The 72,089-nt window shown below is 41.0% G+C and overlaps 1 protein-coding gene across 1 annotated transcript; it reads right to left on the reverse strand.

Moving 5' to 3' along the window:
• Positions 1 to 6,897: 6,897 nt before the first annotated feature.
• LOC139464908 (uncharacterized) lies at positions 6,898 to 42,014 on the reverse strand. The gene is made up of 24 exons (XM_071246499.1): positions 41,986 to 42,014; positions 39,163 to 39,269; positions 37,114 to 37,177; positions 35,185 to 35,430; positions 33,766 to 33,975; positions 31,812 to 31,931; positions 29,576 to 29,726; positions 28,069 to 28,275; positions 27,598 to 27,696; positions 26,461 to 26,574; positions 24,185 to 24,446; positions 22,734 to 22,799; positions 21,605 to 21,681; positions 20,604 to 20,678; positions 19,664 to 19,813; positions 18,637 to 18,677; positions 17,257 to 17,431; positions 16,481 to 16,552; positions 15,255 to 15,336; positions 14,863 to 14,924; positions 13,686 to 13,757; positions 13,247 to 13,286; positions 12,118 to 12,209; positions 6,898 to 11,058 (listed from the first exon to the last, which is right to left on the reverse strand). The coding sequence occupies exons 1-24, from the start codon at positions 41,995 to 41,997 to the stop codon at positions 10,892 to 10,894; spliced, it is 2,763 nt and encodes a 920-aa protein (XP_071102600.1). The 5' UTR covers positions 41,998 to 42,014; the 3' UTR covers positions 6,898 to 10,891.
• Positions 42,015 to 72,089: the final 30,075 nt, after the last annotated feature.

Genomic DNA, 72,089 nt, shown 5'->3' on the forward strand with positions numbered 1-72,089 from the left:
CGTTTACGACAAGCATAGTCACCTTTTACAGCAAGCATGGGTTGCTGAAGACCTATTCTACCCCGAATCTTCATGGGTCGTTTAGTATTAGGAAACGCCCCCGAGTAACTATGAGTTACAACACCTCCTCTGGGAAGGTATGCTGGGAACATTACTGTTGCGAGTTCAGAAGGGTTTACGCACGCGTCGCTACGATTACCCTCGTAACCAGTTAAAAGCCATTGAGAAATGAGCGTAGAAGTAGGTTGGTGGCTGTAGAGTTGGTTGTTGGTTGGTTGGTTGGTTTGTTGTTTAACGCCGCATGCAGCAATATTCCAGCTATATGACCAGGAGAGGGTGTCTTAAGTTGGATAACACTTTCTGATCCTTTTCCATTTGTGAATAAAATATGTTTAAACTAAACCAAACATACCAGGAAGCATAATTAAAATAAACGTTCGGACTCCACGTCAGGATCATCGGATGCCGGTGCAGCGATATGACTCGTGCGCCAGGTAACGTCAGGGACATGACATTACCACTAGTGATGCAAAGACGGTGCCTTGTATGATATATCGCATGCAAATATAATGACACAACTGTCTAGACATCAGATGTTCAATATTAGGTCCACACTATGCAGCTGAGTTACGGGGTAACCAGACGTGTGTTTAGTATTAGGAAACGCCCCGAGTCACTCTGAGTTATAACACCTTCCCCACTCAAAGTACGGGGAACATAACTGTTGCGAGTTCAGAAAGGTTTTACGCACGCGTCGCGACGATTAGCCTCGTAACCAGTCAATAGCCATTGGGAAAGTGAGCGAATCAGTAGGTTGGTGGCTGTCGTGTTGGTGGGTGGGGTGAGTGGTTGGGTGTTGGTTGGGTGTTTGAGCGAATGAATGGGTATTAGAGGAGTGTGTGAGTGAGTGAAAGAGAGTGCATGGGGCACAACTCAGGTGTTTGGGTTATATGACAGCAGGCGGGTTTCGCAGCCTTACACACTGACGAGTAGCCTTGTGGTTGAAGCGTTGGCTGATCACACTGAAAGTCCGAGTTCGATCCCCAAATGGGTAAAAAGTGTGAAGCCCAATACTTGTATCTCCCGCCGTGATATTGCTGTAACACGATACCATAACAGCGTAAAACTATACCCACTCACTACTCACAGTGTTTCTGTTTTTATTTCATTCAAGACTCAATATTGCTACAAAATCTCTGTAAAGAATTGTTGGATGTAGAATGCTTGTGTGTTGAAAACATCCACCACGGCTACAAGAACGTAAATTGCCGAAAGTTATCGGCACATGACCGAAGCTTACCGATCTGATAACAACGAAACGAATCGGAACTTCGCTTCGGGGATCAAACAAAGGATTAACAGCCTATTTCATGTAGCATATTTTAGCGTCCATCTGAAGATCTGTATAAACATGGTTATCAGACACATGACATGGCGCTTGAATAATCTATCCGCTTGTGTTTGCTATTCGGTGATGAGAGCTCTGGTCATTTGATTAACCCAAACTTGACGATCTTATCTGGAATATCAACAGAAAAAAAGTTTCTTGGACAAATTTTGTCGCGGATTTTGCTTTGATTGGAACCGGGGGTGGTTTGAGGATCGTCTAGGCTATCGTTTTGTGTGCAGTCATTTATCGCTTAGTATGCAAGGCTGACTGGCTCGATAAGGAACGTGGACAAGTTGTCTCGTGGCAATTAAACCACAGACAACGCTCTGATGACATTAATTTGCATAGTACAAAAAAATGAGTCGAGAACATTAGGTCAAAAAGGAACCATGGTTATTTTTCGCATCGTATTTAGAAGTAGAAGTGCTTGATAAAATCTGAAGCGAATACCGCTCAGCTTTTTTGTAACTTTGACAGAACATTGTCGTAAAGGCGGACTTAGCTCTAAGACTATTGGTAATTCTTTTGTTGCCACAGCCGAACAAGCGCTACGGATCTGAAGACCCGGAAAACCGTTAAGCTGCGTATATATGTGCTCTGTTTGGTATCGTGTATTATAAGATACCCGGGCACACTTTGTAAACATTTTCTTACAGTTGTGACTTGCTGTACACTTCATTGAAATGAGGTTCAACTTTGAGTATATAATTATTATTATTGTAACCCTGGCGCTCGGGAACACGGTTTGGTCGGCTCAGAGTCAGTATATACTGTGTCAAAGAGGGGTATCCATGTCAAAAGCTGTGTTTCATACCAAGGACGGAAGTTAAATTTGTCACTTAAATGTCAACTGCGGCTTTTTGACAGTATGGTTGTACCAGGTCTTCCCTACGGATGCGAACTATGGGGATTTGAAAACATCTCAGCTCTAGAAGGTTTCCATTTGCGTTTTCGAAAATATCTTTTATCATTAGTGAGTGAGTGAGTATGTGTTTACGCCGCTTTTAGCAATATTCCAGCAATATCACGGCGGGGACACCAAAAATGGGCTTCACACAATGAACCCATGTCTGGAATCGAACCCGGGTCTTCGGCGTGACGAGCGAACGCTTTAACCACTAGGCTACCCGACCGCCCCTCTTTTATCATTAAGAAAATGTACTCCACATTTCATGATACATGGGGGACTTGGAAGACTCCGTCTATCAAACATCGCTAAAATGAGAATGAGATGTTTGGGGGGCAAAATTACTTTCCGGGACATCATCTAATTTATCCTTTCTTGTATACAAGTTGTTATTTCATGACGACCTATTTGGAAAATGTAAACATAAATGGATTACATACAATGTATATTAAACGAACCTTTGATGAACTTGAACTTAGCTACATCTGGTTTTCACAAAGTTAAAAAAAAACTACCTATCTAAAACATTTAGTACATGTAAAATTAAATGGCATTAACCTACAGATTTGGACAAGTGCAAGAGATAAGTCCTCAAAAGGCACAATGTTTAGTAACATAAAAAAAAATGATTGCCTAAATTTTGAATATTATGTAAACGTTCTGCAGGAAAACGTTTGGCGAGTCTTACTTAAGTTTAGAACTTGTATCATAATCTACCTATTGAATCTGGGAGATGGAGAAAAATACCTTTAACCGAAAAGAAATGCCCACTTTGTAAATTATCTGACATAGGTGATGAATTCCATTATTTGTTTATTTGTCCATCCTTAGAAAACGACAGAAAATATTTTCTACACAGATTCTACTACTTCAAACCCAATATCCATAAAATGAATTTACTTTTCAATACTTCACGATTAGGTATATTGAGGAAACTGTCAAAATTCTGTAAAATCATCATGTCATTGTTTAAGCCTATGAAGTAACTCTCCCATCATTGGAATGCACACATATTGCTACCCTAGTGAATCTATATAAATATACATGCATGCTCGGCAGAGATGTTTTTGTATCTAGCTAGTTTGTTTGTTGTTTAACGCCGCACTCAGCAATATTCCAGCTATATGACGGCGGTCTGTAAATAATCAAGTCTTGACCCGACAATCCAGTGATTGACATCATGAGCATCGATCCACGCAATTGGGATACGATGACATGCATCAACCAAGTCAATGAGCCTGACCACCCGATCCCGTTAGTCGCCTTGAATAATTTTGTACCTCTGATGCCGTTGATAGCGGCGCGAGTGAAAATAAAAGTTCCTTTCATCCATGGTATCCCAGTGGGCTAGCACTATAAAACCGGCATCAGTTCGGACTAGTGCAAGGCAGACATATACACAAATACACACACAGGCATAAACGTACAAATACAAATACAAGGCATTGTACAAATGTCGACCTCCGTTAACACCGTTACCAAATACGAGACGATGCCACTGTGTTAACAACCAGGACCAAAGATAGGGCAATATGTGATTTATCTGGCAGTAACGTTCCCTTATCAAATAGAATCATCGGGCATTCTGCAATATGATCCAGGGAAGGCTTCCCGCGTGTTTTCACAAACCACGTGACAGTGACCACATCAAAGGAATGTCGATCTACAGTTAGACAATAACACTTTGCGTGTGTGGGTCTTTTCTCAAAGGATTTGTGTACGCTTATGGTCAAATCGTTCATCACTGATTTGGATTTTATTTCACTGTAACAAAACATAAAGCCCATTTGTTTGAATTAAAACAACGCCATCAAGGATGCTACGATTAACAATGGCTTTGTGAGGACGACATGCGATTCCAACATTGACGAAAGCACAGTTTATGGCGCAATAGAAAACAATCCAAACTCACATTTCATGGGGCCGGAGGTTTCATGTTAGCCCATACGGTGACGTAATGTGCAGCTGACTCCCCCGTATCTCACCCAGGAGTGAGATCGGATTCACATCGAGGCTATCAATCTTCAGCTAGGTCACGGTGACCTACAGGACAGAGCACGGGGTTGGTTTTATTTGTTCGTTGTTCAACGCCGCTCTCAACAATATTCCAGTTATACGACGGCGGTCTGTAAATAATCGAGTCTGACTGACATCATGAGCATAGATCCGCAATTGGGATCGATGATATGCATCATCCAAGTCGGCGAGCCTGACCACCCGATCCCGTTAGTCGCCTCTTACGACAAGCATAGTCGCCTTTTACGGCAAGCATTGACGACCTATTCTACCCCGGACCTTCACGGGCAAGAGGACGAGGTAACATTCAGTGAGTGAGTGAGTTAACAGTTTAACAGTATTCCAGTTATATCGCGGCGTGTCAGCTTAATGCGTGAGGAAATCCCGAAGTGATGCAGGTCTCAGACGTTTTCCATTTCGGTGAAACCCACGAACACGGGATTGGTGCTGGCAAACGTAGAAACTTAACTGGGCCGAACCAGGATTCCTTACCACAATCATTGGTTTCTGGCATGACCAAGGGAAGCAACTCTGTAGAGCGAATTGCGGCGCCTCAGACAACTGGTCCACCCGGGCCCTCTATTATGTTTAGATTATTTCACAGAATTATTGAGTTTTAGCGCTGTCATATTTTCCACCTGTAATACCCGTTTTTCTATGAAATGAGTTTTATAGACTTTAAAGGATAGGGGCTTCCTTGCCTCAAAGAACGCTAAAATAGTCGGGTCAAGCAGAAGTCAAGGTAAACCTGGACAAGGACCAGCCGCGCTAGAACACCCAAACCACGCCCTTGAAACCGATCTCTAGGTAAACCTGGCAAAGACAAGATACGATAGAACAGCCAAACCGCGCCCTTGCACCAGATCTTTAGGTTAACCTAGCAAATAGCCACACCACGACAATGCACTGCACCAGGTGTGAAGGTACGAAACTGACCCCTATGTCAAATTCTTGTGTTCGCAAGGTTTGGTGCAGCTGTCAAGTTCAAGCATGTAGCTATGGTTCTCATTGCATTTTAGTGGTTTAATACAGCTATTGTACTTGCGGCATTTTAGTGCTTTAATGCAGCTATGGCTCTCGTGGTATTTTAGTTCATTAAAGCAGCTATGGTTCTCGTGGTATTTTAGTTCTTTAAAGCAGATATGGTTCTCATGGCATTTTAGTTCTTTAATGCAGCTACGGTTCTCGTGGTATTTAAGTTCTTTAATACAGCTATGGTTATCGCGGCATTTTAGTGCTTTAATACAGCTATGGTTCTCGCGGCACTTTAGTGCTTTAAAGTAGCTATGGCTCTAACAGTATTTTAGTGCTTTGATGTAGCTATGGTTCTCATGGTATTTTAGTTCTTTAATGCAGCTATGGTTCTCGTGGTATTACAGGTATGGTTCTCGTGGTATTTTAGTGCTTTAATGCAGCTATGGTTCTCGTGGTATTTTAGTTCTTTAATGCAGCTATGGTTCTCGTGGTATTTTAGTTCTTTAATGCAGCTATGGTTCTCTTGGTATTTTAGTTCTTTAATGCAGCTATGGTTCTCTTGGTATTTTAGTTCTTTAATGCAGCTATGGTTCTCTTGGTATTTTAGTTCTTTAATGCAGCTATGGTTCTCGTGGTATTTTAGTTCTTTAATGCAGCTATGGTTCTCTTGGTATTTTAGTTCTTTAATGCAGCTATGGTTCTCGTGGTATTTTAGTGCTTTGATGCAGCTCTAGTTCCCTCCGCATGTCTGTGGTTTCAACCAAGTCACCAAGACTGACAACCCAATTCTTTAAGTCAGCTTGAATGACCAGAAGAGTTTGTTCGGGATCAATTCAATCCCTGCATCACCAGGATGTTACACTGTGAGCAGTGCACTGTCATGATAACATACAAGACAACAATAAATTCATGATAACTTATTTAATGAAAATAACTTGAGATAAGAACAAAGCATTATTTAAAAATGGCTGCCATATCTGTACAAACTATCACTGATTAAAATTTGGAGCTTAATAATCAGCACTTTACCATGTTTACTGCATGATGGTAAAACAAAAACAAATCAGCTTCATAATCACCAGCGCTAACAAGCTTTTCAGAAGTTGATTATGCAGCAAACCAGAGGTCAAATCATGACCTAGGTACTTCTAACAATGCATACTATACAAACAGTAGGGCTCTTGCCTGTCAAACAATAGACCAAGATGGAAAATCTTCAAAATGCTTAAACCGGCAACCAATCTGAAATCTGAAATTCCCCTAAATTTCCCCCCAAATACCTTTGAGAATCAGTGAACATAAGTCATCAGGATGCATTTTCCTTCATACGATATTGTTTGTTTGCATTTAAGGAAAATTGGAAAAGTTTAACAATATGAATACTACTTCCTTTTTGATAGGGATGTTTTTATCTTTCATGATACAATATATGACGTATCTGATCATCCCTTTCAAAAATTGAGTAGTATATATGTACATGCAAAGAGGATACAAGTAATATTACAGCCATGTCATTGAGGCCTGTAAACAATCGAGTCGAGAGCCAGACAAACCAGCAGTTGACAGCACATGCACAACCATCAATATTGGCAGCATAACCATGATAACACACAGCTGGCCAGGTCTAACATAGCATCCTGATCTCTGTTTCAGCCATCACAACAAAGAGTGAATGAGTGAGTGAGTTGGGTTTAAAGCCGCTTTTAATAGTATTCCAGTTATATCGCGGCGTGTCAGCTTAATGTGGGAGGAAAGCCCAAAGTGATGCAGGTGACAGACGTTTACCACTTTGGTGAAATCCACGAGCACAGGTATGGTGCTGACAAACCTAGAAATATAATCGGGGCGAACCGGGATTCGAACCCACAATCATAGGTTTCTGGCGTGCCCAAGGGACGCAATTCTGCACACTGAGTAGCGGAGCCTTAGACGACTGGGCCACCCGTGCCCCCCCCACAACAAAGGGAGTAGTTCTACTCCAGAATGCCCATCAAGTCAATACAAAGTGACACAAACTGATTTGCATATTGAAAGGTAAACAATAAAAATGGCTTAATATGAATTGAATGAAAGGAGCAATAATGTATTTTAGAAAGTGTATCATCTTGTACCAAACGAGAAAAAAATGTTTTAGGTTACTCACGATGAACCGGTGCACCAATGTATCATTTCACCTCTAACATTCATCAGAGCTGGCCTGCAGTGAATTGCAGCGCCTTAGACGACTGGGCCACCCCTGCCCCCAAAACCTATTAGAAATTGTTGACAGTAGTCAGATGTGTTCCCATGAAAGAGAATTAGACATTGTTTCTAACAACAATACATCTACACACATGTCAGACTAAAATGTTTTCACGAGACTGATTTTAATCATTGGAAAAGGCACTTTTGTAATATTTGAACAAGCGCAAATATTTGACTGAAGCTGATTTCTAAGAAATGGATAACAGTTGTAACATGGTTAATATTCATCTTTGGTCCTGCTCTTAGTTTTTGCCCTGAAGTGTGAAATGTCATCCTTCTTCACTCAATCCAACCATGTGAACCATGTGTTAATGTCAGGTCCCCGTTCCACAAAGCGATCATAGCGCTACGACTGTCATGAGTCTATGTTAAAGTATTGGAGTTACGATCTTACCACTACATTTGCTTTGTGGAATGAAACCCAAGTCAGAAGTAAGAGCTTGCAACCATGACAAAAGAAAATACACAAGCTGTGGGCCTTTTTAACATGTGTTATGCAAATTGTGTTCGGGGGGACATGCTTACCTTTTTCACTATTTTACCTTTTACTCCCAAAGGAATCCCATTTCATAGATTAATGGTTTTTCTCTGCTTTGATGTTTTATTTTCATACTTCATACTTTACATACCAAATTTGAAATTTTCAATTCAATTTTCAATCCTACCTTGTCCTATTCTAGGAATGCTGATTGTTAGGAGTCTTTTTCCCCTTGCGATGTTGAAATGAATGTTGTTGGTTTCTTTCTATTTGGTATAGGGTGTGGGATTTATCCTTTAACAGTACGTATGCATAATAAATAACAACAGTATAATTTAACTTTAGGGCTTTAACAGATCAGTATTAAATACAGGCACCAGAAAACAAACCTACATTTCTCGTGTGGGTGTTGAGAGGAAATAAGAAGTTTTAAGGAATATATGAGATGAGAAGCACAATAATTGAATGTAAATTTCGGATACACAGACTTTGTATTCCTGGTGTATCAGTTAACAACTATGATAAGAGCTCAAACACAAAAACGCTTACTCTTGATATATACAGATGACAAGAGAGTATGAATGATCTAATTCTTTAATACAACTGCAGCAATTGCTTAATGCTGCTCAGAAATCTTGCAGCAAATAAGTTCATCATTCATAGCATCTTGTCCTCAGTTAAACATCCTACTTCTAAATTCCACACAAAGATCTTCACAAGACTCATTTTTAACCTGTATAGCTTAAATCCTCATAAATATAAATAATTCATCAAAATAAGATGATCATAAAAATATTCATATATCACAATGAAGAAATTAATTGATATGCAGAAATTAAACAAATCAATGAAATTTTGTAAACAAAGGTAAAGTTTAGATTTTAGCAAGAGACTTTTACCATCCAGATAAAGGTGCCTTCCCCATTCGTAGAATAAATAAGAGAAAATGTGCCAATCCCAAATTGAGGCTATTCAGAAGATCAAGGTTAAGTCTAAACTAGTAATTAAAAAGAAAAACAGTAATAATTAGAATGACAGACTGTATGGATTTTAGTGAAATAATTGTTTTTTGGCATTGTGCCTTATCAGCCAGATTCCCATCACAAGCATCAACTGATTCTGTCCATTCCAGGAACAGTATCAACAAGCCCCTCCTGGCACGTTGATTCTACATTCAGAATCACCAGATTCAAGAGATTACTCCAACTTCAACCATGTTATGAATATCATATGATTTCTCTTCAATTTTGTATAATGACCTATATCAGTTTTACTTGTTAAAATGCAGGTTAAGAATGGTTTAGTAAATTCCTGGCTCAGATTCAACTGCAAGAACAATAGCATGACATCGTCATACTGGTTAGATTATTGGTTGTGTATGTTGCAATGCCTGTCGGGTATTAACATCCGTTTAAATAACTGGCAATGTACATTGCACAACATTGAAAATATATTACACTCAATCATACTGGCGGAATTTGGTTCAGAATACCGTACTTCAGCCCAAAATATAATGGTTGTTAAGAAATGTAAATGAGGAAAAATCTTAATTTCTTTTCACTACAGGGAAGAAAAAAAAAATCTGGTCATGCATGTGTCTGCAAATATCAATAAAGGGTACACAATCCTCGAGTGTTTGAGTTGGCGTGACACCACTTTGAACTATCTATCAATTATACCATGGCATGTCAGCATAATATGCGAGAAAAGCCTGAATTAAGGTCAGACATAGAATCCTAATCAGACCCACTACACATGCTACAGCCAGATCCTGTATGGGCAAAGGGACACAACTCTGCACGGGGAATAGTGATCCCTATTTAAACTGTCTTCATTGGCAAATAAATTAAACTACAAGTTCCACCTATCAGACCATTACTTATGTGGATCATTAGGTCTGACCTCACACACACATGCACTTGCACTTGCACATCCTCTATAATTCGGTCTCGTATCATTCCAGCATCTCACACAACCTGCCCCACACACATCACAATGTGAACGTCTGAGCATCCACACATCTTACAAACACTAAGGTGAGGTTTCCTTTGCATTTTAGACACTTATTTGACAGATAGAATCTGGGAGAGAGAGGGCTGTGCTAAAGATCATAATTCTAGGTAGGTTATAGATGGGCCATTACCTTCAGAAGGCTACCAAACATCAGCAGGGGCGAAATCCACAAGTGGCACAACCATAGTATTTGTGTGTGCAAAGATTGCAATTTAAGTCAAAATATTTTTAAAATACACCTACTCACTGGTTGAGAAATACTCAACAGACTGGAGGGGGTTTGTAGGGGTTAGTTATTGTCCAAAGTATGTGAGTGAGTATGGTTTTATGTTTTTTTGCAATATTCCAGGGATATCATGGTGGGGGACATCAGAAATGGGCTTCACACATTGTACCCATGTCGGGAATCGAACCCGGGTCTTCAGCATGACGAGCGAACGTTTTAAAAACTATGCTACCCCACTGTCCATAAAGAATCAAACGATACACTGAAAGAAGACAGAAGTATTGTGTGCTACAGGTGGCATCAAAGTTCTTTTACATTTTTAATGACGTTTATTTCAACAATATCTTGTAAATTACTTCTAATGACAGATTAAATGACTGGCATCACACCAATGCGATCGGGAAAACTAGTTGCATGTTTTCAACACAAATCTGGTACCTGGAACCCTGTCACATAGTTAATCATGGTACATGAAAACTCCCATTGTCAATGTCACACAATATACCACAACGCATCTTCCAATATCTCCTGACATCTTCCTGTAGCTCCTCACATGTATAAACTATGTTATTCCGTATTGTCCTACATCTTCCGGTATCTCCTCGCATCTTCCCGTATCTCCTCGCATCTTCCCATATCTCCTCACACCTCCATATCCTCCTCCTCTTCTCTGACTGGGTTGAGACTGGCCAGGGTGATATTGCGGATGTTTGGACAGTTACTCTGCACAACTGAAATGATTTCAGGATGGACGTGGGTGCCATCCAGGTTTAGGAGAGTCAAAGACATCAACTTCAGGGAGCGAATTCCTGGTGGAAGAACAGATAAGTAAATAACAGACAAAATCAAGTGGAAAGAAAGTAACACAATCGATGAGGGAGTGGATGGATGATGGTGTGTTAGTTAGTGAATGACAAGCCGAGTGACTGCGTATGGTGGCGAGTTAGACAGTGGGTGGGATGGCATTTTGTTGATTTGTGAGGGTAGAAATTAGTGGATGAGCAGTTAAGTGAGCGGTTGGTTTGGTTTGTTGTTTTATGCCGCGCTCAGCAACAATCCAGCTATATGACGGCGGCCTGTAAATAATCAAGTCTGGACCAGACAATCCAGAAAATGATAACATGACTATCTATCCAGGCAATTATACCAAGTCAGCGGGCCTGACAACCTGATCCCGTTAGTCACCTTATTACGGCAAGCATGAGTTGCTGAAGACCTATTCTACCCCAGATCAGTTAAGTGAGTGAATGAGAGGGTGAGTATGGGATGGTGGTCAGGGGGTACAGTGTATGGGATGATGGTGAGGGTATGAGGTGTAAATGCTATAACCACTGGGCTACCCTTGATAGTGAGAACAAACAGTGAGTGTGTGGGTTGATGGGACAGTGGGTGGATGAGCAGTGAGGTTTGTGAGTGAAGGAGTGGCTGAGTTGGAGGGTAAGACGGTGAGTAAATGAGTGGTTAGGTGTGGGAGCGGATGGGACAGTAGGTGGATGAGCAGTAAGGTGAGACTGTAATATGTGGGTTGTTGTGTGCGACTGTGAGTGGATTCAAAAACAACTCATTCGGTTGAACCATGTACACCATGACACAGCATCAAACACAGGAGTGTACAGTATATCTAGTCTACACTGCCTGTATTGACCACCATGCTGAATGTGAAGGACTACAGAACCATGTCACCAATGCCACACCATCAAACACAGGAGAGGACAGTGTATCTAGTCGACACTGCCTGTACCGACCACCATGCTGAATGTGAAGGACAACAGAACCATGTCCACCAATGACACATCATCAAACACAGGAGTAGACAGTATATCTAGTCGACACTGCCTGCCTGTATCGACCCCTTCGCTGAGGGTTACCTTTGTCGGACACACTGGTCCTGCTGAGGTTGAGCTTGCTCAGGAGGTGGCAGGAGTTGAGGCACCCACTACACAGGAACTGGCTTGTAATACTGAAACATACAATCAGTTCCATGCAACATTGTACAAGGGTGAAGACATACAATACCAAGGGCATATCTAGGTTTTGAAACCAAGTGTTCTTAGCAGGCAAATCTAGAAAAATATTTTGTTGAATATTGGGAAAAGTTTTTAGATTCTTATTTTCCTAATTTGGAGGTAATCAGAAGCCTCATTCTTTATTGGTCCTGTTATCAGTATAGTACAAGTAACCTTTACAAAGTCATTATTCAAATTTGTTGTAACCATGAGGTGACAACTTGAGAGGGAGGATGGGTGAGAAATAGAGAGGACGGGTGGGTTTGGGTGCAAAAGAAAAAGGGTTAGAGGGTGACAATTTGAGAGGAAGGATGGTTGAGAAATAGAGAGGGCGAGTGCGTTTAGGTGAGAAAGAAAAAGGATTAGAGGGTGACAACTTGAGACGGAGGATGGGTGAGATATAGAGCGGTCAAGTTGGTTTGGGTGAGAAAGAAAAAGGATTAGAGGGTGACAAATTGAGATGGAGGATGGTTGAGAAATAGAGAGGGCGAGTGTGTTAAGGGGAGAAAGAAAAAGGATTAGAGGGTGACAACTTGAGATGGAGGATGGTTGAGAAATAGAGAGGGCGAGTGTGTTAAGGGGAGAAAGAAAAAGGATTAGAGGGTGACAACTTGAGAGGATGGGTGAGAAATAGAGAGGGTGAGTGGGTTTGGGTGAGAAAGAAAAAGGATTACAGGGTGACAACTTGAGAGGGGGGATGGATGAGATATAGAGCGGGCGAGTGGGTGAGAAATAGAGAGGTTGAGAAATAGGATGATTAGAGGAGAATTTGAAAGGGTGTGATTTGGGTAAGAGGTCGATTGGGTGAGTGGGTGAAAGGGAGGCAGTAATGTGGGTTTCACATACATATCGTTCTGAGACAAGCCTCAGAGTCGTTCTACATTGTTACAGCTTTCACATCTGGATCCTACACAGTCGTTTCCCCAAGTGTGGTCAGACCTTACAGGACATTGTACTAATTACCTAATATGCATTTTGCAGTCTCACTTACCATGTGGATGAAAGACTCAGTTCTTCCAGCTTGGTGAAAGCTGTGATACAAAATAATGACTGATAAAGGAACAGGCTAAAAACAATGAAATAACCATAGGCGTAAGAGTTGTATCATGTTGTACACATAAGTGAGAATGTCATTGATGTTTACAAAAGATTTCACACCATAATGCAGTTACATACCACAAAGATATTTCTTGAAAATTTGCAAGTCGAGAAAGCGTTATGAGATCGTGTTGAAACAAATTTATGCAACGAAATAGTTGACGTCATAAATACGAGGACAGTAGGGAGTTTATTGGAGAAATTCAGTACATATTTACATAAATAACACACATAATAAATACCAAATATATGTCTTTAATGAATGAAATCTTAAAACTGATATTAGAAATCATATTTTTTCGTCCCATGATGAAATGACACATTTAGTATACCTTTCATACGAGACGCTCCAACATCAGACACCAGTGTTCGGTCGAGAAAGAGTGTTTCCAAGTTCACCAGACCTGGGAGCATAATAATGTCCATATGTTATATGACATTTGTATTTTTGTTGGCATTTCTATTCATGTGTGATTTAGCATTATTATTATTATTATTATTATTATTATTATTATTATTATTATTATATCATACATTTATATACTGCAGGTATCCAGATACTAGTACCTGCCCAAATGCCGTTTTATTTGTTCCCCGACCAGTGGATCCGTTCGCATTCCAGTTATCATTCTCAACTCCCTGGGGAGCATACAACCCAAGCTGCCTAGGTGCGCTAGAAGGTTTTTACATCCACCTCACCTCTGGTACCCATTCCCTGAACAGAGGCACATTTGAACTAAGTCACTTGCCCAGGGTGACACCACAAGTATGCAAGTACAACTCTTGACCAAAGGTTACACAAATCCATGGTGCCCAAATTTTGATAATTCATCTCCAAATTTGAATTAGATATTTTGACTTGTCATTTCCTTTGTATGTTAAATTCAGTCAAAGCCATACAGGATAAAGTTATTTACTCTCATATGAACATCACATCAGGTGAAGAAGCTACTTGTTTGTTTGTTGTTTAATGTCGCAATAAGCAATATTTCATCTATATGAACATGACAGCAGTATGTAAATGGATCAAGTAACTGACATTATGAGCATCAATCTCTGCAATTGACTTCCATCAACCAAATCAGCAAGCCTGACCATCCAATCCCATCAGTTGCCTCTTACAACAAGCATGGGTTGCTGAAGACCAATTTTAACCCAGATGTTCACGTGGGTCACGTGAAGTTAGCACTGTTGGTCACCGAGAGTAGGCTGGACCGTAGTCAGTACACTTGACACCTGAGAGGTTCAAGTACACCCAGCAGTGCATGGGTACCCAATTGGATGAGATAGTTTTTGATACCCTAAACATAGTGCCTTTTAAGGCTTCTTGGTTTGTATACTCCCCAGGGAGATGAGAATGAAATTTGAGCACACACTGATTATATTGATCAACTAACTGGGCATTAATATTATAAAGCAATATAAAAAATATTATGGAAAGGCACATTACAAATGGACTTATTATTATAACAATTCTTACATACGCTGATTCCTAATAAAAACACATACCCTCCAGGTACAGCATGCCTTCATCTGTTATCTTGGTGTTATTGAGAAGAAGCTTCTTTAGACTGCGAAAACAAAACATGTAAATTATACATGTATAATGACATTTTGTTATCACACACTTGTTTAGTTTGGTTGACAAATCAATGGCCTACTTGTTATCTTGCCATGTGTATGGAGTCCTCGCCCCACATTGCTATGGTTGGTGAGGTCAAGGCTGGTCAGAGGTTAATACGGGGTCAAGGACAGTTTCGTAGACATCAATGGCCTACATTGTTATCTGGCCTATGTGCATCAAGCCGTCATCCTCCACAGTAATGTAGTTGGTAAGGTCAAGGCTGGTCAGAGATATTCCTGGGGTCAAGGGCAATCTACTGGATATACGAACAACCTACCTTGTTATCTTCCCTATGTGTATCAAGCCCTCATCCCCCACATTGATGTAGTTGGTAAGGTCAAGGCTGGTCAGAGGTAAACCTGGGGTCAAGGACAGAGTCATTGGTACATAATAAGTGCTGACGACACAAATCAGTATTTAGACAGTTGATTGAATCACATTTTACATCCAAGATTACATCATTAATGAGAGTGTAAGAATAATATTACAATAAATGTTATATCAAATTGGGTGAAGTTAATTTGACTATACTTTCACAGATACATTTAAATGGGTTTCCTATAGTCAATGTTTGAATACAACACACAATACCCTGTCCAAATACATATTTTATTGCTGGGGTGAAAACCCTTTATTCTTATCAAACAAATATGTAATTTTTATTGTCTTTGTTTGTGATATAGCAGATTTTTATGACACTCCATAAACTGCACTTGATTTATTTATGCCCCCCCCCCCCCCCCCCCCAAATCCAATCCCCCGAACCCATTTGTAGAAACACAAGCATACACAATCAGCTGAGTGAAAAGTCAAGTAATTGGGAACTGCTTCAGTAGTCAAAGGGAAATAATCCTCATTTCCATCACAGAGTGAATATATGTGACACCGTGAAATAGACCTGCTTCTACACATGGAATTGATGAACGTGTCCTCACATATGTAACACATCTATTTAACACACCTATGTACCACACCTGAGGTACATACCTATACTACTAAAAAAAGTTAAGGACCACCCAATTCTTTCATATTATTATCGTAAAATGTCATGCCATGTAGAATCAGGTAGTTCTACACTTCTCTTGAGTGGTATAAAGATTTACTATAGTAACATGAAAAAATCAGGTGTTCCTCAACTTCCTTTGAGAGGTATATACAATACACCTGTGAAGCACACCTGAGCCATTTGTTCAGAATATCATGTATACTTTCATATATAACACACACCTGAATAACACATACGTATAACATGCCTTTGTAGTTCATAGAAACACACATATGTGAAGAATAGGTCATCAGCAACCCATGCTTGCAGTAAGAGGCAACTAATGGGATCGGATGGTCAGGCTCTCTGACTTGGTTGATGAATGTCATCATATCCCGATTGCATGAATCGATGCTCATGATGTCAATCACTTGATTGTCTAGACTCGATTATTAACAGACTGCCGTCATATAGCTGGTATATTGCTGGGTGCAGTGTTAAACAACAAACAAACTTACCAACAAGATGTGCAAGTCCTTGGCTTGTTGTTGTGTGTCTACTTGGAAGATATAATGTGTGCAATTTCAAACCTGAAAACCGAAACAATGTCATAATGTGTCACAAAGACAAATGGTCAGCACTTAGTTTAAGATAGCAAAAACTTATATCTCTACCATATTTCACCTGTGAGATATTCTAGGGGAGATCTCCCACCACATTGTCTGTATTGGACACACCGAGACACCAGTCAAACTAAAACATGTAATAACCCCTCCCTATCTCACCTGTGAGATACTGCAGAGCGAGATATCCCACCACATTCTCTGTATTGGACACACCGAGACACAAGTCACACTAAAACATGTAATAACCCCTCCCGATCTCACCAGTGAGATACTGCAGAGCGAGAATCTCACCACATTCTCTGTATTGGCCACACCGAGACACCAGTTAAACTAAAACATGTAATAACCCCTCCCGATCTCACCTGTGAGATACTGCAGGGTGAGATCTCCTCCCACATTCTCCGTATTGGCCACACCCAGACACCAGTTAAACTAAAACATGTAATAACCCCTCCCTATCTCACCTGTGAGATACTGCAGAGCGAGATCTCCCACCACATTCTCTGTATTAGCCACACTGAGACACAAGTCACACTAAAACATGTAATAACCCCTCCCTATCTCACCTGTGAGATACTGCAGAGCGAGATCTCCCACCACATTCTCTGTATTGGCCACACTGAGACACAAGTCACACTAAAACATGTAATAACCCCTCCCTATCTCACCTGTGAGATACTGCAGGGCGAGATCTCCCACCACATTCTCTGTATTGGCCACACTAAGACATGTGAGTGATGGATGACCAGACAGACACAGCAGAGAGTCTGTCCCAATATCTGTGTTGGCAACATCCAATATTTCCAGTTCCTTTAAATCCTGGATTCCTGATAAACTACACACCTGAAACAGTGAGTGAGTGAGTGAGTGAGTGAGTGAGTGCATGAGAGTGAGTGCATGAGTGAGTGAGTGAGTGAGTGAGTGCATGAGAGTGAGTGTATGAGAGAGAGTGAGTGAGTGCATGAGAGTGAGTGTATGAGAGTGAGTGCATGAGTGAGTGAGTGAGTGTATGAGAGAGAGTGAGTGAGTGAGTGAGTGTATGAGAGAGTGAGTGAGTGAGTGAGTGAGCTAGCTGTGATTAAAGCCCCATGGATAAGTCCACATGGTCAGTACTTGAAATTATACACATAAAATCAACAAGTCCCTGACATAGATATAGGGGATTCTATAGATTCAAATACCACAGGACAATGCTAGTACTTCAGTTAGCGTATTTACCTTATTTGAAACAACACTCCAATAAGTGTCCCCTGACCAAATTCTAGATGAATCTAGAAGTGCCCCGTAATAAGCCCAAATTTTATACATGACAATTCATACTTTCTTGTGTATTTTGCGGATCTTTTTACAGAAAAAAGGCAATGAGGAAAGGGGTAACTAGTTACTATTGCCCAGTAACTCTTAACAAAAACGTTTTAGTTTCATGTACCTTTGAACTAAGTCTGTTGTCTACCATTCGATCTCCGACAACAAATTTTACTTGTGAACGGTTATAATAATCACCTCCATTTCTCAATCTTATGACAGCAAATACGGTATATCACAGGCTTTAGCAAGAAAAGCCCAGAGTGATGCATAATATCATGAAAATAGATGTTCCTTTTTTATCATTATTCATAATCACAACTATGGAGCTGACCAGTTACCATGGTAACTGTACGACCTAAAAAACATGTATTTGTAAACCAAAGGTTTCCATCTAAACTTCTAAATTTAATTCTAAATGGAAATGTTACAGCAAAGATAAATTTACAATTGATAAAAATCAGTTCATGAAATAATATCAGCCTCTGGCAGATTTCTTAATTTTCTCATAGCAACGTATTGTTTAAACCGTCATACATCTGAGTTTTGCTTACAATTTTGGTATTTACAGTCGACAACTGTGCTCTATAAATTAAAACCTTATGATTTACCCTTGACGTTAGGTTATAACTGATGGCAATGTATGACATCTGGAGCAGTATTATATTAAGTCTTGTTTATCTCTTTTACCAATCAAACTTCACTCATTTTATGCAATACATATTTTTATAACACTGTCCTACCTTTGTCTGTTCTAGGTACAGGGACTTCAATTTGGATAAAACTGAAAGAAACAAACATGAGACAATGTAACATCGATTGAGTGACATTCAGTTTTTTAACGTTTTAATTAACAATTTAGGACACTTGGTATCATGGATGCCTACTAATTTTTGATTTGATGGGGCAATGTGATTAATGTGGCTACTTCCAAAGATGTGGTATGACAGCTACTATCCTTTAAGATGTTGAATGACAGCTACTACCCTCTAAGATGTGGTATGACAGCTACTACCCTCTAAGATGTTGAATGACAGCTACTACCTTCTAAGATGTGGTAAGACAGCTACTACCCTCTAAGATGCGGTATGACAGCCACTACCCTCTAAGATGTGGTATGACAGCTACTATCCTCTAAGATGTGGTATGACAGCTACTACCCTCTAAGATGTGGTATGACAGCTACTACCCTCTAAGATGTGGTATGACAGCTACTACCCTCTAAGATGTGGTATGACAGCTACTACCCTCTAAGATGCGGTATGACAGCCACTACCCTCTAAGATGTGGTATGACAGCTACTACCCTCTAAGATGTGGTATGACAGCTACTACCCTCTAAGATGTGGTATGACAGCTACTACCCTCTAAGATGTGGTATGACAGCTACTAGCCTCTAAGATGTGGTATGACGGCGACTACCCTCTAAGATGTGGTTTGACAGCTACTACCCTCTAAGATGTTGTACGACAGCCACTACCCTCTAAGATGTTGTACGACAGCTACTACCCTCTAAGATGTGGTATGACAGCTACTACCCTCTAAGACGTGGTATGACAGCTACTACCCTCTAAGATGTGGTATGACAGCTACTACCCACTAAGATGTGGTATGACAGCTGCTACCCTCTAAGATGTGGTATGACAGCTACTACCCACTAAGATGTGGCATGACAACTACTACCCTCTCAGATGTTGAATGACAGCTACTACCCTCTAAGATGTGGTATGACAGCTACTACCCTCTAAGATGTGGTATGACAGCTACTCACCTCTAAGATGTGGTATGACAACATGACTGACACCTGTTCTGCTCAGGTTCAGGTGCAACAGTTGATGGGAGCTGCTCTTGAGGTAGTCGATAAACCCAGCATCCGTTATGACAGTGTTATCTAGGTTCAGATTTTGAAGACTTGGAAGTTCTGAAAGAGGGTTTGAAGTGTATGTATTTGTTTACGCTTCTGTTGACAATATTCCACCTATATCAAATAGCCTCTAAATACTCAATACATTTATCAAATCTGGAAAAGAAAAACCAGTGATTGAGTCTGACCACCTGATTCAGATAGCCACCACTTGAAACAAGTATACGTGTCTGGGAACCTAGGTAAACCAGCATCCCCAAGGGTCAAACAAAAAAAATATGAAAAAAAGAGAGGATATTATACGCCCAAAAATTTCAGATGTAAAGAGTGAGTGAGTGAGTTGGGTTTAACGTCGGTTTGAACAACATTCCAGTTATATCACATTGTGTCAGCTTCATGAAGGAGGAAAGCCCAAAGTGATGCAGGTCTAAGACTTTGGTGACTTTGGTGAAACCTACCAGCATGGGTATAGTGCTGACAAAACCTAGAAACATAATCAGGGTGAACTGGGATTCAAACCCACAATCATAGGTTTCTGGCATGCCCAAGGGACACAACTCTGCACAGTGAATTGCAGCGCCTTAGACAACTGGGCTCCTCGTGGCCCCTCAAGTGTTATGAATCAATACATGTCACTTGCAGTAAGGTGACTGCTGCATGAGAATGAGCACAAATCATCTTAAATTTGGTGGCACCATATCACATTTAACATTGTCAGACATGTTGACCAACAAACTATAAAACGCAGACGTCATCAGCCAGATCCCCAAGCACAGTCATATAATCACCATTATCAAGACAGCACAACCAACAGTACAGATGGACATGGCTACAGTGTGGAAAGTACCTGCTACTGCTGAAAGACACTTGTTTGAGAGTTGACGGCATGATCCCAAGTTTAACACCTTCAGTTTCTTTAAACCTAAAAATAAATAAATACAGACCTGTAAAGAGTGGACCAATTGCATTAGACATAACATCAGCATCCATTCTGCTTACAGGTTAGCATCCTTCATTATCCAGGGTAATTTCCATCAGGATAAATACCCTGGACCCATTTGCCAGCACAGCACAGAAATTCACTTTCTGCAGAGGTAAGTCAGGGCCTGTAGGTATTAGTCAGCGGCTACACAGTTTAGTCAGGGCCTGCAGAGGTAGGCGAGGGCCTACTGAGTTCAGTCAGGGTCTTCAGAGTTCAGTCAGACCCTGCAGAGTTTAGTTACAGCCTGTAGAGTTCAGTCAGAGCCTACAGAGTTTAGTTACAGCCTGTAGAGTTCAGTCAGGGCCTACAGAGACATTAGTAAGAGCTTACTGAGTTCAGCCAGGGTCTGCAGCATTTAGTTACAGCCTGCAGAGTTTAGACAAAGCCAACAGAGTTTAGTCAGGGACTGCAGAGATAAGTCAGGGCCTTCGGAGTTTAGTCAGAGTCTGCAGTTATAAGTCAGAGCCTACGGAGTTCAGTCAGGGCCTACAGAGTAAGTCAGGGCCTACAGAGTTTGGTCAGGGCCTACAGAGTTTGGTCAGGGCCTACAGAGTTAAAACAGGGCCTGCAGAGTTTAGTTACAGCCTGGAGAGTTCAGTCAGGGCCTGCAGAGTTCAGGCAGAGTCTGCAGAGTTCAGGCAGAGCCTACAGAGTTCAGTCAGGGTCTACAGAGTTCAGTCAGAGCCTGCAGAATTTAGTTACAGCCTGGAGAGTTCAGTCAGGGCCTGCAGAGTTCAGGCAGAGTCTGCAGAGTTCAGTCAGAGCCTACAGAGTTCAGTCAGGGTCTACAGAGTTCAGTCAGGGTCTACAGAGTTCAGTCAGAGATATTAGTTTTATTTCAACCACATATAGATGTTCGCACTGACCTGCAAGTGGTTTGAGTCCATGGTCAGTGAAGAGGGTACAGGAGGAGAGACTTAAGTGTACAAGGTTCACATGGTATCTGTAACAAAAATGCTTTGATATTCATATAGAATACCAGCGTTAGAAACTAACAGTTTTAAACCACTAGTCCTTATAATGATAACATATAGCAAAACCCTCAAAAATGGCAAATTTCTACTAGTCCTCATGATACCTTAACTATTGGGTAGTTTTGGCAAGGACTATAGGACTAGTGCCCATTTCTAACCCTGAATACTACACTTATTACATTTTCACAATACAAGCTGACTTTCTACGGTAACTGACTGAGTGAAAAGAATGTTCACATACATCTATAACTGAATGTCCAAGGAGTAAATAAACGACAATGTTTGTTTAACAGTGGAAACGGAAATTGTGAAACCGGTTGTGCATGAACATAGATATATGCCCAGGTATGGGCATTAACATTTCTATGCATGCTCATTGTTGGTAATTTATTCCCCTAAAAAAACTGTCCAAGAAAACGCTTGAAAATATTAATTACACTTCAGACACTTGCAAAAAAAGGACTTGTCTGCCACAAATAAAAAAGGCTTATTAGGCTTATAAATTAAAAAGTTATCTGGTTTTGCAGCTGTAACTGAAAAAGTCTCTCCATACAAAAGTCCAGGCCCCCACCAGAGTGAGTGAGTGAGTTGGGTTTAACACCGCTTTTAACAGTATTACAGTTATATCACCACGTGTCAGCTTAATGTGGGAGGAAAGCCTGAAGTGATGCAGGTCTCAGACGTTTACCACTTCAGTGAAACCCACGATCTTGGGTATGGTGCTGACAAACCTAGAAACTTAATCGGGGCGAACCGGGATTCGAACCCACAATCATAGGTTTCTGGCGTGCCCAAGGGACGCAACTCTGCACAGCGAATCGCGGCACCTTAGACAACTGGGCCACCCATGCCCTGGCCCCCACCAGAATATCAAATGGTCGCAAACATAAAGATTACATAGAGATTGGTCAGGGGGTGCTTATTAGATCGTAGCACTTAATACATGGCATATCTATGTTAGATAAGATTTGCTACTAATTAGTATCATACTGGCAGAACATATAAAGAAAAGTGTACTCACCTGATTGCATGTAACAGTTCATTTGTTGTGTATGGGTAGCTGTCAAACATCAACTTCCGCAGGTAACTAAAACACAAATAGGAACAAGCGTATAGTCGACAAAGTCATCTATATCCCCCACCCATTTTAACAAACCAGGTAACTGACACAACATTTCTCTTAGCCCATGTCAATACATGTATAGCTGCAATGGAAATTCTAAAATACACGTTTCTAAAACTCCTTGATATTAAATGGCACCAGTTCTGTATGTGCTTTATATATAGACATGCAATGTTTGGCAAGGAAATATTCAACAGTTTATTTGTTATACTCCATAAGTGAACCCAACCTATATTAAAACTTAAATCCAACTTGTTGCCATGGAAATGTAAAAAAAATTTTTTTCTTAAATTCCTAAATAGCAAAAGGCATCAGTTCAGCATGAGTCTGAGAGACATGCAAAGTTTCTTAGAGAAATATTTAACAGTTTCTGAGTTATGCTCCGGAAACGATTTCAGGACGCACGCACACACACACACACACACACACACACACACACACACACACACACACACACACACACACACACACACACACACACACACACACACACACACACACACACACACACACACACACACACACACACACACACACACACACACACACACACACAGATGGAACCCAAGCATGACATTATCATCACACAAATACTTGTTTTTTAGTGACATAGATAGGTCGAAGCACCAGAATATTTTCAGTTTTGGTTATAAACTGTTGCCAAAATACTAAGTGTGTGTATTGTAAGGGTGTTTTTGTAAGACAGATAAGTCAGAGCACCAAGAATATTTCCAAGATGGTCTTACCATGGCACAAATACTTTGGGTGTAAATCACTTTAATACATCTTCACGAAGCAAGGGTGGTAACTGACTGTTCAGTTTCAACCCTTGCTGAATTAGGATGGAATTCTGGAGATACATTTTGGCTGGACTATGCATAGTCCAATCAAAATCGTGTAACAAACTAGACATCCGGTTTATAAACAATATGGATTTCAACGTGCAGATTGCAGTCAACTGAATGATTTGCAAAGCATGTGTACCGCCAACTGGGCGTTGACAGATATTTTGCAAATCTTTTCATGTATTTAATCAAGGTACGCAGGTGATTTGACGCACTTCGCAAGGTAAGGCCCAACAATATAGATCTCAATTATCGATCAGATCATCTTGACTGGGCACTGCCATTTTGTTTGAAGCAAAAGTGATAAGAGAGGTGGAATCTGATTGGTCAGTAGGAGGGAAATAGAAGGAACACAACTCATAACAGCCACTGGTGGCGCTACGATCAAGCCTGGAAATTTCAGCCTAGTTCGACAAGGGCTGAAACTTGACTTTTATAGACAGTTAAAGCCTTTGCCTCGGGACACAGGTCAGAGCACTAAAAATATTTCCACGATTGTCTTACCATGGCACAAATACTTGGAGTGTTTTTGCTTTCAGCTTGCCCTCCTTCATCAGCTGTTGAAGCAGCTTCTGCGCCAACTCCTCTGCGATGCCTCCCAGAGAAAGGAGGGGGTGGCGGGGGTCACACAGGCGTCGGGAAACACGGTAGATGCACAAGCGGAGTAAGGATGACACATCATGGGTCAGATGCTGACCTTGACACATGACCTCAGGTTCAAGGTCGGCAGGACCTGGCTGAACGAATCGGTGGCGAGCTGCTTCCGCTGGTGGTAGAGACATAGAGGGAGGTATAGAAGTATTTATCTGAGAGATTGCACATGACATCAGGTTCAAGGTTGGCAGGGCCTGACTGACTGAATCGATGGTGAGCCTCTGCCGCTGTTGGTAGAGACATACATAGAGGGAGATACATAAGTATTGATCTGACAGAGATCCCAGCCGATCACCCTGTGAAAAGCTGTTCCCATTCTTAAAAGCCAGGGCTATCTTGCTGTACATCCCCAAATCAGGGATCCTGAAATTCATTGTAAACCCCATATTAAAAGGAATCTGGACCAAATAAACCAGTGATTGATATAGTGGGCCTTCAGTGTGCGATGCCACGCAATCAACCAAGTCACAGAGCCTGAGTGCCTGATTCGTCATCTCTAAAAACCATCAGAGCTTGTTGGGTACCTATTCAACCCCAGTATCTCCCAGAATGACACTATGGGTGAGCAGTGCATTATCATAACATATAAGATAGCTATGTGATAAATCGCAAAGAACAATGAAGAACAAAGTGTGGTTTACTTCATGACGTCATTTCTGGAGATTCGATATTGGATGACGTTATTTTTGAGAAGGGTGTGTCTGGTTAGTTGTTCCCCATAGATCTGGCTGGGCAACGCAGACAAATGCGATGACCAAACGATTGCATCAAAAAAGGGACAGATATGAGGAAAAGTACAGGTAATTGACATAAGAATTTTGAGAATATTCGGGAAATACCCACTTGTGCATAAAATGGAGGTCGAATTCTATTGAGGGAATCATCATGATTAGATTACGGATAATTATTTTTCAAGCTTGTACATTTTATCATCATCCTTAAAGAGGCTGTACATAAGGCTAAAAAAAATAATAGCCTTGGTTCTCAGGCACTGGTAGTCAAAAACTGTATTCCAGTATTTTACTCATCAAGGAATACATTTATGAAGGGGCGCCCTTTCCCAGGTTGATTGTACACAACTGTTTATTTGGTTACATACTAGTTTGAACAACAACAACAACAACAACAAATAGACACCGCCCACCCTCACTATATTTTCAAAAGCCATTGCCTGAGAACCAAATCTTTTTTTTTAAGCCTAAAGCTGATTTCTCATATAACATGTATAAGACATAAGCACCCCTCATGGTTTATTCTCCCTGCAGTGTACGATGAACAACAACCACCAGTAGTAAATTAAAGAAAATAATTAACTCATTGTGTTCAGCAAACACAGTGACCATACAATAAATTGAGTTTGCTCTTACATCAAGCAATAGGGAGCTAGAGAGAAATTCTGTTCCAGGCCAGGACAGGGGTAAGATCTTCAACAAACAGCAAAGACTGATGAAATAAGGTGTTCATTATGAGACACTGACTTTCAACAGCATTCAATCTTGTGACCCATGTAATGACACATGTACCATATTTCTCATCACTAGTACAAACTATATGTTTGTTTATATGATTAGTGACATCATGTCAGTCATTATGACGTCATATTGACAACACAGGCCCATTCGTCACCACTCGCCCCTTTCCGTAACCTGCAAGAAGACTCATCCCCCTATCGATGAATGTTCTGTGTGAAAATACCACAAACCAATCAGAATGCGCGTATGATTTCAAGTTCTTCGTCAAAGAATCCCTCAGGAATAATTATTGATTTTACATGTGTCTTGCATCTAAAAATATACCCAAGACACAGTTAAATGTGTTCAATCATACTGTATAATTCTGCATGTCCCGATGTGATTTGAATTGCATCTGAAATATAGGGAAATACATGTGAACCATTACACAACGAGTTGACAATTGTTTAAGGTATGCCTGTTGGCACTAAGACGGAATCCGGTCACACAAATGGCCATGAGATGGACACGAGTCGCTATTCGGCTTGTCCCCGAATGACACGAGTTGGTCACGAATGTACACAGGCCAACTAGCCGTCTGTACAAGACAGCAAGTTCTGCAACTAGAGACAGGTAAATTTGCTATGGGTACTACTGAATGTCCTACAGAATTACCTGCTAGCTGGCCTGCTGGCCTGCTGTGATGTCCCCTGTCATCCCCTGGATGTGCATGTGCTACCAGCATCTGACCAACTCCTCCAAATGCCTGTTGTCTCATAGCTCGGTGACCTAACATGAAGCACAGAGACTGAACTTTTAGTAACATTCCACTGGTATTACAACAAGCGGGTTTCAGAAATTGTGAATATGGGTGAAATGGGGTTTAACATCGCATTCAAAATTATTGGACTTACATAGCGATGTGCATACATATGTGAGGTGAGGTGAAATGGGGTTTAACGTCCCGTCCAAGATTATTGCACTTATACAGCGACATGCAAGTACGTGGGTGTGTTTGTGTGGCTGCTTGTACTAGTCCGGACTGATGCCGATTTATAGTGCTAGCTCACTGAGATACCATGCCGCAGTTTAACATGAATACCCCACTCAGACACAGTATACTGACTCCGAGCCAACCAGTCCTTGTTTTAGCCCCTTAATGCCAAGCGCCAGACAGGGTAACAACAAGTACCATCTTTTAACGTCTTTTGGTATGACATGGTTGGGGATCGAACCCCAGACCTTCCGCTCTCCAGGCCGACGCTCTACCACTAGACCACGGAGGTGGTCGCATACATATGTGCATGAGTGCCTCTGCGTGTACTAGTTTGGACCAATGCCAGATTTAGAGCCCTATCCCACTGACAAGGGCTGATCCTGCATCTTTAGAAGGAAGGGGTCCAAAATATCAAAATCCTCTCGCAGACAATTTTACTGACTACTACATTAGGTTTTCAAAAGTTGGGGTGTTGGGGGAGGCAAACCCCCAAGAGACCCCTCTCTAGATCTGCCTATCACTGGGATACACTCAGATATACCCAGTTTAACATGAAATCCCCACTCAGACAGAGTATACCAACTCTGAGCTGATAAGTCCTAGTTTTAGCCCCTTAATGGTCAGCACCAGGCAAGGTAACAACAAGTACCATCTTTTAACATCTTTTAACATCTTTAGGTAAGGATGCAACCAGGGACTGAACAATGACCTTCTGCTCTCCAGGCAGAGGCTCTACCACTAGACCACAGAGACAGTGTCATAAAGAGTGCCCATGTGGGGAATACATTAAGGCTTAACACCACATTTGTACATACCTCCCATTCTCGGCATCCCTCCCATACCACCAAGAATGTTCCCCATGAAGTCTTCATCCTCATCATCTTCATCTTCAACTTCCTGGTCTTCAGCCATAGCTTCAAAATATATATAAGTAACAATGTTAACTATTATGAAAAAACAGTCAAGTGCTTAATTGTAATCTACAGAAATAGTAGGGGGAGGGGGGGGGAGGGGGGAGTTCGAGGGGGTCTCAAAACTTAAGCTTAAGCATTATGGAATTATCATAAGCATTATTTTTTATCTGACATCAAACATTTGAACTTGTCCCTAAGATAAATGGGGTAGGTAAAAATGTTTGGTGAAACCTATGACCAAAGACCATTGAGGTTTGATATTGGATTGAAATTCTATGGGCATAGTTTGGAGACACCATAGCTGGAACAATTCTGGAGGGCCCCATACTTTTGCAACAGAGGTACTATTGCAGCTTTTTATATTCCAGCTACCTTGCACTTGGTCCTCCTCGTTATCCAGCCTTTGGCCCCGCCCCCATCTGTAGGCGGGGTTCTGGAGGATGTCTGGCATGTGGGGCAGGCCAGGGGGAGGACCAGGAGGCGGAGCTTCATCTTCCATGGCTTCCTCCTCCTCAGGAGCAGCATCTGCAGCAGCATTTGCATTCCGAACTGCTTCTGGTGGGTTCATTAATGGCGGCTCTGTATAGAGTAATAAGATTATCTATCTCAAAAGTGGTCTTCAGCAACCTTTGCTTGCGGTAATAGCTAACTGACGGGATCAGTTGGTCAGGCTTGCTGACTTGGTTGATGCATGTGATTGTATTCAAATTTTATAGATCGATGCTCATGCTGTCTATCACTGGATTGTCTGGGTCAGATAAATAACGATAAACAACTCCCACTCGTTGTTTATTTTTTTATATGAGATATCCACAATACGTTCAGCCTGTTGTTAGTACAAAGTACACACTTTTAAAATATTTACCCCTTTTCAAGTAATGATGACACCCTGAATAGAATCAGACTGCAGCAATGTTGGACAAATCCAATTTATGAAAAGGGGAGTCATATTCTCCCAAAACTGACTGTCATATTTCTCCCACGTATGGGTGTGCGAATATTCAGACATTGTGTTGTACAGCTACACTTTCCTCTAAAAAATAACACCGTCCAATTTTCGATGTCATCAAGTTGTGAGCACAAATTCAGATCTCCAGAAATGACATCATGACAGAACAATGTTTTATCGTGAAATCTTGTATATTATGGGCATAGATCTTGTATATTATGAGCATAGATCTTGTATATTATGAGCATAGATCTTGTATATTATGAGCATAGATCTCGAATACTATGAGCATAGATCTTGTATATTTTGAGCATAGATCTTGTATATTATGAGCATAGATCTCGTATATTATGAGTAAGATCTCGCCATTGGGGTACACTGACACACCAGCTTACAACCAGCATAGGGGTTGGGGGTCGATTCTGATCCAGAAATCCAAAGGGATCCCAGTTTATTTGCTTCTTACGACTTTGAAATGATGTACAGGGGACAGATTCTACCTTGAGTCCCCAGGTGATAAAAAGAGTTAAATTGGGGGTGGGGGTATTAACTCAAATCATGCTCAGGTATTAAAAATATATGCCAAGTTAGGATGCACACATACTACTAAAACAACAAAAGACAAACTCCTGAATAAGTCGACCCGTGAAGATTCCAGGGTAGAATAGGTCTTCAGCAAAGCCATGCTTGCTGTAAAAGGTGACTATGCTTGTCATAAGAAGCGACTAACTGGCTCGCTGACTTGGTTGATGCATGTCATCGATCCCAATTGCGTGGATCGATGATCATGTCAATCACTGGATTGTCTGGTCCAGGCTCGATAATTTACAGACCGCCGTCATATAGCTGGAATATTGCTGAGTGCGGCGTAAAACAACAAACCAACCAACCTGAATAAGTCAGAGATACAGCCTAGAGGGTCCGACTCACCAACATCACCCTGGGCCTGTTCAGTGCGAGACACAGTCTGTGAGGCTGGGGTGCTTCTATTCTGCAGCACCAGTGACCCTGTAGGGGTCAAACCCAACTCCACCAAGCTATGCTTCTGTTCTTCTTGGCTGAATTCTCGACGAGGAAATGGCTGAACAAATAGAGAGCATTTAACAAAATGTTTATAAAAACAACTTAATTATATGTACAAAACACACATGACTTGTTTCCACCTCTAAGTAAGCATAAGAATCATCTGACCATATTTCTAAATTTTGATGGGTTAAACATTCTATGAACTAAGCAATTTTGATGAAAAGTTCTTTCATGCAAATCATCGTCTCTCTAAGATGCTAATCACACTGAGAGTTTATTGGGGCCACTATGGTAATACTCCTTGAAAATTTGGATTTATGGATATGCTGTCACTAAACATGAAAGCCAATCTCATTAAAATCACATCTGAGTTGTCGCTGCCGCTGAACAAAGATCTGAGGACATCCCCTTACGGGTCACGTCAGAATGACCTTTCGCGAACTTTGACCAACCACTGAAACAAATAACAAGAAGTCGATATCAGCCAATAAGATAGCAGCTTTCTCGAGCTTTAAGGGACTCGTTTCAACCTGGCGACTTCCATTTCAGACTACGCTTGACTATATGTTGACATAGTTCTCGATTAAAATTTTGAAAACTGAACAAACCAACATTCTGGAATGATTAACATATGGTTGCGATTGTATAGCAGTGCTTCCCACGTACTGTGCAACGCCTCCTCCGTTCAAATCTTCAACCCCACGGAAGCAAGAGACACTTGACGGAATCAGTCCTACGGGCCGTAACTGTCGTTAGGGATACACCGTGTTAACATTTCCGAGGTTGCATGATCAGAAAACACATTTCGACTGTCACTTTCATGATCTCGTAAGCGACGCTTTGATTGATCAGATGAAAGGTCGTTCTGACATGACCCGTAATGGGATGTCCTCAGACCTTTGTTTAGCGATAGCGAGAACTAAGATCTGATTTTAATGAGACTGCATGAAAGCAGAAAAAATAAAATATGAAAAGAACCGCATTTTAATTCAACTACTGCAAACTTTGGTAATGCAGGTAAAATGTACAATAGAATGATCACACTATACATATAACTGCACGACAGACTCCACTGGCTTAACGACTATTGCACATATTTTCAGATAATGTAAGAACAAAAACAAACCATGAAACATTTAATGTTTTTTCCACCTACATCCTTCCACCAAACAATAAATTTGGTTTGGACCCTGTTCCTAAAAGTGATTTTAGCGCAGTGACAACCACAGTATATGCTACAGTGAGTTTGAGTATGGCGTTACTACAGTTGTAGTGCTTAGATCATTTTGTGGCAAAGGGCCCTGCCTAATCACATGCTTTACTTAATGCTACTTTGAACAGTATTTCAGGTCTGTCACTGATGTAGCCTAATGTTTGAGAAATATCTGATGACCAATTTGATGCAGGTCGTAGGAGGTATTTACCATTTTGGTAAAGTCACCAAGAACGGGTATTTACCACTTTGGTAAATCAACAACTATGGGTATTTATCACTTTGGTAAATCAACAATCATTGGTATTTACCACTTTGGTAAATCAACAAGCATGGGTATTTACCATTTTGGTAAATCAACAAGCATGGGTATTTACCACTTTGGTAAATCAACAAGCATTGGTATTTACCACTTTGGTAAATCAACAAACATGGGTATTTACCACTTTGGTAAATCAACAAGCATGGGTATTTACCACTTTGGTAAATCAACAAGCATGGGTATTTACCATTTAGGTATATCAAAAAGCATGGGTATTTACCACTTTGGTAAATCAACAAACATGGGTATTTACCACTATGGTAAATCAACAAGCATGGGTATTTACCATTCTGGTATATCAGAAGGATGGGAATTTACCACTTTGGTAAATCAACAAGCACACGTATTTACCTCTTTGGTAAAATCAACAAGCACGGGTATTTACCATCTGGTAAAATCAACAAGCACAGCTATTTACCTCTTTGGTAAAATCAACATGCAGGTAAACCACTCTGGTAAAATCAACAAGCACGGGTATTTACCACTCTGGTAAAATCAACAAGCACAGGTATTTACCTCTTTGGTAAAATCAACCTGCCTGATCCAGATGTTAGTTGTGTTTGGGGGTACTAAGAACTACGGGTGACGTGCAAACACTGACTGACCTGTATGAAGGCCATGTTGGTCATGCTTCTGTTTCTGCTGTATACAAAGTCCCACACGGTGTCGAGGGTGTCACTCGGCGGGAAGGACTGGCGCAGGACTCGACCATCAGGAAATCGAATCTAAAACACATTAATGTGAACAAATCATACCACTCCTTGGGACTCACACTTTGACACAACACACATTACAAAACCTAAACAACTTGACACTTGCCATGCTCTTTGAAGACTTGTAGCACGGGTTGCGAGCGGTACCTTTGATCTTACCCTTGCTGTATCATGGTAGTAAGAGCACGGTTTGTTAAAGATTATTACCATTGGCTGATGCCAAGATCAGCAAGCCCCGCCTACTAGCTTGAGAAATTTCAAACTTACGACAATGTTTCTTTAGTGTTGTACAGTGTTCAAGAGTAATAACGTAAATAAACAACAAAAAACAATAGAAATGTGTATAACTTAATTAAAAGATTACAATGTAACTGTCAAACATAAAAACAACTGGACACAGAACGCATTTTGCTAAATTCGGCAAATTAATAGATGACATTTCTAACATGCCTTTGAATATTCCAAAGTTTACACTTGAAAGCCCCTCGGTCCTTTTGTCTGTCAATCAAATGCCAAGCCAAACCGTGCTCTAACTGCCCAAACAACCTCATCTTGGTGTGTTGTAACTATAACATATACCATCTACAGTGAATAAAGCCTGACTAGGACATACTTAATAGGAGGGAGTTGTAATGTAGCACAGAGTATCACAATGCACTAAACATTGGACAAATAGAGAATCTCACCTGAGTGTTTTTTTATATCAAATATATCAACACGAGTTGATAAAAGTGGAAAAATTCTGAGGCTTGCCAAGGATTTTTGTCACTTTTATCAACGAGTGAGATTTCATTTATCATCCAACATCATTCTTTCAACTTTTTCAATTTGTAGACAGTAATTAGCAGTGTCTTCAGTTTAAAAAGTACTGCAAACAGCTTCAGTAGCAGAGCCATTAGTGATGTAATTTGATTGTGACGTCATGGTAACCAGTGATGTCACAATGGTCTGCAAAGCATTGTGATGTAATTTCATTGCAGCAATATCTACAGTGGGAGCCAGTTTTGGATGATAAATTGCTATTCATCTTCCCACCTACCATCCTCAGCTATACAGGACAGGACTAAACTTTATTCGCTTTATAGACAGGGTATATAAATTAGCATCGATTTTAAAGGCTTGAACAGGGGGGGGGCGCCTTATAATGGAGTTGCTTTATAGATGGCGATACACGGTACTCAAATGACTCTTATATTTTATCTTGTTTCTTAAAATACAATTCACAGGGATAGGTGCTCTCTTCATTCAGTTTCTTTATAGATCTTTACTAGGCAAAGGCACTCATGAAGATCCGGGGTAGAATAGGTCTTCAGCAACCCATGTTTGCCCTAAAAGGCGACTATGCTCGCCTTAAGAGGCTACTAACGGGATTGGGTGGACAGACTCACTGACTTGGTTGATGCATGTCATCGTATTCCAATCGCATTGATCGATGCTCATGATGTTAATCACTAGATTGTCTGGTCCAGACTCAACTATTTACAGACTGCCATAATATAGTTGGAATATTGCTTAGTGAAGCGTAAACAACAAACAAACAAACAAACTAGGCAAAGGTAAACACTAAATTAATACATAACAAATATAACACCACCAAATACATTATCCAAAACTCTTGACAGTAGCTAATATATCATAAACGGTTTGCATGATAGATTTCAGTTTGCTCTCAGGGCAAATATGGGTTTTGAGGACATACAGCCCCCCCATCTCCATTCAGGAGGTTACAATCCAAGGGAGACAACTCAATAAACACAAGTTTACTGACAGTTCGGTAATCGAGGCGAAAGATCTAAAACAGGCAAAGGTTTATGTCCTTCCAGCAAACACTAATAAAACCTTATACCTGGAGCGTGCATCTGTCAACTGGTTTGGTCTCGGGACTTGTGACACTCCCTGTAGCACTCCCTGTGGAGCTCCCTGTGGAACTCCCTGTGGCAGCCTTCTTGTTGGGAGACTCACAGTCAGAAACGTTCTCCGATGATGGGCCGTGAACCCTCATGACCTTTGCCTTGTCCCGATCCTCTGCAATTTGCTGTAGGATTCTGGCCCGCTCCTGGAGGCAGAGAGAGGGTGCAGGTGAGTTATGATCATGTTGGTTAGAAGATTTCAGATGCATGCATTATGTGATTTCAGATTCTGGTGTTATTGACGATTTAATGCCAGGAATTTTATTTGGAACCTATGTCAGAGGTTTCAAGTGTTCAAATTGTTAGAAGATGCTGAAATATACCCCTAGCTAGTAGGACTGTAGGACTGCTTTTCAAACAATATGCATTGTAAAATTTTTCTGTGTTCTGGTATATTGTGTAAAAGAAATATAACAAGCTTTATTAGCTGTATCTTGTAATCTAAAATCGACACAGAAATTCATTCACAAATGATTTCCCTTCAAAATTATCAATACAATTTTGGGACCAATACACAGCTCTCCTACCTGACCAATCTCCAACACGTCCCAAGACAAACCCACTAGGGCTGGGACGGGAACTCGGGTATCCGTGTCGGGTGGGTACTGAGTAGTACCCGGGTACCCACAGGACTACCCGGACCCATGGTTTGTCACATGATACATAGTTTAATGACCAACAAGAGTTTGCCACTAACGTGGCTATATCCCCAGCCCCTGTTGCAGAATTTATGACATAATTAAATCTAAACAAACCCTAAAATTCTTTAACCAAGGTGGACCTTATCATGGAAATTGTAAAAAAAAGATGAACCTAAGTCCATCTTGTTGCCATGGAAATGTAAAAAATAAAAATTTCTAAAATTTCTCAATAGCAAAAGGCACCAGTTCAGCATGTACCTGACAGACCTGCAAAGTTTGATGAAAAAATATCGAACGGTTTGTGAGTTATGCCCTGGAAACGAAACGTGATGAACGGATTGACATATGGACGTACGGACGGACGGAGCCCGTTTCTATATCAAAGCATCTAGAATTCTATGGTTACACTACAAGTCACAAATGTTCGCATTCCTTCTGAATTTTCATATCTTTTTAACAAAGATATAACTTGAGTCAACTTCAGTGTATGCATGACCAGATTGTTTAATACATGTATCTAAATACGTTTTGCCAGTGCTGTGGTAACAAAATGCCCAATCGGACTCGTCCCAGCCCTAAAACCCACCACAAAATTATATAAGGTATAGCAAGATCTTGGACATGTTGCACATACACTTTCTTGAAAATGCAAAAATATTAGCAACTGATCACAAAATCTCAGCAGACTCCCCAACCCATTAAAGGCACTTCTACCTGTTTTGCTTTCATCTTTTCCTCTTTCGCTTGCTTCTGTGCTTCTTCTCTCACTCTTTCTTCAAACTTGTTCTTGACCTTCCGCTGCTGTGATGTGAGATGCAGACGACTGACCACCAGATCCTCTGCCTCCTGCTTTCCGGCTGCTGACGAGGATGCTGCCTGGCCGGTCGTGTCAGGCTTCGCGGAAGGTTCAGGTAGAGAAATGGGGTTTACAAATGGATTGGAGGAAGCTGCATTTGCATCCTGGAAAGGAAGTGATATGGGATGTGTTCACATGATTTGTTTCTTTGTTTATCAGAGAGAATGAGTGAAAGTAGTGAGAAAATTGTGTCAACAAAAACAAAGTTTGTAAATTTTACATTCAATTGTGTATTTATATACTATCCTATCTCATACTATGCATTTCTTCCATCTTCTTTCAATCCTTCTGTGGAAACCTTCTTGAACAAAGTTTCCAGCTTCTAAAAATAATTCACCCAAACACATCCAAGCATCATCATGGTCACAACGCAAACAAATGGGTCACCCACTCTAATCCCATGTACAGCAACCTACATGACATGATCACTTGACAACCCCCGCCACATCATTCTCTTTCTTAGAGCTAACAGCTGAGGTGAAATGGGGTTTAACGTCCCGTCCAAGATTATTGCACTTATATAACGACGTGCATGTACGTGTGTGTGTTTGTGTGGCTGCTTGTACTAGTCCGGACTGATGCCGATTTAAAGTGCTAGCTCACTGAGATACCATGCCGCAGTTAAACATGAATATCCCCCTCAGACACAGTATACTGACTCCGAGCCGACCAGTCCTTGTTTTAGCCCCTTAATGCCGAGCGCCAGACAGCGTAACAACAAGTACCATCTTTTAATGTCTTTTGGTATGACGCGGTCGGGGATCAAACCCCGGACCTTTCCGATCTCCGGGCGGACGCTCTACCACTAGACCATGGAGCTAGACAGGCTTAGAGCTAACAGGCTAAAGGGGCTGTGATGCAGGGATGGCCGGGAGGGCACACAGTGTGTGAGATAGGATAGGTGAATAGGATATAAAAATATACAATTTAATATAATATTTACAAGTTTTTAAACTTATCCTATCTCACATAACCCACAATACACGTAATTGCAGCATTGACTTGTATTAGCCGTGATTACTTCATGGCATTCAAATGATAACATTTCATAACATTTATTTAATAACATTAAATTCATACATTTTTAGAACCTTGTTTATCAAATATAAACAAATAGGTACACGATTTACATACAAGGGATATATATGTGTAGTCTGTGATTTTGCTCTGGCCTCGTTTTGCTGACTGCATTTGTGAAACTGGATAGGGTTAATGTCTGTTTTACAGACAAGATTAGTCCAATTACATGTACAGGTAAGATTAACATAAAGCAAATTTAACAAGGTTGAATCGTCACTGCTGATTGTATTGATTCACCATGATTGTGTTGATTTGCGGCTGATTGCGTATAGCCAATTGTCTACGACACTTGGCACTGAGTAAGATTTTTCACTAATTTGTGGTATTTGGGCTTGTCGGGGATCAGATATCACTTCGCTATATATGTTAGATCGCTGTAGACGTTCATTTTATATGATAATATATAGGAGATAAATCGGGGATTTTGTAACAGTTTGTTGTATCCGTTTGTTCATACTATCCGTGTTCTACTGTATATTGTAGTGTTGTGACATGATTGTTTAATAACGATTAAATCTTTAGAAGTCTTGTGGTACTACATGAATGAAAAAAGCTACTGTTTGACCCTTAATGGGTGACCCTAGCGAGGTCATGGTCATTTTATCAAAACAAATAAAACATGATGAACCCTGACTCTTCACCCTGTTGATAATGAATACTCGTTGATCAAGACAAGGTCAACCAGTTTTGACAGCTGAAGATCCTACCTTTGACAACTTCAGTGTGGGCTGAGCACTATCTTTTGCCATCCCAGGTTTACCAGCGATTATCCTGAAATTCAACAATATCCATGAGAATAACTCCAGCAGTCATACATCATGCATTGTGTCTAAATCCATTGATCTGAAAGATAGTGTGCCCAGTAAGTGAGTGTTTGTTCTTTAACACCGCACTCAGCAATATTCAAGCTATATGACGGCAGTGTGTAAGTAATTGAGTCTGGACCAGACAATCCAGTGATTGACAACATGAGCATCGATCCACACAATTGGGATCGATGACATGCATCAACCAAGTCAGCGAGCCTGGCCACCTGATCCTGTTAGTCTTACGACAAGTATAGTTGCCTTTTACGGTATGCATGGGTTGCTGAAGACCTATTCTATCCCGGATCTTCACGGGCCAGTAAGTGAGTGAGTTGGGACTAACCGCTTTGAACAGTTTTTCAGTTACATCAAAGCCTGGCAGCTTAATGTTTGGGGCAAGCCCTAAGTGATGCAGGTCTCAGATGTTTACCAATTTGGTGAACTACAGGATCAAGGTTATAGCACTGACAAACCTAGAAACACAATCATTGGTGTCTGGTGTGCTCAAGGGACACAACTCTGCACAGGTAATTGCGCCATCACAGACAACTGGGTCACACGTGTGACTGGTACAATCACCCATTGCAAAAAAAGACAAGGTGTGATACCAGAAATGTCAAATTTGAAATTCAGACTTCTTGGATCCAATTTTGCTTAAATATGACAAATGTAAGTGAGTGAGTTAGTTGAGTTAAATGGCGCTTTTCACGGTATTCCAGTTATATCACGGCGTGTCAGCTTAATGTGGGAGGAAAGCCCCAAGTAATGTAGGTCTCAGACGTTTACCACTTCAGTGAAACCCATGAGCACGGGTATGGTGCTGACAAACCTGGAAACATAATCGGGGCGAAGCCCACAATCATAGGTTTCTAGCGTGCCAAAGGGACACAACTCTGCACCGCGCCTTAGACGACTGGGCTAGACACGCCCCCGGCAAATATAAATAGAAAAGGCTGCTATTTCAAACATCAAGAAAGAATATAACAATGAGCAAGTCCAGGATCTAAGACCAGTGTATTGCTCAATGTCCATTGTAACAGTACTGTTCTCATGTTCAGTTGTAAAGCAAACCAGCCAAAGACTTAGTCATCCTGCTCATGTTCAAACATTAGAGACCAAGTGGTAGAGCATATGGTCAAGTAGTAGAGCATCTGGTCAAGTGGTAGAGCATCTGGTCAAGAGGTAGAGCATCTGGTCAAGTGGTAGAGCATCTGCCCAGAGAGCGGAAGGTCTGAAGTTTTACCTCCGGACGCATCATACCAATACGTTAAAAGACGGTATTTGTTATTACCCTGTCTGGTGCTCGGCATTCCCAGTTGTACTCTTGGGAAAGTGAGGGGCGGTCAGGAAGCCTAGTGGTTAAAGCATTCACTCGTCAAGCCGAAGACCCAAGTTTGATTCCCAACATGGGTACAATGTGTGAAGCCCATTTTTGGTGTCCCCTGCCGTGATATTAGTGGAATATTTCTAAAAGCGGCGTAAAACCATACTCCCTCACTCACTTTGGAGGCTGAAGTTTCTGGATTATAGTTGAGAGAGAGAGTTTGTTTTCACACCGCTTTTAGCTAAATTCCGGCAATATCTTTACAAATGAAACCACCAGAAAGGTGCTAAATACATGGTACCAATGTCGGGAAAAAGGCGGGTCTGGGGCGTAACAAGCGAAGACTTTAACCACAAGGAAACTGCATCGCCCTTGATTATGGTTCAAGAAAACAAGGATTCAACTAGTTTTTAATGGTTCCTTTTTGAACTGTCAGTGAAACACAGGCCTATATCAATATTCATGATACAATATTAATCATAGGTGAATCCGGGGGAGGGGGGGAGTCCGGACCTCGCCTTTTGAAAACCAAATGTAGTATATCCGCCCCTGTTAAATGAAACTTATACTGTTGTATAACCCAACTTCACCTTTAAATAATACGGATATTGGCACCATACACCTACCATTCCACAGCTTCTTGGACTGAGATTTTCCCATACTGTACAGCATCCTGGCAGTCGGGCAGCTCGAACCCCATGGCCATCAGCTGGACTATCATGTCGTCCATCGTCTGAAACAGAGCTCCAGATTGAGATATGCTGCTCAAAAGCATAAAATCCGCAAAATAAGTCATCATAATTTTGAGTTGATAGTATACAAATATGCATGAAAAATGTCCAAAAGACAATAGTATAACATCAACAGCATATTGTGTTATCACCCATTTTACCATGAATTGGAAATTACTCGATTGTGATTGTCAGTCAGAGGTGGTCAAATCATGGATGCATCACTACGAAAGCTAATATTCATAGAACATGTAGAATAGTATTTTTTTAGTCATTGTCGGTTCGCATATTTAGATAATTATATCTACAATTACAGGTTACAAAATGCAAACAGAGCTTACTACAGTATTCAAAGGATGTGTGGCAATTCATTTAAATCAGAAAACATGATAGCAATCTACAAAGAGAATGTATTTTAAGTTTTGAGGACAACAGAGAGCTTGGAATTTGGCCCTTTTTTATATACGACTGTGATGTAATATCTTTTCCGTCACAATGAGTGATATGACATCTTAATGGTGACGTGCGTGTAAAATGAAAGCTTTGCAAGGCTTGCTTAGTTCTCGTTAGGGGTGCACACCTCGTGTCAGCTTACCAAGTTGCTGTGCTTCTATGCTGTAAATGCCTGTCATATGTTCGAGTGAATCTTAATGGTGTAAACAAACTGCTTGAGCATGTACAGCACCATATTTTGTTTAAAGGCTGTTGTCGGTGATTCCGTAATTCACATCGACAACCCACAAAAAACTCTGTACTCAACCAATGCCCCGTCACTCAATACCTTTGCTAACACCAAAGAGTTCACGTTTATCTCCCAAATGTTGCCGTTTCAACTTGCGTACCTATAACCTATATTTCTACAAAGATCTTTATTTACAGATCAAACACAGGTATCATAAATACATGACCATTAAGTCTACTCTTATGACCAGCACAGTCTGCTGGGGACCAATTCTAACCTGGAATCCCCACAGGGCCAAGTACCCGACATGCCAGGCCCTCCTTGCATTTGTGCATACATTAGTATCATAAAACGTTATAACATCATCAGCATGTTTCTCAACATTGTGTTGACATGATGACAGTAATGGATTTAACTACTGATTTCTGGCACTACTTGTGAGTTCCAGTTAGAGAAAGCTTACTAAGTTCCACAATTATCAACATGGTCAAATGTTCTTTACAAACATATTTACGAAACTACTGTTGTTGACTCTAACCATATTGTAACCTATGTTTATGTTGGGCTCAAGTTAGCTATATTAAAAATGCACCAGTGCAACCAATTAATGAAAAATGCAAACTAATATATTTGTCTACATGCACCAAGTGTATATAAAAAAACTCAAATTAGTGTCTGACTAACCCTTACTTGTCCACACAACAACAATCTTTGAACACACTTAATACCTCTAAGCTTTATTTTTCATATCACATGCAACAGCAACGAAAGACACCATAACAAATTTCTTATGCCGAAAAGTTTACACTACCTGGTATCTTTGTCGCACATGTCATGTCAAAATGAAAACTTGACACTTACAAGCAGCATAAAATTCAATGTAAACACAAACATTAACAATGGAATATATAATGCACTAAACATGCTAAATGTGAACGTTGAATCGAGTATTATAGCTAAAATGGATAGAATTATCACAAAAATACCCATGTTATCAGAAATCTATGGGCCACTGTTACTGTGAGAGCAGCCCATTTTTCCCTAACGACAGGCTGCTATCTATTCTACTATGTGACATATTTGGCGTCATGTTTTCTGTTTGTGACGTCATCTCATATTATGTTCTATCACGTTATTTGTAAATCAGGGTTTTTTTTTAACAGCTACAAAATGTATCTAGTTGTTTTGTTCTTTTGGGGATTAGCTACAAATCCTATCCATGTTAGCTTAAATAATGGCAACGTTATTTTCAGGATATTATCATTTGCAGAAGGCATCTGTCTGTCTGCCCTCCTTCGTCAGCTACTTTTTAATAATTATATATATTGATGAAGTCACTCACAGGATTTCTTTTAAAATGTATGTCCTTGTTAATGACAATTAATGATATTTAAACACAAAACATTGTCGAATAACAAATTACTGGACCAGAATTTGTATGTGAAATATGTGAGGTGGGTTTTGGAAAATCCACAATGACTGTTACTGACGGTATACAGTCTCATAATAGGTCAGTAACAACCATCTTGAATTTTTACAGACGGCATACGGGCTCATATGGTGTTAGTAGTTATGGTCTCTGATAGTCAATCTCACATTGAGGCATAGTTAGGATTCATAACATCTAAATTCGGGGACATATGACGTTCATCATTAGGTCTGTTATGAGCGAGTCGGAAAGACTGGAATCGGATCAGAAATAATGTGTTCATTGTTAATTGATGAAATTAACGTGTGCTCGGTATTTGGTCACATAAGTTATTTTATTTAGACGTAACAACATTTTGATTTCGCTGTATCCACGACGAGTAGATTATGCAAGGCCTACACGACTTCTGCAATCTAGTATCTACGTCACCGAGAGCTTTATATGACTTCGCTCAAAAAGCATATTTTGAAGGCAATAATTACTGATCGTGCAGTGCAAGGCCATCTAAGACCAGTGTTCCTCAATGAGGGTATTCAAATTTCATGACACACGTCTAGATTAGCAATGCTGCACAATGTTTTGATTTCTCAGCTGAACCCTTGTTTACCTGCGTCGCCATTTTTAGTTTCACCAAGAAAGTAGTACAATGGATAATATATGTGATTCGGTGCAAACATTGAAATATTCATTTATCTATATTAATGTCAATCATAATTACCACACATTCTTTATTACATTGAAAAATAATACCACTTACAGATACGTTCGTATTTTGATAAGATATTTGTGATAAAACAACATGCTATTTATCGAGTAGAATACTCTAGCATTATACAAAACTAGAATCGTTTACAAACACGATTTATGATTTTATATAGAAACGGAATGGCGCATTAATGAGATCCGTTTTCTTGGCATCACAGATTAAGTCGAGACTAGCTATTTCTTGCCATACGTTAATCTGTCACCCAGACACTAGTGAATAATAACACATAATTCCAACTCAAGCCTTGAATGTAGCATTGTACTGAGATCCATTTTGATTTTGGCCGGTATAGTGGGGCGGTTAAGGCTGTATTTTAGTCACATTTGTGCACTTTGGGTTAAAAGCACCAAACTTGGCACACTTATACATTGAACCATTCTAAACATTTCTGGATATGGATCTACCTCAGCAGCGCCACCTGGTGGTAGAAAATCCAAGATGGTTAAAATCTCTTTTGATGTCAATTTATATTCAATATATCATAATTATTTTGTCAATTTTAGTCATTTATGCAAATTTAATTACAACAATGGTGTATATAGTTCAAATCTAATATGTCGCGCCCACTGGTGGCGAAGAAAATCCAAGATGGCCGCCAAAATGACTAAATCTTCAAATTATCAGTATCATTTATCCATTGCAACCATTTCAATCAAACCTGGCTTTAAAACAATTCAAAGTAATGCTTTACTGAATGTATAAGCTTTTGGTACTAAAATTCATTCATTTGAAGCATGATCTGTATTCCGTAAGGCAGATCTGGGGAATATATTAAACTGCATGAACTTGGTTTAAAATCTGTAACTGAACTTGGAATTTGATAAAGATATTGGACCAGCTTTGAAACATGCCATTTTAATTCTGAATTATTAAGGCTAACTAACCGAGCAGTACTAAGTCTTATCCGCAGACGTGATTTTAGGTTGAAACAAACTTTCAGGGGAACATTTCCTTCTGACTGCCATAAACAGTATGTACCTGCCTCTCTGAAAGCTCTAGTCAGTATGAAATTTGAAGGGCCAGGTATAAAAAAATCAATCCTCAAGCATTCCAAACTATCTCAGAACATCTTGTCTTCAAAGCGTGACACGTCGGTGCACCAGCTCATCAACACAAAGACACCACTGAGACCGAGAAATGCAAGTCCCAGTTTACTTGGTATTAAACAAGAAAGTGTGATCTTGTTGACACATTTTACAATATGGGTTTGTGCATTTAGCATGACTGTCTGGTGTATTTCAACAGATATAGCACAGTTTGTGGTGTTTATGAAGTCGAAGGTGCTCTACAACAGCAACATAGCCACTTCACGGTACCAGCATTTCACTATTGCAGGGGCATCCAAAAGCTGAAGAGGAAGGAACATCACATGTTGTTCTTTTGGCTGAAGAAAGTACACAAACAAGGAAAACCATTTTCAAACTGCCAACAGTATATACTTATGTAACCCCATCATGTTTTAGCAAGATGGGTAATTATGTGTCTCATTTAAGAGGACCTTACACCCAGGATGTAGATAGTGTTCTCACAAAGCTTGACCATGAGTAAAACTGGTCATATCACATAAAGGATGTACTGGGAAAACAAGACAAATATATCATCCAAAACCAATTGCCCATATGCCAATGTTCACACTCTGTTGCTTAGATACAGCATTTATATAATGTGGTAGAAAAGGGTATTGAACAATTGAATCCTGGTCAGATGCATGTGCTTGCCTTGGATGAACCACTATACACAATTGCTAAAACAACCCAGTGGAACTGTCCTGAATTATATGATGAAGTTCCTAATCATGTTTGGCAGATATTCATGTTGAAATAGTTGCTTTCAGGATTCTCAGAAACAGTCCCGAAGAAAGTACAGTAAACTACGGTTATAACGAACACGCTTATAACGAACTGACGGATATAACGAACTTACTTTTTGGTCCCGACTATTTGCTGTAGTTATGCTGTATATATGCTTATAACGAACTACGGCTATAACGAACTAAAATTAGTAGTCCCTTTGAGTTCGTTATAACCGTAGTTTACTGTAGATGGAAAACTGCAATCTGTGCTGCTGGAATTGCCTCAGGCAGACTTGCTGATTCCTTCATCATGTGTACCCACCCTGCTACAACATCAGGCATATGTGCAATATAAGGAAACAGAAGCGAACACAGAGGATACTTTCAGAAACTGTTGTGAACTGAAGTAAGCTGCCCAGCGCGTTTCACTACTGCCCCCTTGTTCTTGAAAAAGAACTTTGTATATTGTGCCTGGTGGGTGCAATTCAAAAAGCAGATTTCCAAACGTTTGCAGCATCACTTGTCATATTAATGGCTTGCATTTCACAGATATGTCCCTCTCATAGTAGAGCACGAGCACCGCTGTACCACGAATATTGGTCCGGTGGATTAGTGACACACAAGACTAAACGGAATTCTCTGGTGTGGCACAAGGTCAGGCAGATGAACAATTCAACAGCCGTACGGACGGAGATAGAGGTGCAGTTGGATTGACTGAAACAGACGAGAGTTTTCTTCTAGAGGCCCGGGGGCACTGGTGCTCGTGGGTTTCACCGAAGTGGTAAACGTTTGAGACCTGCATCACTTCGAGCTTTTCTTCCACATTAAGCTGACACGCTGTGATATAACTGGAATACTGTTAGAAGCGGTATTAAACCCAACTCACTCACTCACTCACTCATTCTAGAGGCCCACGGAATTGAAAGACATTATTTCATGCCTTCACCGGTTCATATGCTTGGGATAAGTGTCAAGTATTTCATGAAGTCACCAATGCTTTCACATCATCAGCAGATATCTCTGACAAGACAATGCAGATTCTTGAGTGGCTTGTCGTTCTCACTGGTTTATTGGGAAGGTCATGTGAGAGTATGGCGGATGGCGTTTCAGGTGTTGAGTTGGAAGGTAGAGGCTGGTGTTTCTGGTGATGTGTGGGTGGTGGGCAGAAGGTTGATGTTTGTGGGGGCGGTCGGGTAGTCTAGTGGTTAAAGCGTTCGCTCGTCACACAGAAGACCCGTGTTCGATTCCCCACCCGGGTACAATGTGTGAAGCCCATTTCTGGTGTCCCCCGCCGTGATATTGTTGGAATATTGCAAAAAGCGGCGTAAAACAATACTCAATCACTGAAGTTTGTGTAGATGTGACGTAAGCCTTATAATCGGTCTTACACTTTTCTATAAACAAACCGGGGCGGTCGGGTAGTCTAGTGGTTAAAGCGATCGCTCGTCACGCCGAAGACCCGGGTTCGATTTCCGACATGGGTACAATGTCTGAAGCCCATTTCTGGTGTCCCCCGCCGTGATATTGTTGGAATATTGCTAAAAAGCGGCGTAAAACCATACTCACTCACTCACTCACTATAAATAAACAATAAACAATAAACATAAGACAGATCCATAGCATTTTTACCCACTGTACTGTCCTTAAGAATGACTTTACAACCCCGTAAGACTGGCCGTACAACCCCGTAAAACTGACTGTACAACTCTGTAAGAGTGACTGTACACCACTGTCAGGCTAAGTGTACAACCATGTAAGACTGACTGTACACCACTGTAAGACTGAGTGTACATCCCTGTAAGACTAAGTGTACACCACTGTAAGATTGACTGTACAACCCTGTAAGACTAACTGTACAACCCTTTAGAGTGACCGTACACCCCTGTAAGATTGATTGTCTACCCATGTAAGACTGATTGTACAACCCTGTAAGACTACCTGTACACCACTGTAAGACTGAGTGCACAACCCTGTAAGACTAAGTGTACACCACTGTATGATTGACTGTGCAACCCTGTAAGACTACCTGTACACCGCTGTAAGATTGACTGTACAACCCTGTAAGATCTAAGTGTACACCACTGTAAGACTGAGTGTACAACCCTGTAAGACTGACTGTACACCCTTTAAGGCTGAGTGTACATAACTGTAAGACTAACTGTACAGCACAGTAAGACTGACTGTACAACTCCTTTAGATTGACTGTACAACCCTGCAAGACAGACTGTAAAACTCTGTCAGATTGACTGTACAACCTTTAAGACTGAGTGTACAACCCTGTAAGACTAAGGGTACACCACTGTAAGATTGACTGTACAACCCTGTAAGACTACGTTTACACCACTGTAAGATTGACTGAGTGTACAACCCTGTACGACTACGTGTACACCACTGTAAGATTGACTGTACAACCCCCTGTAAGACTGACTGACTGACCCTTAAGAATGATTGTACAACTCTGAAAGACTGACTGTGTACAACCCTGTAAGACTACGTTTACACCACTGTAAAATTGGCTGTACAACCCTGTAAGACTGAGTGTACATCCCTGTAAGACTGAGTGTACACCGCTGTAAGACTGAGTGTACACCACTGTAAGACTGAGTGTACACCGCTGTAAGACTGAGTGTACACCCCTGTAAGATTGGCTGTACAACCCTGTAAGACTGAGTGTACACCCCTGTAAGGCTGAGTGTACACCCAATGTAATATTGACCATGCAACCCTGTAAGACTGAATGTACACCACTGTAAGACAGACTGACTGTACATCCATCACAAGGGTATGTATTTCCGGGTTGGAAAAAAAAAATCCGAGACCAGGCGCCGGAACGAACCAATCAGCGTGCTGCGTTTTCGACCAATCAGGAAGCAGGGTTTCAGTGCCTCTCCTACAAAACAAGAGCGAAGCCACGCACACCGTCACAGTCTGAGCACTGAAGGAGAGATCAACCATGTCGCCTCGATGCAACTGTCTGACGTGTCAGACCAACAGTCAACAATGCCAACGGAGGAGGAAAGTCTATTCGTGGACAATAGTGGCCTACACACGGGGTGAATCGGGGACGATCCTATCGCAGAGCCCACACTGGTTTAAGACCAAGTCTGAGGCTATGGCAGCATTACAACGAACTATTCAACACGGAATTGACGTACCCGACTGTTGGGGTGGTCCGTATTATTATCTAGTATCAAGATCAAGGAAAGAAATGTAATCAAGGAGACAATCCTTGTCCAGCTTGTTTCCAGTTTGTTTCCAACGGCCCTTTTCAGGGCCACCCATCTCACCCAAAAGAACGCTTTTCATCCTTTGCTTTGTCAACCCAAACAACAATCCAAAACAAAGAACCCACACCCTCCCCAGTCCTCTTGGAGGTACACGTCTATGCGTGACACCACCATGGTACGTCTCAAAATAAAATAAATATGTATGTATGTATGGTGGTGTACACGAGTGGCATCACGTTTGCCTGGAGACAGGAGTCAAACACCACGTATGTCTATCGATCAGTAACGTCTGTTTGGAGACACGCATGACACCACGTTTGCATGCCCTGCATTGTTGGCAGAAACTGCATATTGGTGAAAACTAATAGCAAGGACATAACTATGCGGTTGGAGAAGTACGTAAAATGCGGAAGTCATTTGCAGTTCGTCACCGGATAGCCCTACTTGTCCTCCTCGCACGAGACTTGCCCTTTCATCATCAGTCCTTTCGATATATCCTTAAGAGATCAATTTAGTTTTCGAGATGATTATTTTCGACTGTTTGGGAATTTGGTAAAGTAGCACTGTTATTTTTATTTTTATTATAATTATTATCAGTAGTGATAATAATATAAGATATCTATAAGTAATATAAGTTAATATTGGCAGTAGTGACTGAAGTAGCGGTAATTAGTTTGTTGCTTAAAGCCGCACTCAACAATGTTTCAGGTGGCGGCTTGTAAAAAATTGGGGCTAAAACAAGGACTGGTCGGCTCGCAGTCAGTATACTGTGTCTGAGTGGGGTATTCATGTTAAGCTGCGGCATGGTATCTCAGCGAGCTAGCACTATAAATCTGCATCAGTCTGGACTAGTACAAGCAGCCACACAAACACATACACGTACATGCACGTCGCTATATAAGTGCAATAACCTTTGACGCGACGTTAACCCAATTTCACCTCACCTCACCTCACCTCTCAATTTACTCTGCTGAGTATATAAGTGAAACAGTCTCGAACGCGACATTAACTTCTTTTCACCTTACCTTTTGAGTATAGTTTACCAGAAATGTCAGTTATATGTAGATTGCTTTCTACAGTTTTGATTAGTTTAATAATTCAAACCGAAATACTTTTATGCAAAACCTCTTTTCTCCAATTGTTAGAACCGCTCGTAAAATGACAACCACAGACGCGTCACTGGATGTTGTCCGTTACAGAAGCTCTATCGTGATTCCAATGCTGACAATAGAATCATGCCCAGGAAGACATCACATCGCGATATTTTATGATTTTATGCCGCTTTGAGCAGTATTCCAACAATATCACGGCGGTGGACACCAGAAATTGGTGCCCATGTGGGAAATCGAACCCGGGTCTTCGGCGTGACGAGCGAACGCTATAACCAGTTGGTTACTCCACCGCCCAGCCTGCTGATTGGATCATGCTGGTTTGGTTTACAACTGAACATGAGAACAGTACAGTTAAAATGGACCTTGAGCAATACACCGGTCTTAGGTCCTGGACTTGCTCATATTGTTATATTCTTTCTTGATGTTTGAAATAGCAGCCTTTTCTACTTATATTTGCCGGGGGCACGTGTAGCCCGGTTGTCGAAGACGCCGCGATTCACTGTGCAGAGTTGCGTCCCTTTGGCACGTCAGAAACCTATGATTGTGGGGTCGAATCCCGGTTCGCCTCGATGATGTTTCTAGATTTGTCAGCACCATACCCATGCTCGTGGGTTTCACCAAAGTGGTAAACGTCTGAGACCCGCATCACTTCGGGCGTTCCTCCCACATTTAGCTTACACGCCGCGATATAACTGTAATACTGTTAAAAGCGGGTTAAACCTAACTCACTCACTTCCTCTTAATTGAGGCAGGCCCTAAGTGCTATTATCAAAAACATCCCAGTCATAGGATCAATGTGAACTTTAATAACATTCTTAGGTTCTTGGGGAGTAAATATGATATGGGTTTATTTGTCCACTGTAGATTTGCATAATTTAGAAAAACCTACAGAAATCCATATGACGATATGCGGTGTGTTTATATGATTAAAAAATTCTTTCGACTCTTGCGTGTTATGTGGTCTTATACCCAAACCGAACGTACAGGTAATGCTAAAACATGTGTTAATGTCTATTTCAGACATCCAGCGGGATTTCGGGTGAGAAGATAGGTCCCCAGTAACATATGATTGTGAGAGGCAACAAATTAAACAGCAGGTGGTCAGGATCGGTGACGAGGCTGATTGCATTTAATAACATCACAAAATGTTTTGATCGATGCTCATGATGCCGATCACTGGATTGATTAACTGGCATAGAATGGATCGTCGTTATACCTTTAGATGGAATAATGACGAGAGTGGCGTTGAACGACAAACAAACCAAATATTTTCGGAAACCTATCACCGATAATTAAATACAAGAACGACTTTTAGCCAAGCTGATTTTATAAGTATATAGGGAGAGACATTTAAAAGGTGTGGTATAAACTTCATCTGTTTGGTGAACTCCTATGTTAAGATTTTCTCTCAAACTTTTAAGAATGTCAAAGTAGACAAACATGTTTAATGGATAACAACTTCTTTATTATACTGTAATTGCGACGTTTTGGTATAGATTCTTAAACCATTTTCAAGCAAGACTGACTAATGAATATAACACAGAATGAAATAGGGTATATGAAGGAAGTTGTTGTCCATATAACATTTTTGTCTACTTCGTCATGCCTATCATCCGTCATGCCTATCAACCAATTGTGGCGGAATGAGAAGGCTGGTGACCTCTTTCAAACCGGTTCTCCCCGTGGTTCATGCCAATCATATCCTTATTTGTACACTGCTATTCCCTAACCTGCCCAGTTAACCGTTGAGGTCGTGATTTTGAGGGGACTTAACTCTTGTTGACATGTAGAGGCGAAGTCTTAAGCGCAGGAATATTTTAGCGGCGTCTACAATCGCACCACATAAGATTCGGGGAATATATTTTCAATCTCAGAGTCGGGGAATATATTTCAATGTCAAATAATTTTCTCAAGAATTCTTTGGGTTTTGACAGTGATGAAGAGTTGTTTTGAGAAGGCACGATTTCAAGAGCCTTGATATTAGTTGTTCCTCAGGTTTATCACGACGAAGGTGAAGAAAGGAACACGGGGCAAACCATCCTGGAACTGAACCCGCGAACCCACTGTCAATCAAGCTGTCTGGGTAATCCCTTGGTTTAATAGAGAAAGTTTATCCCGTGAATATCCAGGGTTGGAAATGGATTTCGGCAGCCCATGCTTATGGTAAGAGGGTCGACTGACAGGGTCGGGTGGTCGGGCTGGCTGACTTGGTTCCCTGGTCAATATGCTCATGTAATCAATTAGGATATTTACTGGTCCAGACTCGATTAATTACACTTACCAACATCAAGAATATACTTGACTTGGTATTGTTTGCAAAGGCCATGTCTTGAGTAATTCAGACTGTTCAATTAAGCAAGTAGGAATGAGTGAGTATGGTTTTACGCCGCTGTTAGCAATACACCAACAATATCACGACGGGAGACACCAGAAATGGGCTTCACCGATTGTACCCATGGTGGGAATTGGACCCGAGTGTTCGGCGTGACGAACGAACGCTTTAACCACTAGGCTTCCCGACCGCCACTAAGCAAGTAAGTGTTGGCTGAGGCACGAGGGGTGGCTGAGCCTTACCAGTATGGACTGTTTTGACGAAGTTGCTGTAAATATTTTAACGTAATCATTTCCGAGATCCGCACGTTTCTGCCAACAATGATGGCGTGCCTGGATCTCACTGGTGTAGATGACGTCCTCCTCCGCAGCAGAAATGACGTCATCATCATTTGCATAATGATTAGGTTACGTGGCAGTAGATGTTGGTGGTGATGGTCTGTAGCAGCGAACGGTAATATTGTCTGCTGTAGTGGCCTAAATGCACAAGAAGTGTGATTTAGAGTTATCTGCCCTTGATTGTTGTCAGTCACAAGATGGACCTCATCGTTCGAGAAGTTTCGTGATGTCAGAATTTCTAGAAGGCTGGCAGTACCCGTATAGGAACGAGAGACGATGTAGATTCGAGGCCTTTTACGACCTGATTTCAGTATTATGTACTTGCCCAGTGCGGACGGAATACCTACCTGAAAACACCGGATTCCTGCCCTAGATACTTCCAATACTATTCCGGGTTCAAGAACAGAACATTGCTTCAGACATTTAACAGTGCCTGAAATCTGGACATTCGTGAGTGTACTAACGCATTGTAGACCCTGTTGCTCATTGCTGCTAACACTCTTTGTATTGCCTTCTGTGGTTGGACAGCTAAACCTCTGACTTTCAATATGGCTTGTAAATTATTCATTGATCTTGAATGGTCATTTAGTTCTGTACGAACCGATTTCTAGGTTAACCGCAGGGTTTCAATTTGGAAAGACCTTCAATTGAAAATTGGGCTAGTCGCGGAATGAATTTAAATTGCGGAAAATTCAAAATTTGTAAAGAAATACCTTTCGATGCTACATTTGCCATTGTTCATCCTACCCTCATTGATTTACATAGGATTATTGAGAGATCAGTATATCTAATATGGAGTTTAAGTTTGAGACATTTGTTGAGTCTCCAATTGCATGTGAGAAGAAAATCAGGGTTTTAAAGAAATCAGAATTGACAGCTGTAGCTAAGTGTCATCGCCTCGATTCTAAGCTTAATGAGAAAAATAAAATTAAGAAACATGTTGTGGAATATTTGGTTTAGGTGGAACCTTTGGGTGATTCAGCTTTGGCGTAAATGATTGAATAAAAATCGGAAAATTTCGATTTGAAAAGGCTGGAATGGTAATTTCAAGAGGAAAAGACGAGAGGGCAATAGAATTGAAACTGAAAGAGTTGGACATTCAACAAGAAAGAGAGGAGATATAATTAAGGGTGTGGGAACTGGAATTGTAAAACATAAAAAACAACCTCTCAAAATTATCTAAATTACAGTGATGTGAGTCATGTGATTATAGATGTCAGATTAATCCCCCATTTTCTAGGACTTTGGGAATCAACAAATTCAAAATCTCAAAAAGAGAATTGGGCAATGAGAATTGCAAAGTGTATTAAAAGGCAAAGCTCAAGAAGACTATTCGGCACTACCAGTTGATGTTATTTCAAACTATGATGAAGTGAAAGGTAAATATTGTCACAAGCCAGGTCATTTGATTTCCTATTGCCATGTACCCCTACCCATGCTTTTGTGAATGTCAAGCCCCAGTCTATATCTGATGTCATTAACACTGAGGAGGGACATGTTTGTGGTGTTCGGCTACCGAAGTCTGCTGTAGTTAGGGAGGAGTATTTGCCTGTTATATCAAAAGCTTTTGTGTCACTTAAAGGTCATATAAATCCACATTGCGACCCATTACCATTCCAGTACAGTAGGGGGGCTGTCGGGTATCCTAGTGGTTAAAGCGTTCGCTCGTCACGCCGAAGACCCGGGTTCGATTCCCGACGTGGGTACAATATGTGAAGCCCATTTCTAGCGTCCCTCGCCGTGATATTGCTGGAATATTGCTAAAAGCGGCGTAAAACCATACTAACTCACTCACTCACTCACTCACTCCAGTACAGTAGGTCACATGAGTCTTTGCTGTTAGAGGGCGTCCTGCTATTTTTCAGTAGTGTTTTTGCTCACTCTGATGTTTTATTGGAGAGGATTGGTGGAGTTACTGGTGTGCCTCATTTTGTTGATTTGCTGTCAGATTTGGTGTGGAGTCATGATATACATGTAGGTGATGCAAAGGAAATAGCATACATATCGCATGAAGGTCCGGGGTAAAATAGGTCTTCAGCAACTCATGCTTGCCATAAAAGTCGACTATGCTCGTCGAGGCGACTAATGGGATCGGGTGGTCGGGCTCGCTGACTTGGTTCAAGCATGTCATCGTATCCCAATCGCGTGGATCGATGCTTCTGATATCAATCACTGGATTATCTGGTCGATTCTTTACTCGATCATTTACAGACGGTCGTCATATAGCTAGAATATTGCTAAAAACGGCGTAAAACCAAACTCACTCACTCACTCACCATGCATTTTGGTATCCAAGTCTGAAAACACCCTACTGTACAGACAAATTTGTCAAGCTAAGGTTGTGAGTGAATCTGACTTTTTGAAGTCACCGTGGTATTATCATATTTCTGTTTTCCTTCACCACATGAACCTTTTTTACAAAAAATGACTATACCATGGTTAACGTGGGCACTGTGACGTAAAAAATCTGGTCATTTAATTGTTTTCTCGTTTTTAATTAAGCGGTGATATTAGTTATTCATGTGACGGGAAGATAACATTGTCTAACTGGGTGATCGAGGTCGACAAAGAACCTTTTCTTTTGTTTTTCTATCCTTTCATGAACTTTTTAACAATCATACACTTTTGTTATTTAACATGATGTGGTCATATGACTTGATCCAAGATGTCTGACAGTCGAAATGTTTATAAAGAATTACGGATATAACGAATTATAATTACTTGTACCTTTGAATTAGTGAGCGTGTTGCCTTAACGCGGCCTTATACAGTATTTCATTTCGAGTCGATGTAATAAGGGAGAAAAGCCCAACGTGAGTCCAATGTTCACTGCCTTGGTGAAACCCAAGAACGCCAGTATGGTGCTTAAAAACCAAGAATCATAACCAGAAGGAATCTAGGATTCTAACTTACGATAAAAGGCACGTCATAACGATGCACAACGAATTGAGGCACCTATGACGACATAGCCCCACCCGTACCCTCTGATAGAGTGATAGGAAGAACACGCAACCAACATATATTTTTTAGTAACATGGATAACTCGGGTAATTAACAATTGATTATTTTTTCTGTCTGCCTTTATACATTTACGAGTGGCTGAACAGTTCTGAGACTAACCACGAAGGATGTTTACCGGTTGATTTTAACCAAAATGTAGATTATTTCTGCAGGAATCAATGTGACAAGGTATTTTCCGTTGGTGGAAATGGACAAAAGTGCTTGCCGTCATCAGGTATCTCCAACTGAAAGACCTAATTTTAACAGCCAATCATACGGATATGGTGTCAACTTAAGGGGATGATGCTCCTTTGCCACTGTTAAGAGGTTGGCAGCAGAGGGGAAGGGAGGCTCGAAGATGATCCAAGACCAGGAAGACCTTCAACTGCCACCACTATCAAACATGTCGACAAAATACACGTCAAATGGACCCCTCACCACGCGTCACAATACGAGTCAATACATTAGACATTTCTCACGAGAGAGTAAGGGACATTTTGAGGAATGAACTGGGCGTGACAAAGGCTTCAGCGCGCCGTGTTGAAATGCTTCTGACTCCTGATAACAAATGCTCCTTGTGCGGGAATTTACGATGTTTTGAAGCAGACCCAGCTGACTTTGTTTGGCGATTAATTTGTAACAGTCAAGGCAGTGGAAACATCTGACGTCACCCGAAGAAGGTAAAGACTGTTCCTTCAGCTGGCAGGATAAGGCTTCGGTTTTCTGGGATCCCTCAGGAATTCTACTGGTGGACTACAGTCCGAAAGATCAGACCATTAATGGTAAATATTATGCGAATCTGCTCAGTGAGTGAGTTTGGTTTAACGCCGCTTTTAACAGTATTCCAGTTATATCACGGCGTGACAGCTTAATGTGGGAGGAAAGCTTAAGTGATGCAAGTCTCAGACGTATACCACTTCGGTGAAACCCACAAGCACGGGTATGGTGCTGACAAACCTAGAAACATAATCAGGGCGAACCGGGATTCGAAGCCACAATCATAGGCAGCTAGCGTGCCCAAGGGATGCAACTCTGCGCAGTGAATCGCGGCGCCGTGGACGTCTCGGCCACCCGTGGCCCCTAATTTGCTCAGGCAACTGTTGACAATACAGTAAACTACGGTTATGACGAACTCAAAGGGACTACTATTTTTAGTTCGTTATAACCGTAGTTCTTTATAAGCATATATACAGCATAACTACAGCAAATAGTCGGGACTAAAACGTTAGTTCGTTATATCCGTCAGTTCGTTATAAGCGTGTTCGTTATAACCGTAGTTAACAGTATCATGGCGCACGTTGGTGTGTTGTTCCTTAAGGACAATGCACCCGTGCACACGGCTGTTGTAACCAGGGCAATGAGTGACTATGGGTTTGTACCCATTGAACCTCCTCCTTATTCACCATATTTGGCACCGTGAGATTTCCATCTCTGGCCAAACATGAATAAAGAACAATCAGGTTAGCATTATGCAAATGATGATGACGTTATTTCTGCTATGGGGGGCATTCTACACCACCAGGAGCCTTCTACGCCAGTGATCTCCAGGCAGAAGTGTGTGGACCTCGGATGGGATTATGCTGAAACATAATGAGCGAGAAACTGTCTCAACGCAGTCCATCATAGTTAGACTCCCCTCATTATCCTCATCCTTTGTGACAGATTGTATTCAAACGAATTAGGACTGTTGTTGTTGTTGTTTGTTTGCTTTTAACGCCGCACTCAGCAATATTCCAGTTATGTGACGGCGGTCTGTAAATAATGGAGTGTGGACCAGACAATTCAGTGATTGACATCATGAGCATCGATCCACGCAATTGGGATACGATGACATGAATCAACCAAGTCAGCAAGCCTGACCACCCGATTCCGTCTGTAGCCTCTTACGACAAGCATAGGTTGTTGAAGATCAGTTCGAACCCGGAAATTCACGGTCCCGGTGTGTGTGTTAGTGTTAGTGTGTGTTAGTGTTAGTGTTAGTGCCTGACACGTAAACAAGGATACAGTTATTATGTCTAGGACATCAACGTCTTCGATTTGTACGTGTTTACAGTATATTGGGGCTTCTAGTGCGAAATTTCGCGATACCGGAACTAGTGCAATCTGTCTGCAACGCCAGACACATGTTCCGGTGCCAGCGTCGCAGAGAGGTCTGGAATAGTGCTTCTTTGCAATTAGAAACCTTCGTCACGTTCAGGACAATTTGAAGGGACATATGATCGGATATTTGTTGGCACTTCTTGTCAGGAAATGACGTCATTAAACGGCAGAAGAGAGCCGACATCAGTTAAACCAGACTAATGGATTGTCATTAGTACGTTGTGTGCGTGCTTGTCGCGATGGGCGGAAGTCGGGATATGATTTTAGAAACTTACATGTACTGGCTCGCTGATGGGATGGAGGTCGTCCACGTGGTGATGTCACGATGAATGGGTGGTTGAGTGTCACGTCTAATTGACATGATGTGTGGCGTGACAGTCTCTGTGAGCTGGTGTGACAGGGCGTGGCGGTTTTGTGTGCGTTTCACGGTAAGTATTAGTGGTAATGTCACGTTGCATAGATGTCACGGTCTGTGGGCTTGATAACATGACGTGCAGGTGTCACGATGCGTGGGCGTGATAATGGCACGTGGTGTACATGTTGGTGTCTCGGTGCGCGGGTGTCATGATTTCACGCTGTGCAGGTGTCACGGTGTGTGGGCGTGATGTCACATGGTGCAGGTGTCACGTTGCGTGAGAGTCTGGTGAAAGTGTCAAGTGCTGCTTGAACTTTAGAATGTGTGCAGGAATTAAAGCTTGCGTCTGACATAGTGCCGGATTTTGATGCTTTGTAAAGCTACTGGTACATTACACAAAGAGTGTTACAAATTGTATTCGTGCGTGCGTGCGTGCGTGCGTGCGTGTTAGTGATACATGATAGTTGTCAAAGGTCACCTATCCCCGTCACATCAACAATGCAGTTCATAAACAGGTAGAAATAATGGCGCCCTAAGATTATCCGCTGATAGTTTTGTGCGACCCAATGCTTGACTAAGAAGTACAGCGTTAGCTATGACGGTTTACTAGCTGATGCAGCATATGGACTGCGAGTTCGGTCCGTGCTGTTGGCAATCGACATTACCCTGATCCCAAGAGCCGATGTTAATTTATTTGATACCAAACAATGTGTAAAATCAAAACAAACTGATGAAAACAAGGATGACATCAACCGCATAAGCCACATTGAATCACGTCTTAATCCCTGTGTCTAGACGCTGGGCACTAACTGTGCTGCTCGGATTTCAATTCCGCACTAATGTATACGTGCTACCTAACTTGCTATGTGGCATAGCTTCGGTAATTGAAGACTAATATATGTAGTAAGTCTCTTGCCTGTATCATTGATCACAACACCCGAGACTTGTGGAGACGTTGCTGATGCTGCTATAAACATAACTCACTCACTCACTATTGATCATTATACTATTTGCAACAGATAAATTACACTCACCACTTGGTTTATGCAAGGCTGTAAATGGATTTGCAAATTTAAGCACCTTATTTTCTACTCTTCCTGCGGTGACTTAATTCTGTTTCAATTAAAGGCCCCTTGTTATGATTCAAAGACAGGAGCAGTCAATACGTGCCCAGGCTACCCAGGGACAGCATGGCCAAAATGTTTCCCGGACTGTACTTGGACAGGTGACCACGTAAGTGGACCGACGTACAGGTCACAGGGATCTTAAATACTGATAAATATACGTAGTAAGTGAGTCAGTTTGGGTTAACGCCGCTTTTAACAGTATTCCAGTTATATCACGGCGTGTCCGCTTAATGTGGGAGGAAAGTCCGAAGGGATGCAAGTCTCAGACGTTTACCACTTCGGTGAAAACCACGAGCACGGGTATGGTGCTGACAAACCTAGAAACATAAGTGGGGCGAACCGGGATTCGAACCCACAATCATAGGTTTCTGGCGTGCCCAAGTGACACAACTCTGCATAGCGAATTTCGGCGCCTTAGACGACTGGGCCACCCTGATTAATAATACTTAAACTGTATGCTTGTATGCCAAAATACTTGGAGTCCTATATATATATGGGCTGTACGTTCTACGTGTCCTCTATGTTCTACATATCCGGTGTCTATGCCCTATCTCTTTTATGTATATGACCTGAATGTCCTATAGATCCTCCATATCGTGTGCCTTATGTGCCTGGTATGTCCTGTGTTTATATATCCAGTATGTCCCAAATGACCTGTTAGTCCTGTATGTATATATGTCTATATGCCCTGTTTGTCATATATATGCTACATGTCTATTTCCACTGCATGCACATATGTCTGTATATCCTGTACGCATGTCCTATATTTATATCCCGCATGTCGATATGCCATGTATGTCCTATATGAGTATGTGGCCTCACTGTATGTCCTTTGTTTCACATGTCCCGTAAATCCTATCTGTCTACATACCCTACATGTCCTGCATATCCTGTGTCCAATATGTCCTACGTCTTCTGTATGTTAGGCACAGGATATCCAGTACCTACCGTAACTTACAAGATGTCAAGGACTACCATAATTCACTAGATGTCAAGGAGTAACGTAACTCACTAGATGTCAAGGACTACAATAACTCACTAGATGTCAAGGACTGCCGTAACTCACTAGATGTCAAGGACTAACGTAACTCACTAGATGTCAAGGACTACCGTAACTCACTAGATGTCAAGGAGTAACGTAACTCACTAGATGTCAAGGACTACCATAACTCACTAGATGTCACTGGCTACCGTAACTCGCAAGATTCAAGGACTACCGTAACTCACTAGTTGTCAATGACTACCTAAACTGATTTGAATCATCATTTGAGTATCATAACTCGCAAGATGTCAAAGGCTGTCGTAACTCACTGGATGTCAAGGAGTAACGTAACTCACTGGATGTCAAGGAGTAACGTAACTCACTGGATGTCAAGGAGTAACGTAACTCACTGGATGTCAAGGACTACAATAACTCACTAGATGTCAAGGACTACCGTAACTCACTAGATGTCAAGGACTACCGTAACTCACATTATGTCAAGGACTACAATAACTCACTAGATGTCAAGGACTACAATAACTCACTAAATGTCAAGGACTACAATAACTCACTAAATGTCAAGGACTACCATAACTCACTAGATGTTAAGGACTACCGTAACTCACTAGATGTCAAGGACTACTGTAACTAACTAGATGTCAAGGACTACCGTAACTAACTAGTTGTCAAGGACTACAATAACTCACTAGATGGCAAGGACTACAGTAACTCACTAGATGTCAAGGACTACAATAACTCACTAGATGTCAAGGACTACAATAACTCACTAGATGTCAAGGATTACCGTAACTCACTAGATGTCAAGGACTACCGTAATTCACATTATGTCAAGGACTACAATAACTCACTAGATGTCAAGGACTACAGTAACTCACATTATGTCAAGGACTACCGTAACTCACTAGATGTCAAGGACTACAATAACTCACTAGATGTCAAGGACTACAATAACTCACTAGATGTCAAGGACTACATGGACTACAGATGTCAAGGACTACAATAACTCACTAGATGTCAAGGACTACAATAACTCACTAGATGTCAAGGACTACAATAACTCACTCGATGTCAAGGACTACAATAACTCACTAGATGTCAAGGAGTACAATAACTCACTAGATGTCAATGACTACCGTAACTCACTAGATGTCAAGGACTACCGTAACTCACATTATGTCAAGGACTACAATAACTCACTAGATGTCAAGGACTACAATAACTCACTAGATGTCAAGGACTACAATAACTCACTAGATGTCAAAGACTACAATAACTCACTAGATGTCAAGGACTACCGTAACTCACTAGATGTCAAGGACTACCGTAACTCACTAAATGTCAAGGACTACCGTAACTCACATAATGTCAAGGACTACAATAACTCACTAGATGTCAAGGACTACCGTAACTCACTAGATGGGTGAGTGGGTGAGTATGGTTTTACGCCGCTTTTAGCAATATTCCAGCAATATCACGGCGGGGGACACCAGAAATGGGTTTCACACATTAACTCACTAGATGTCAAGGAGTACCGTAGCTCACTAGATGTCAAGGACTACAATAACTCACTAGATGTCAAGGACTACCATAACTCACTAGATATCAAGGACTACCATAACTCACTAGATATCAAGGGCTACCGTAATTCTCAAGATGTCCGTGGCCACAGTAACTCGCAAGATGTCAATGACTACCGTAAATTAAAGCGACAAAATAATGTCCGTAATCACAAGAAATCTCTACTAACAGCCCATTGTAGGCAATTGAGTCTATTGTAACTAATAATATGTCAAGTATGTCACAGTCGTAATGTGAAAACAGGTGTAAACACAAGCAAGCAACCCTCGTGCAATTCATCACTCACTACTAAGTTGACCTCATCAGGGTTCCCTCGAGTGCTATTACACACTGAGGTCACTAACAGCAGAGACAATTAAAAGATATTTCCCCGCAAACTACTGCGAAGATTTAACCACAAGGAAAAGGCAATTATCGCTAGTTTAGGAAAATCCCTCGGAAGTCGCTGCCTTTGTATAAAACCTTCCCGTCGCAACCAGGGGCATGCCCTGTCGCTGTAGGAAGCGGTTTCAAGAACTATTCACCTGAAAACTAATTAAGACTTGAGTAGCAACGAAGGCTGGAAGCGATTTCTGATTACTGGTTAGACGAAATAAAGTATGCTTTTGACCAAAACCTTGCATATTTTACTCTATTTTGTCTGGGGCGTCTTTCATAATCATGTTCAATCGCTTCAAGATATTATAGTTATTGAGACATAGACTCTATGAGGTAGTGATGGAAGCACTTGACCTTAGGGGGCAGTCTCACCGTGGCGGTAGAGTGGTTATAATTGGGCAAATATGTAGGCTTAAATCAGGTAGAACTGTATGTTATGAGGCGATGCCCGATATGAAAGAGCGTTTTTGTCACATTGACATTGATATTCCTAAACTAGACCAATTAGGAGTAACGTAAATGGACATAAATGTCAGTCAAGTTGTGGTGAAATTTTATTTTAAGAAGAGTAACTTTTCTCATCTGTCTATGTTGTCTAGGAAATGATTTCCTAGCAGAATACGACTACGCGTTTTATCATTGTGATGTCTGCAATAAACGATGTAAGTGTATCCAAGTATATGTTAGCCATAGACGATGTAAGTTTCCCGGTATATGATAGCAATGCACTATGTAAGTATCTGAATATATGTTAGCCATAGACGATGTAAGTTTCCCGGTATATGATAGCAATGCACTATGTAAGTATCTGAATATATGTTAGCCATAGACGATGTACGTTTCCCAGAATATGTTAGTAATAGGCGATGTAAGTGTCTGAATATATGTTAGCCATAGACGATGTTTCTCAGCATATGTTAGCCATAGACGATGTAAGTGTCTGAATATATGTTAGCCATAGACGATGTAAGTGTCTGAATATATGTTAGCCATAGACGATGTAAGTTTCCCAGTATACGTTAGCCATAGACGATGTAAGTGTCTGAATATATCTTAGCCATAGACTATGTAATTGTCTGAATACATGCTCGCCATAGACGATGTAAGTGTCCAAGTATATGTTAACCATAGACCATGTAAGTGTCTGAATATATGTTAGCAATAAACTATGTACGTGTCCCAGTATATCTTAGCCATAGACTATGTAAATGTCTGAATATAGGTTAGCCATAGACGATGTAGACAGCGAATGGGACTTCTCCCAGGAAGCCTTGTCCAGTCAAACCCACCCAGAACGTTTCGGAGAATGTGAAGACTTCCCAACACTGCAGCCGTCTATATTACCCAGATTGTCAGAAGGGTTGTATTCCTGGCAGCAACCCCGGGTACTCTCCCAATGTCAGTCAACAGATTGGGGGTACCAAACCTAAGGCACTGAGAACAATGGGGAGTCGGACAACTTGGTACTTGGGATGAAAGCCTGACATTTCTAAAGCGAGGTCTGCATATTTGCCAAATTTTTCCTGAATCTTGTCAATCACATTATTTCAAAAGGTACAGAAAATTCAATAAAATGGCAAGATCAGGTTTGTTGGCCTGGATACGTCTGAGGCTGTAAACGGGCCTATTCCAAAGAATTTTGTATTAATTATTTTCCATGACGCCCTCTTCATATTCCGGGTCGTACCATGGGTGGACCTCTGTGCCAAAACCACAAGCATGGCGAAGGTGGTAATAAAATGATCGAGCCACCCCATTATGTCGCTTATGATGATGATGATGATGATGATGATTATTATTATTATTATCATCATTGTTATCATTATCATCATCACTATTATTATTAACATTAGTATTTTCCACCACGACATTAATGAAATACTGCTCAAAGCGGTGTTAAACCTAATTCACTCACTCACTCCCTCCATCAGCTCGTCTTCACTCTCTCTTCACCCTCCCTGTTCAAGTGAACAGAAGACATTGATGCTGTCATCTCGAAGTCTCAGGCTGCAACACGCTACGCTAGAGCAACTACTGACAACTACATTCAGATACATTCAATACCATCATCGTATTGTCGGTGCCTCATCACTTATCTCAGCTATAGCGAATACTCAAACACAGTCGACACTGATCGATGCTCCTCACCTGGGTTGCCCCTTGTGTGGCGGGGCTGGGGGGGGGGGGGGGAGATTAAATTACAGGCCTGGGGACAAGGCTTGAGTGAATTATACGTTCCAAGGGTGTGTAATATCGGAGAACCTCGCAGCTCACGCGTGATTACAGACAACACTGGACAATGCAAGACCAATTACAGTCAGTATGATGCAGGCATTGTCGGCTAAATGACACGCGGGATGAGCGACCAACAATTATTGCAACATCCCTACATACTGGAGGAGCTCTGTAGATGATGGTATCGAATGGTATGGCGCTTAACACTGACTTAGTCGTGGAGGGTATGACTAAACGCCGCAGATGCTGAGGCAACTGACTGGGTTAGGTAAAGCGAAATTGGGTTTAACGTCGTGTCTCAGATTAATTCACTTATACAGCGACGTGCATGCACGTGTGTGTGGCTCCTTGTACTAGACGGGACTAATGCCGATATAGTAGTGCTACCCTACTGAGATACCATACCGCTTACCGTTTAACATGAATACCCCACTCAGACACAGTGTACTGACTCCGAGCGGACCAGTCCTTGTTTTAGCCCCTTAGTGCCGAGCAGTAGTAGCCAGACAGGGTAACAACAAGTACCATCTTTTAACGTCTTTTGGTATGACATGGCCGATCCGGCCCGGACCTTTCGCTCTCCGGGAGGACGCTCTACCCCTAAACCAAGGAGGCGGTCTAATTGACTCGGATGTATATGGTCTCTGCCACATCATTCCTATTCGAGGTTCATGTCAAATACGATACGTGCCTGGATTATGAGTGAGTGAGTTCGGTTAAACAGTATTCCGGTCATATCGAAGTTGAATGGCCTTGTTTGTACTCCAATATTCCAGCTACTAGTATATAACGTCGATCTGTACATAATCGAGATTTAAGAAATGCACAAACGTGCACATACTTCAGAAACGATTTACATTTATTAGCTCAAAGTTGAAGAAAATGTCAGACAAGAAATCATCGTGTTCACTATCTCCCGCCACGGAGCAAATTGGAATTCCCTTTGTTCATAAAGTAGTGACTAACATGGAGGTAAATATTATAAAGCCTCAAGAAGAGATAGGCGCTAGGGTCGCTTAATGTCATCAGACAAATCATTAAATGTGAAATTAATACTTTGTGTGGAGGTCAGAACTCTGGAAAAATTAATTTATGGCACCAACTTTCGAAACGAGTCTCTTAGATGAGCCTGCAAAGTTTCATTCATGTAACTTCAGTTGTTTCTGAGAAAACTTGTCCCCACTGCAGACACAATGCACTGAGTAAAATAACTTGGATCACGGGCCGTAACTGTGTATGCACGAAACCTAACATGTAGCAAGGGAGGAAACTCGGGAACAAAATAATTTAAGGTACTAATTTTCGAACTCCGTGTTGATGGGTGTTTCTAAGATAAAATTGCAAAGTTTCTTTATGTAACTACAGAAGTGTCTGAGAAAATGTGTCACAAAATGCAGACACTATGCACTATGTTAAATAAAATGGATCAAGGGACATAACTGTGTAAAAAATTATTTAGGACACCAATTTTCGAAATAGAACTTGTTTGATTCTTGTTTAAAGTGGTACTCAGAAATAGCCCAACTATATCTATATTCAGTCTTGCCAAGTATCTCTTTGATAAGCTTGCAAACTTTCATCTTGTGACTTCCGTAGTTTCTGAGAAAGCATGTCCAGCAGTATGCACTACGTTGAAAAGCATTGCACAACGGCCATAACTCTGTAAAAATATTATTTAAGACGCCAATTTTCGAACTCATTAGATATTCGTGACCATTAACATCAGTGAGTTAAATAGTTTTTGAGAGAAGTTGTCCCAAATGAAAAGTGGACGCACTGACGCACGGAAGGACACCCCCACTTTTTGGTTGGGGATAAAAATGAGTTATGTTCGTCACACATCAGGATGCTTCCAAGCAGTTCTCATCCCCGCATCCCCCTCTGGACCCGCGCATATTGTAGACTGTTGAATGTCAGCCGACAAATAAACTTACGGCCAAAAGAAACTTTACCATAGCTTTCAATCAGTCTAGTTTATGAACGATAAAAGATGGATGCAAGTAAAATGTTTTGAAATGATAAAATCTCAACGAAATCAACATTTAAAATGATACAGCAACCGATATTGGCATGACAGTTGCAACAATAAGCTTTGAACGTAATGGACAAAGGGCACGTGCATCTAAAATATCTCAATGACACGTCACATTAATAACGAGTATGACCACCCCTGCTACAAGACACGCAAAACTTCTCCGGTGCACAGACAAGGGTCAGTCGTCTGATGACGTCACGTTGCATACGTCGCCATTCCTCTTGGAGGACCTGGATCAGTTCTTGTTGGTTGGCTGGAGGATGGTGTCTGGTGTCTGCTGGAACGTTGCATCAGGTTAGTTATAATTGCAAGACGGGATCAACCAAAAGTTCTAGCAATTTGGACACGGGTTCTGTATTATACCCAGGGCCCGTTCACGTTGTGCGGATGTCAGTCGTGACATTTCTGTGGTGTTTGTCTGTCAGTGGGAGTGTCTGACATGCCTTCCGTATCATTTATATACCCTAATGACACATACAGTTTGGGCTGCCCAAGCAGTACGTGTTTTTCACTTTTTCGCGTTTTCTACAGTAAAATATTTGGTTTGTTTGATTTGATGTTTTACGCCGCACTCAGCAATATTCCAGCTATATGACGGCGGTCTGTAAATAATCGAGTCTGACAGTCCAGTGATTTACATCATGAACATCGATCCACGCAAAACGTGCCGTGGACGTGTATCACTTCCTGCATAGAGCATGTTGTGTTTGGATGATGTGTTTTACATTGATTTAGTTGGAACGTGTGCTTTTAAGTTTTTGGCAATTTCGTTTCTAAAGTTATAAAGTTTCTTCTTGTCGTCAGTTTATAAAACACATCTGATCCATTGTCTCTTGTCTGTTATCTTTCCCACCTGACCTGGACCTCTTTTGGACAACTTGAGTTTCTCAAACCTGTGAGATGCGAATCTCTCTCACTTCACCTGGACTTGTGCTAGACACCTTGACTTAATCAAAGCTGTAATAAGCGAATCTCTCTCACTTCACCTGGACTTGTGCTAGACACCTTGACTTAATCAAAGCTGTAATAAGCGAATCTCTCTCACTTCACCTGGACTTGTGCTAGACACCTTGACTTAATCAAAGCTGTAATAAGCGAATCTCTCTCGCTTCACCTGGACTTGTGCTAGACACCTTGACTTAATCAAAGCTGTAATAAGCGAATCTCTCTCACTTCACCTGGACTTGTGCTAGACACCTTGACTTAATCAAAGCTGTAATAAGCGAATCTCTCATACTTCACCTGGACTTGTGCTAGACACCTTGACTTAATCAAAGCTGTAATAAGCGAATCTCTCTCACTTCACCTGGACTTGTGCTAGACACCTTGACTTAATCAAAGCTGTAATAAGCGAATCTCTCTCGCTTCACCTGGACTTGTGCTAGACACCTTGACTTAATCAAAGCTGTAATAAGCGAATCTCTCTCGCTTCACCTGGACTTGTGCTAGACACCTTGACTTAATCAAAGCTGTAATAAGCGAATCTCTCTCGCTTCACCTGGACTTGTGCTAGACACCTTGACTTAATCAAAGCTGTAATAAGCGAATCTCTCTCGCTTCACCTGGACTTGTGCTAGACACCTTGACTTAATCAAAGCTGTAATAAGCGAATCTCTCTCGCCTCACGTAGACACCTTGACTTCATTACGCCCAAGAAGTTGTCTGTCTCGTGCTTAGTGCATGTGATTATTCTTACCTGCCAGTGTTTTTTTATTTGCATTGAAGAGTGAGTGTGCGAGTGAGTGCGTGAGCTTGATGACATTTTCAGCAATATTCCGGTCATATAACATTCTCACTCATTCTTCACGCTCGGTGACCGATATTATATGCACGTCACGTATGCAAATAGCACCATGTAACAACAACGATATAATCTTGACATTACTCGAAACGTATGTATATACAGGTCTTGGTCAGTCATGTCCAATAGTACTCAGACCTGAGGAGGCAACATCACATGAACGAGCACTAACAAGAGTCATCAGAAAGATGACATATCCCCCCGACAGCTGTCTGTAAAGTAACCACAAGTAAATGTGCAATTCTGTATGTAATGAGTCAAGAGTTGAATGTTCTTAAAGAAGCATACATTGTTTACCAACAAAAGATCCACCATGGTCGCATCCATATGAAATGGAAAGTAAAACATGTGTGTTTCTGTGGTTTTTTTTAAAGCAAACACATGGCAAATTACAAGAAACAATAACTAAACAAGCGTATAGTCAACGAAGTCATCTATATCCCCTACGCATTATGGGCCATTTGGTCCCAAACCAGGTAACTGACCCAACATTTCTCTTAGCCCATGTCAAAATAGCTGCAATGGAAATTCTAAAATAAACATTTCTAAAACTCCTTAATATCAAACGGCACCAGTTCAGTATATAGACATGCAATGTTTGGCAAGGAAATATTTAACAGATTATTTGTTATACTCCATAAGTGAATCCACCCTATATGAAATTTAAATCCAACTTATTGCCATGGAAACGTAAAAAATACAAATTCAGTTCAATTTGTGCCTGGTAGACATGCAAAGTTTTGTAAGAAAGTATTGAACGGTTTTTAAGTTACGCTCCGGAAATGAACACCACCCTAATATAACCTAAGTCCAACTTGTTGCCATGGAAATGTAAAAAATAAAAATTAATAAAATTCCTAAATAGCAAAAGGCACCAGTCCAGTATGTGCCTGTTGGACATGCAAAGTGTTGTAAGAAAGTATTTGACAGTTTTTGAGTTACGCTCCGGAAACGAACACCGCCCTTATTGAACCTAAGTCAAACTTGTTGCCATGTAAACATAAAAAATAAAACTTTCTAAAATTCCTAAATAGCAAAAGGCACCAGTTCAGCATGAGTCTGATAGACACGCAAAGTTTTGTTAGAAAGTTTTGAATGGGTTTTGAGTTATGCTCCAGAAACGAACTCTACCCTATAGAACCTAATTCCAACTGGTTGCCATGGAAACGTAGAAAAAATAAATAAATTCCTAAATAGCAAAAGGCACCAGCTCAGTATGTGCCTGGTGGACATGCAAAGTTTTGTAAGAAAGTTTTTAACGGTTTTTGAGTTACGCTCCGGAAACGAACCTCACCCTTGTAGAACCTAAGTCCAACTTGTTACCATGGAAACGTAAAAAATAAAAATTTCTAAAATTCCTAAATAGCAAGTTTCGATCAAATACACTGAATTGTTTTCGAGTTCTGCCCCGGAAAAGGAAATGATTACGGACGGACAGAAGGACGTACAGACAGACTGGCTGATCGCTTTATCCCCTCGCATTATATGCCTGGGGATAAAAACCTTCTTCCACCAAAACCAACCATCCACCCACCAAACCTCCTTCAGCCCACCCCCGCTATTGTGCAGCGTGGGGACGTATGTATGCTCTAGTTCGTGGCGAAAACGTTATTGCTAATAACTGAGCACTATCGTCCTTCATAACACGCTGAAGTAGTTTGTCAGACGATATCCGACACTTCTCGTTACTGTCTGCAAGGAAGATGTGAACGTAATTTTGAGGAAGTTTTTATGATGTCTAAGTGTTTTCTTCCATCGACAGGATGTTATTTTCGGCGGAGATATTTGAATCCCTGTCATATTCTACATACACCCTTTTTAACGCTAAATATCTTACAGAAACCTGTTTTTAAGTAATTACGAATGAAAACGATATGCATTTGTCTTGGCGTTCAGGGTCATTAATGTATTGACATCTGTGGGAGGGACAGCTGCTCGTCATAAAAACAGGACCCTCCTTGTTCCCAGTAAAGTGGTGAACACAGGTACGTACAGTGTGCCATAGCATTGGCGAACACCATCTATATACTTTTCTTGGTCAGTCATATCGCTCATTCTTATCAGCAGCCATGGACACCAATAGTATTCAGGTCTTGGGATCCACGTTAGACATACGAAAATAAAAAGTGGAATTCCTTTTAGAATAGACGAGCGTCAGGTTCAAGCCGAGTGAACACAAGGAATCAACAAGCTTTTTGCAGCCGCATTACACCAGCGAAATTACGAGCCTTTTTGCAGATATCCCACATGCGAACCTCAAGGAAAGAATGAATGCTTGATTAACGGACAGATATGTAACACAATTGAGCATTTTTTCTATAGCGTTTGGAAGATTATTAAGTGAGAAACCCAGTTGCTTGGTTTGGGAGGACAGCTATTTTACAACAGCGAACCCCAAGAAAATATACGCCTGTTTCATCCCTTTCACAGCTGAGAACACCAAGGATAGAACGAGTACCTAACAAATGAATACAGACATGTTACCAATTGAATTAAACTTCCTAAACTAGTTTATTAGAATAATAACGTAGAAACAACCCAATTGGATTTGATTTTTTTTAAACCAAAGGATTACCCAACTCTTTAGTTTCCCCAAGTGTATCTATTAATCAGTGCCTTGTCTCGACAAATATATTTTGAGAAAACCATTTTCTCTTTCTTGTCAAGTCTCTCACAGTCCTAAAGTGCAAAACACGAGTATCAATTATTCGTAAAAGACCCTTTCCACCCACCGCTCTACAAGAGTCTGACATGTTTGTGTAATGTGAAATTTCCTATTGATTTCTCAAAAGCGACAAATTCTGAAAAATCTTTATACGTGTACTGAAATTGAAATGTTTATCTGTTGATCTGTTTCAATGTATTCCAAGACGGTTTTCCATTACGGATTCCGATGTAATAGCTCTGATAGCAGCTGAGAAGTTGTACAAAGTCCTGTACCTAATGGTTTCATTTCTGCTGGCTCTCGCGCTTATTTCGGCTTCATTGATTCAAGACTTTTAAATGATCAATATTTAAATGTAAGACACAGCTATGTGCGCACGCTTCTACCGTTTCGACATATAAATGCTTCCACAAACAAAATACTTTTTCTTCTGAACTACCATCATTTCCATCAATGGTAGGAAGATCACCCAAGGTATTGAATTTCCTTCTCGTTTAGGGCAAAAAAACCCCACTAGAACAAGTGATTATTTCTTCATCGCTTAAAGCAGTTCATTCAAACAGTTACTGCGTCAAATAGGCCTTCAACAAGCGAGGGACAGTTTCATGTGTCACTGCTACTTTGTAAAACTTTTGGCTGATAAGGAGATCGCGGATTCGTGTCCTAAAATATTTCAATACTACTGTACCCATTCAAGGCAGCTGAGAAAAGATCTGTTCCCGGAAATGGTCGAATATATTTTTAATTGTTGGTGTTAGAATCACTGACTGAAAACTGAATTCTGTCTCGAATAAAAGAAAGCGATTTTTCTACAGTAATAAATATCTGATTCAATTGTGACAAGCTAGTGAAGTCACATCTAAATCTATTACGTCACGTCTGTACAAACCGACTTATACGACCAATCAAATAGTTTTGGAGTTTTGGGGGTTATAATAGTTCTATGCAATTAAAAAGGTACAGCTCCTCGCTTGTAAAAAGCTTTTGAATGTTGGTATGTCAACGCCAAGTAATATGATTATGGAGAATGCGGGAGATCCCCATTGCACATTGTACATTACACTCGTTGCTTGATGGTGTAAAATGATAATAATGCCTGGACACCGTTTACCTAAGAAAGCCTTCAACATGCTTGTACACCTCGATAGTCTTGGAAAGAACACATTGGCCTCTTGTATACGTTTGTACATATGGCTTTGTTTCAATTGAACCGCCTCCGTGGTCTAATGGTAGAGCGTCCACCCGGAGTTGTTACCCTGTCTGGCGCTCGGTATTAAGGGGCTAAAACAAGGACTGGTCGGCTCGGAGTCAGTATACTGTGTCTGAGTGGGGTATTCATGTTAAACTGCGGCATGGTATTTCAGTGAGCTAGCACCATAAATCGGCATCAGACCGGACTAGTACAAGCAGCCACACACACACACACACACATACACGTGCATGCACGTCGCTATATAAGTGCAATAATCTTGGACGCGTCGTTAAACCCCATTTCACCTCACCTTGTTTCAATTGTCTGTACCAGACAATTGGTAATGCAATTGTTTTCATTAAGCACTTTCACATGCGTGCATATTGATATGTTTCATCATAAATGACATTCAGATATTTACGCAAGTTCAAGACATAATACTTATTGTCAGTTCAAGACATTGCTTGAACCATCTTATTTATCAAACTTACGGTACAGGAATTTTCGTAACATCATTATTCGTTTTAGGCTTGGTCTTATTGATCTAAAAATTAACACAGGAAGATTTTCATCTGTTGTGAAATTCCCATTCCCCAAAGTTTATGCCCATTCTGTGACATTATTGTCGAAGATGAATACCATTTTATTTTAATTTCCCTTTTATACATAAAGCTAAGAAACATGTACTTACCGCTGTGGTCTTTATCTCATTTTAACGCTTTACGATTGTCTTCATTACTGCCCTTCAAGGATACTCTAATACAACATCAACTGGCTTTGTACATACATCATGCGTTATTGTTACGAAGTGAATTGTTAACTTGCATCTTATAAAGAAATGGTATGTAACTCCGTTGTATGGGCCTGTGGCCTTTCATACAATAAAGAATTGAATTGAATCGAAAGAAACAGATGTATAAAAGAGACCAGTGCATGGTAATCACCACAAGCGGGAACCACGATTTCTTTTGTCTTTCAAATTCGTCACGAAATGGGAAACGCTAACTCCACTAAACACGTACCTGGAAGACCTTATTTGTAAATATTGACCAAAACTATTCTCCCTTTCTGCAACGGCAAAACTAATTCGTCACATCACGAACATGCAATAAGTAAATACTTGTGCAGCTGCTGATATTTCTTATATCATGGTGAAATTTCTTGCGGAATAAAAAATGGTATTGTAGACAGTACCGTTATCGCCAGAGGTTCTTGTTCCACTGTTGAACCTTATTCATTAACTCTATCCCCATTGTCTAGGACGTGACGCTATTGGTTAACGACATGTCGTATTGCCGAGAAAATACTGTTATTGTCCTAGTCTCCAGATATTTACATGAGGCAAGTGTGTAGTAATGAAATAATGTCTGTATTTTGCAAACATAGAAACGCAAAAATGTTTTTATACATTTATTTTATATATTATATCCATAATTAACAGATGGTAATCAATTGCTCAAATTTTTCACACTTCATTCTCTTGATCCAGGTTCCATATGGCACAGATGGAACAGTAGATTCGTAAGGTGAAGGTCACCTGAGCTGAATATCTTGTATGATCACCATAAGAGTCCAAAACTGACTGCCATCGTCGTCTCATGGAAGCAATCAGATCCCGAATTGTAGCCTGGGGAATGTTCACCTACTCTTCCTGCAGTGTCTGTGCCAACTGTCGG

This window comes from Haliotis cracherodii, unplaced genomic scaffold, assembly GCF_022045235.1.
Source record: "Haliotis cracherodii isolate W230 unplaced genomic scaffold, xgHalCrac1.p SCAF_17, whole genome shotgun sequence".
NCBI classification, from domain to species: domain Eukaryota; kingdom Metazoa; phylum Mollusca; class Gastropoda; order Lepetellida; family Haliotidae; genus Haliotis; species Haliotis cracherodii.

What these genes read in the sequence shown, in the direction of transcription:
- LOC139464908 (XM_071246499.1), bottom strand. An exon ending in TTGACAGATGCACGCTCCAG is followed by an intron (nt 31,932 to 33,765) that starts GTATAAGGTTTT and finishes AATGTGTTTTAG; the next exon opens with ATTCGATTTCCTGATGGTCG. An exon ending in CTGAGTCTTTCATCCACATG is followed by an intron (nt 12,210 to 13,246) that starts GTAAGTGAGACT and finishes TGTATGTTTCAG; the next exon opens with TATTACAAGCCAGTTCCTGT.